Here is a 71,222-nt window from a genome sequence, read left to right as displayed (position 1 = left end):
ACTGGAGACTCAAAAATATGGAATACAGGGAAACACAGAGGCCAACAGAACAACAAGCAGAGGACGACAGAGGACTTAAATACACCTAGGCTAAGGCGAGGATGTGAAACAAGAGGGAACACAGCTGGGACTAATTGAGGCTAACGGGACGAGGGAAGCCAAACTGTGCACACTGACACAGGACAAGAGAGCGCCAAAACAAAATAGGAAAAATACTGAAAAACATAACATGTCACTGTACACAGCTACACCTTCATGCAAAAGGTTTCTGGAGTTTCCACTTTCATCCAAGAGGCGTCTTCTTTTTTAAAGCCTGTCCTGTCTGACAGCTTTTCCCATCACAATTGTGACCTGAATGTGATCTTGTGGCAAACACATTTGCTTTTTTAAGATGAGCTCTATGAAGCTCCTCTTGTTCACGTGTTGCCTTTATGTATTTCTTCATTCATTTCACTTCCATCACTACAGTACATGTGCAATATGGAAACATGGCCTCTGTCAGGGTCCTGGGTCGGTGATGCAGTGTTTGTGTTCTGAATTATTGATAGTCTTTGCTTTTGTAACATGCACTGCCTGGCTAAACAAAAAGTCTCCACCCAAAAAAATGGTCACACACTCTGATATTTCATTGGACCGCCTTTATCTTTGATTACTCGCTCATTCGCTGTGGCATTGTTTCGAGAAGCATTTTGCTGTGAGACAAAACTGCACATTCCAGGGTGGCCTTTTGTTGTGGGCAGTCTGAGGTACACCTGTGCACTACTCATGATGTCAGATCAGCATCCTGATGTGGCACACCTGTGAGGTGGGATGGATTATCTCAATATAGCAGATGTGCCCACTACCACACATTTGGACTGATTTGTGACCACTGTTTGGGAGGGATGGTTATATTGTGTATCTGGAATGAATTTTAGGTCTCTACGTCCATCCCATGGGGAATGGGAGCAGTAACAAAGGTGTTGCGTTTATATTTTTGTTCAGTGTACAAAATCCACTAAGAAGACAAAAACAGCAGGAACATTAATAATAAAAGCATAAATTTAATAAAAGATTTAAAAGTTAAAAATTTAAAAGATTTAAAAGGGTATTAACTGGTCAGGAAAGCCAAATCAAATAGATATGCTTTCAATCTGGATTTAAAGGACTGGATAGAGTCAAAATGGGTCAAGTGATCAGTTTGATATCAATCTTTTGTGATACACCGTCATATTTACATTATTTGTACAGTGCCAATGATTTGCTTTGGTAGCTGCTCAAATTTCACTGCAGAGCAACCTGCATGTGGCGAATAAAGCCTTGATTGATTGATTGATTGATTGATTGATTGATACCAAAATTAGGGGGAATTTACGACTGTGCGCTATGTGCTTCGAATATTGTGTGTGGTTTTTGTTTTATACAGTTGTCAGTCAGGCCTCTAACTATGAAACAAATTACACTCCAAAAGACCCCGGGCTTCTGAAAAGATGACCCGGGCTTAAACCTAGCATTTATTTTACATTATACATTTACATTATTACATTATTATACATTTATTTTTTATTTCAGGCTTTATCAGAGCTCAAGTTTCTCCTCCTGTGACCCCCATATCCACAGGGAGAGTGGTCACCTCTAACGGCCTCAGTGTTCATCGCCTGAGCTGTGGTAAGATGGAAAATAGTGTCCAAGAATTCACTGCAGATCAAATTCAGACTCTCAGGCTAAATTCAACAAACTTAACAAGTATTGGATGAACTGTTTATAGTTTACAGCCTTTTTATGCACAGCTGCTTATTTTCAGTTTAAATTGTATTTTCCTGATCAACAAACCAACAGTGCATTTATTCTTTAAAAAAAGCTCTGAGGATGTTGGACTGTGTATAAAAGTTCAGAAACATTTGATGTAGATTAGAAACAAAAACACTGACTTAAAGTTTCCTCCTTGATCAGAGTTAATGTAATATCCACTGTGGTGGTGTACAGAGGTACAATCCTCATTATTTATGGATCTGCAGCATCTGAGTCTGAAACTGAAGCCTGAAACCTGGATTATTGCATGTTGTGTTGAGTTGTTCCTTTTCTCTCATACTGTGTCTGTATAACAGTGGGTGGAATGATCATTGTGAGGTCAGCTGAGTACAGATGTGGAGGTGAAGTAATCTGCTCTCACGGTGACGCTGTGAACAACGTGAGGAACAGGTGAGCACTGTGGGATGGTAGAAGTGAGCCTTTGATTCAAAAGAAGAAACAAACTAAAACCTGTTGAACAGCTTTACTCAAACTAACAGGAAGTAAATGATCACCTGAAAGTAACTTGTTTCATATCTTTGAGCTGAAAACCAGCTGTTTCTGTCTCCCTGCAGCTGTGATGGAAAAACCGAGTGTGACATAAAGTCAAACATTACTTATGATCCTGGAGTCTGCAAATACCTGGAGACCACCTACGACTGCTTCACACGTAACGACTCTGTTAAACCTGTGATTAGAAATGACTGATGAACCCAATCTGTACATGAATGATTACAGTTTCTATGGGATCTGTGTCTGTTTCAGGCCGCAATGTAACATGTCAAAACTTCCAGTCAAACCTTCAGTGTGGTGAGAACACAGCTTCTATGTCTTTCTACATTTAATGCAGTTAAAAATATCACCATGGTTACAGTTTGACTCTATGAACTCTTCCTCAGATGAAGGACAGGTTATAGTCGTCTCCTGGGCTTATTATGGTCGCCGTGACACGACCACGTGCTCTGATGGACGTCCTGACTATCAGCTCCAAAATGTTAACTGCTTCTGGTCAGGAAGCATGAACTATGTAACTAACAGGTACAGATGCTGACTCTGTTTCTTCAGCTCTCCATCTTCTCTCAGATGACGCAGTGAATTTTTGCTGATTCACCTTTGACCTGCGTTCACAGCTGTAATGGGAAAAACAGCTGTACTGTTGATGCAAATATCTCAGAAGACCCGTGTCGTGGCATTTATAAGTACCTGGAGGTGTTTTACACTTGTCAGGGTAAGTAACTCAAATAATAAACTTCTAAAGATAATCTTTTAGGGTCGGTACATTCAGACTTGTTTTTGAAGTGAATGAAAATGAAAATTCTTCATCATTTTTAAAAGATGAACCTTTCTGTGCTGAAAAGAATCATCAGAAAATCATCAGTCACGAAGATTTCGTCAGTTTGTTTTAGATCCTGAGTGAACACCTCGTGATTTAATCATCAAATAAATACAAATATTATAAAATAATGATAAAATAAAAATAAAACCAATCAAAGTGACATTTAAAATTAAAATCAGCTGACATTTAAAAACAGAATTCAAAAAGTGTTTACAAAGTCATTTGAACGAACAAAAGGTACTTTTATTCGTACTTCGTACTTTCGTAATATTTCCTCTGAATGCGAGACGATTGGCAACTCTACTAACTAACCTTATGAATAAAATAAAGTTCACTATCAGTAACATCATAGCACCCACCCAGCTGTATAGAAACCCCGTCATGCTAGCTATTACACAGTACGAGTTGTTGTAACTGACTGTAAAAAGTCAGCACAGCTAAAATAAACTCCACCTAAACTTGGTTTATATCTGACCCAGATAGACTGCAGGTCATAACTTCTTACCTGAAGTTCAGTTCACCTGACACTCGGACCGGCGGCCTCCTCGGGTCTCTGCTCCTCTGCCTCCTCTGCCCGTGTTTAAAACTAAATATGTTCCCTAAATCGGTGACAGAGCTACAGACCCATGACAGCCTTACCCAGTCAGCAAGCAGCTATGACCAGCACTACTTGTGCAGTTAATAAGAGGACAGGTAATGTTTGTCGCATTGTTATGCTCATTTGTTTCAATTCGTCAGTTGCCACAAGACAACTGACCAATGTGTACGTAATAAGCTAATACTCCTGGGTGCTATAGAGTACAGTGTACGCTGTACACCATACTTCATGGTTTTGCTGCATCAGTCTGCCTCTCTGAGTTAATTTGTGTTTCTCCTACAGCTCTGGACCGCCCAGGTCTGATGCAAGCCAGATCCTTTTATTTAGTAAAAATGGGATTAATAGTTAAACATTATTGTTGAGGGGCACAGACAGGACTCCGCACGCACACAAACATTACAAACACAAGGGCACTTTGGGCACCCATCAGGAAAGGGGGGGTGCTCAAGCCCCTCCCGCCCCCCCTCTGCACGTGCCTGGTGAAAGGGGACAATCTGGGGATCCGTGGGTCCAAGGGGAAACTCACACGTTCATATAGTGGGGAAGTCACACAACTGTCACACAGGAGAGGAAAATTACTCACAGTCTGAAAAACAAGCACAAATTCACGGAGCTGAGAGAATCGCTAACGTGTCTCGCACAACCGTCCAGCGACCAGAAGCACAGCGTCCCGGCCTTAAATGGTGGGAAGATAATGGCAGCTTAATTGCGAACAGGTGTGTGGGAGGGTGGGAGCCCACAGTGAGCTCCGCCCAGGCAGAGCGGTGAGGAGAGAGTGAGAGAGAAACAATACACATGTAGCCTTGCGGGGCCGGCTGGGTAGACACGGGGACGTGACATGTTCACTCCGTCAGCTGTTGAACACCTGCTGCTGATTTAAGAAACACGCCCATGTTAACTGGTGACAGTCACAGTTTAACGTTTTCAGCTGTGTGCGCCCTGTAAAGTAACACCATCAGGATGTTCTACATTTAATGACGCACATCGATGGATTGGTGCAGGCGTATCTCAATAAGTTCTGCTCAAATAACTGGATTATGGATTCCTCATAACCAGGTGTGTTATGAGGAATGTTGTCACAGTTTATTTATAATGTGTTGTTATAAGCTGATTAAAAAACAGAGCCATCCAGTTACTATGTTACAGCGCCACTGTCAGGGTTCCTGGGCCGCTGACCCAGCGTTTTCAGTTTGGTCTTCTGTCAGTGTTTAGTTTTCATGTTGGTTTCCTGTTTTATTGTGTTAGCCTTTTGTCTGTGTGTACTTTGTTCATTTCTACTTCCCAGTTTCTCATTAGTTAGTTCAGCTGTGTTCTTACCGGTTTCTAATCATCCTCATCATCCAGTCGGTTTCCCTGAGTTCCTGGTATTGTTCTCACCTATTCTGCGTGTGGGCTTCCGTGCTGGCTCTTTAACTGGCCAGCATGTCGTGGAGTGGGTGGGAGGTGTCGTCCAACATCGTCCTTCTCTTGGACAACATCCACGTCTCAGACACCACCTTAAGGGAGTCCGGCTCCATCCCCACAACATTACTGGCCTTGCAGATCAGTTTATTTAGTCTGTTAGCATCTGTGAACCTCAACCTGTTGTCCCAGCATGCAAGAGCATAGAGGACAGGACTGGTAACAACAGCCTGATAGAAAATCCTGAGCACTGTCCAAAACACACTAAAAGACGCAGAAAATACAGATATCTCTGGCCTTACTGTAGAGTACCCAGTCTACTTTATTTAATGTGTACTCTGAGGTATTTATAGTCCTTCACCGTGTCCACGTTGACCCCCTGGTTTGAAACACAGGTCGCAGCTTTCCTGGTCCTCCTAAAGTCCACAATCAGGGCTTTTGTCACACTGAGCTGCAGATGATTCTGCTCGCACCATGTGACAGAGGAGTCGACCACAGCCTGGTACTCCATCTCATCACTCTCACTGATGCATCCAACCGCTGCAGAGTCATCAGCAACCTTCTGAAGATGGAGGTCTCTGTGCAGTGGCTGAAGTCTGTGGCGTAGAAAGTGAAGAGGGGAGAGCATGGTCCCTTGTGTTGCCTCTGTGTTCCTGATCACATTGTCAGACACAAAGTGTTGAAGACGCACATATTGTGGTCTTCCTGTCAGGTAATCAACAATCCAGGACACCGCAGAGGCATCTACCTGCATCACTATCAGTTTATCACCCAGGAGGGTCGGCCTGATGGTGTTGAATGCACTGGATAGTCAAAAAACACGACCCTCCCAGTGCTCACCGGTTGGTCCAGGTGGGCGTAGACACGACTGAGCGTGTTTGGTACAGGAAAGAGGGATGACGTCTTCCACAGCACTGGTGCACAGGCCTCGAGGACACCGGGACTCACCCTGTCTGGTCTTTCAGGCTTTTTTAGTGGAGTCGTTCATTTGTCTCTGAACCTGGTCCTAGGTAAAAGTTACAGGTGGAGCAGGAGTGTCAGGACTTTCACAGTATGCTCAGGTGCAATGAGGAGAAAGAGGGAGAGAGAGTGGTGTGGCTTTGGACTGTAGGCTGACTACAGTTAAGTCAGTCGGGGGGTGAGCGTTAGCTGCAGTGTCAAATCTGTAGAAGAACAAATTCAACCTGTTGGCCCTCAGCTCTGCTTTTGAATGGCGTGAGTCCAGTGACGCTTTTCAGGACTTTTCAAGCTCCTTAGACTACCATGACCTGGGTGACTGAGAACCTACAAAGACATATCTTCATGCCACTCCAGAGCTTTCTCATGTTGTTCTGCTGGAGTTCCCACTCCAGCTTTCTCCTGCAACTGTCCATAGCCTCTCTGATCGTGCCCTTCAATAAAAACGAAACCCTTTCCACCTCCTCTCTGTGGCCCTCTTTTTATCGTTGAGGAGAGCTGTGATGTTCTTTCACCCACGGCTTGTTATCCGAATAACAATGTATAGTCCGAGCTGAGATAATGGAGTCTGAGCAGATGGTTATGTAATCACTGATACACTCAGTGTCCTGTGGGGCTCGTAACGTATCTGCCTGTTGCCTCATAACAAGTTCTCTCTCAGCTGGTAAAACAGACGACATACTGTGTGAAAGTTGGAAGTATAGCATTCAAAGTGATGTAGTGGAAGTCATCCAAGGTGGCTATGAAGGCATAGAGTGCTGAGTCTGTAACCAGGTATCGCAGAAGGAATAATGTCAAATGAACCTCATCAGCTTAAATTCAAATAGACTCAGTAGTGGAACACGGCTAGGTATTTTCTTTGTCTTTTGAGGAATTATTAATCTGATTATCGACCTTCTACCTTTACAATTATTTTGCAGCTCCTTCCTGCCCTGCTGGTTGGACTTGGTTTGGAGGTCGCTGTTTCATCTTTGATAGCAGTCAGAAGAACTGGACTGATGCTGAGGTACATCAGAAATAACAGCAGCTGTATGTGTACATGTTATATGTGGGACATATAAAAAGCTTCCTGCTGTGAGAATCATTCAGTGAAAGAAGACTTGCTTTATATTCATATTCACACACAGTTGGAAGTGCATGAGTAAATACACAGGACTTCTGTTCTTAGCTGATTATTGCTGCGGCGTCACAGCCCTGCACTAACAGCTTCATGCTGATACATGCAGTGCAGTAATGTTCATGCAGTGATGTTCAGAATTCAGAGCAAACATTCCCTCCTCGTGTCTCTTCTATTCATCAGCTCTCTCTTTGCTGCCTTCATCAAACTCACTTTATCTTTGATTTTAAATGCATTCTCACACTTTTCATCTTCTGTGCACCTCATCTTCCTCCTCAGAGTTCCTGTCAGACACTCGGTGGAAATCTGGCCTCATTCCACAGCACAGCTGAGTACACCTTCATCAGAGAGCTCACTTGCACAGCAGCAGGGTCGTATACACGAGCTTGGGTTGGAGGCAACGACAGAGAGACTGTAAGTGTTTCACAGATAAAGAGGATGAGCTGCAGCTGTTTCTGATATTTCATATGTTTCTCTTCATATTCATCAGTTTGATTCAAAGGTCAACATGTGACAGACTGATTAATCAGGACTTTGTTCCTGGAGACAGATGTTGCTGTTGACTTGACTTTTCTTTTCATTTTTTACCTGCACAAACAAAATGAACCTTCGTTGTGTTCGAGTGGTGTAAGAGGTCTCATGTCTGCACTCTCAGCATAGATGCATCAAAGTACATCAGAACAAACTGAACTTTATTCTTCCAGGAAACTGTGTGGAAGTGGAGTGATGGTTCCCAGTTTGACTTCACAAACTGGGGTAATGGACAACCAAACAACTCTGGAGGAGGAGAAGATTGTATGGAGATAAACTTTAATGGTACAAACTGAAAGTGGGCCTGTTGATGAAATGTGTTTGGTTTTTATATTGACTGAAGTCATGTGATCTTAGGTCTTTATAAGAACTGTGTTTGTTCTTTTTACATTAGAGAAGAAGAAAACATTTACAGCACAGACCTCTGATTTTATTTCTTTGTTTTGATTCTTTACAGGAGATTTTGTCAACGACTTGGGGTGTGACTTACAGAGAGGGTTTGTTTGTGTCAGAGGTCCATAACTGCTCCTTCGTGTCCTGACACGTCTGACATGATGATGTCACAGCCTCACTGTGATGTCACTTCCAGCAGGATGTCAAGCCTCGATGACATCACTGCTGGAGGGTATTGATCAATATGATTTCCTATCACAATAAACATGAATAAATAGATATCCTGAGCAGCAATCAGTCTCACCTGTTTTCCTAATTTCATTCTCACTTTGTGTAATATACTGAAAATAATTTAGTAAAGCCACACACACAGGTTTGTGTAAGTGACACAATATAGAATATAATTTAGAAAATTCAAACAGTCTAGCTGGTTTCACTTCCTAGCTGTAAAAGCACGCTTCTGCAAAAGCATGCAGTTTCCTGTCAGCACTTTTTTGGCACAGAGTGTACTCAGAGTTAGGCCTTTCTCATATGAAGCAATATAATCAGCATATAAACATTTAAGATAATAAATTTAAACCTCAACACCTCCCAGCCCATTGTTTATTCAGTGGGCTGGTTTCACTCATTATGCAAATGTATGTTTATAAGAATGGGGAAACCTGCAGTCAGCTGAGACTGAAGAAGTCACTTGGATGCAGTGGCGGTCCTAGCCTGTTTGGTGCCCTGGGCGAACACCCCCTCTGGTGCCTCCCCACCCCGTCCCCTGTACTCTCTACCCCACCCCACACCCACACATAAAATATATTAAGGATTGTACATTAACATATTTTACTGTAAAAACTGTTATTTTAACAAATAAACAACTGACAATGGCTAATTAACCTCTGGGGTCGACGGACGCGCCGGTGCATCAAAATCACATGACCAATTTAAGACAACACAGCTACAAGATGCAGCGACTCAGAGTCTCCATTTCAACTTGGGTCGAAACTGCGGTCTTCAAACTATACGCCAGTTTTTGAATTGTGTCGATGGGCCACGTAAAACCAGAGTTATGCTAAAAAATACACACAATGTTTTTTTCTGAACAAAACAGTGGTGTTTACAGCGGGAACAACAGTAAAAATGACGTTTTCTACGGACAGCGCTAGCAAACACTCTCCGCTTGCGAGTGAAAATGTCACGACTGGGGCTGCAGCCGTGTGAAGTTCGGAGAAGGAGGACTTTGCAGCACTTACTTGAGAAGCAGGGAGGTTTATTAGAGAAGACAGAACACAAAGTGGGGATGGCAAAACAGAACTGAGGATAACCTAAACTGGGAAAACTAAACTATAGAATGGCAAACCTGAAACACGAGAGGAGAACTGCAGGGAGAGCACATAGTGGAGACACAGAGAGGTTCACGGAGCAACGCAGAAACACAGGGTGACACAGAGGATGAACACAGACGACGCGACGAGGAACAGAGGCAGACACACACTATAAATACACAGAGACACACTGGGAAATCACACACAGGTGGGAGACACAGCTGGGCCTGATCAACCTGACGAGACAGGGGAACACTAACACCAGGGACCAACAGGGGGAGCACAAACCCAGGAACCCAGCATCCAAAACCCCAAAACACAAAACAGCCCATAAATAATAATAATAATAATAACATCAATAAATACACTAAACACAAAATCACTGAGTAAGGACTCAGGACCATGACAGAAAAAAGAAAAAGAAATAACACCCCTTCCCTATTTGTGCTAGATTTTAACATGTCAGCCAATCAAAAAAATGATATGGCAACATGTGTCACTTGTTGTTTAGGCAGAAGGGGAAGTTTTTAGGAGTGACACCCGCAACGGAAAGCGGGCGAGCGAAAAAAAGAGAGAGAGCAAGTTTTCATATGTGAGACATTAGTGACGTTTAGCGTGTTTGAAGGCTGTAGTTAGTGTGTTGTGTAGTTATTGTTTTGTATTGTGTGTCAGTGAGACTGCTGAAATTCATATTTGCCCCCAAAAAGCCATAAAAGGCAGATTCCAGTGTAAACGCTGTTCCCACATGGAAAACTGGACTGATGCACCTCCTGCTGTCAGACCTGCAGGGTTTAGGCCTGTGCTGTTATCTTCTGTCTTATACTGAACACAAACTATTTTTTTGGACTGGCACAAATAATTTGTGTGCCTTCTTATTTGATGCAGCACAGCTGATTGTTCTGTAAATAGATTTAAATGGTTATATAAAAAAACGCCTGAGGACATGGCTGCATTTTTAAATGGTAAATGGCCTGTATTTATATAGCGCTTTACTAGTCCCTAAGGACCCCAAAGCGCTCTACATATCCAGTCATCCACCCATTCACACATTTTTAGGTAAATAGTACCATATAACTTTGTTGTTTGCAAAATTTGTGCATATCTTTAGAAGTGTACAATTTCTATTTGCATTTCAAGTTATGAAAATGATTTGTTAAACATGTTTGTGGGTTTTACAGTAAAAAATACAACCTTTTTCTACTCGGATTTTGAATTTTTTTGTCTGAATTTAGATCAATTGTGTATATATAATAATATAATATAATATAATATAGTATGCCAAAATGAAAAAATAACTCAAATTTCAGATATTTGAGGTTGTGCTGAAAATAATGATACCAAACAAGGCAAGAAAAACATATTTTAAAGGTGAAATATAGAGGTAAAATCAAAAGTAGTCAAAAACAGCCAATTATACCCTGGACTCCAGAGGGTGAATATTGTGCTGAACACAGTCCAAAAGATTCAGTAAGCTACATCAGTTTCTACGGTTTACTATCATAGCCAAGTGGCTAACAAACAAAGTTTAGTCTGTTACTGTTACTATTTTTAGAATTTCTTCTTGGACCAACTGTAACCCACATAATTTCCTTAGGGATTAATAAAGTATTCTGATTCTGATTGTTCCAGGATAACCTGCCATTATCCAATCACACATCTGCTTACCTGTATCTTTTGCTCGTTTCCCCTCCTCTTTTTTTCTTGTTTTTCTAAACTGAAGACCTGATGGCTTTAAACTTGTCTTGTCCACCTTCCATTGGTTTTAATTTTGCACCCATCCCCCAACCCGAGGATCACCACAACATAACCTAACCCAGGATTCAAATCAGGAATACATAATGGGCTTGGATTTAAAACATTATGAATGAAATGTGCTCTATTTGGAAGCAGCTGACCCCTCCCCTTTTGACAGGTTGTGTGTGAGACTTTAAATCATCAAAATGTAAATTTTAAATTGTTATTGATCCCTTTACCCCGAGTCCTAAAGTGTATATTTATTTTCTTACTCTTCTTATATTTATTGTTTGTTTACTTGCACTACTGTAACTGGTCGTCTCATCTCTCTATAAACTGGACTGAATGTAGCGGAGATGACAATAGTGTTTACTTTGACTTCACCACAGCAGCGAGCAGGCGCACCGAGGGCTCTCGCGCTCACTTTATAGAATTTAAAAAAAACATTGGTGCAAATCATAACTCTGTATCATAACATCTGGTGGTTTTGTGATTGTTGGTTTGTTTTTATTTTGTTTTATTTTGCAAGTTGGTTATTAGCTGCTGCTCCAGCCAGAGAATCCCCCGTCGCCCCACCCTCTCCTCCCTGTGCCGCAAGCAGCAGGCGCACCTCGCAAACGGAGGGCGCCCTTACACCCAGCAAATGGGCGGCAGAAAACCGACCGGTGCCTATGCCAACTTCAAAATGCGCTGGCTGATGTTGGGGCAGCATGAGTACGAGCAACTTCTTTTTGGAGATGCCCGTGATACCACCCTCACCGCGATGCCGCCCTGGGCAACCGCCCATGTCGCCACTATCAAAAACCGCTACTGCTTGGATGAGTGACAAAGCGACCCACTGAAAACGCTACGTCCAGATGAACAGAATCAACATTTGGGGATCAAGGACGTCATTCCTGTTGGTCTGGACAGACATCGGTTTGCACACATGTGGAACCGTTCAACAGAGGATGTGGTCGCATTAGCCCTGCATTAAGCCCTGACCCACCCTGAACACAACTCTCATTTTAGGATGCTATTTGTTGACTTAAGCTTGGCTTTCATCATGGTGAGCCCAGTTCAGCTGGCTGTAAAGCTTCGTAACCTGGGTTTGTCGACACAGTTGTGCCACTGGATCAGAGACTTTCTCTTCAACAGGCTTTAGGTGGTGAGAATGGGGAGCTGGACATCTTCCACACGGATCCTGAACATGGCCACGCCACAGGGCTGTGTGCTCAACTTGGCTCTTATGCTCTTATGTGATCAGTGAGATGCTGGGGTATAAGTTGAACAGCCACAAGGAGCAATACCCTCAATGGAGAAGGAGAAAGGTGCAACAAAGAAGGTACCTAAGAAGTATAGCAAGCTGTCCATACCTGAGGCCTTGGAAACTGCCAAGCAAAGACTCACAGCCTTGGCTAGATGCTTGAGGAGGTACACCAGAGAGATAGAATGCAGGAGAATAAACGAGCGGTTCTCCACAGAACCAGCCAAGGTGTACTCTCAGTGGCAGGTGAACAATATGAGAACAGCACCACTGAGGCTGGAGACAGAGCAATACTGGAAGAGCATATGGGAGAAGGATGCAACCCATAACGGCAATGCTCACTGGCTAGAGGATCTGAGGGCTGACCACAGCGACCTCCCTGAACAGGATCCAGTAACCATCACAGTGGCAGATATCCAAGAAAGGGTCTCCAGTATGAAGAGTTGGACAGCACCAGGGCCCGACATGGTTCACGCCTACTGGCTGAAGAAGCTGACTGCACTCCACGAGTGCCTGGCAGCACAAATGAACCAGCTGCTAGTTAACGAGAGACACCCGGAATGGCTAACCGAAGGTCGGACGGTCCTGATCCCCAAGGACCCCAAGAAGGGACCGGTCCCCTTCAACTACCGACCAATAACCTGCCTCAGTACTACATGGAAGCTCCTGTCAGGCATCATATCGGCTAAGATGAACAGGCACATGGGTCAATACATGAGCGGGACACAGAAAGGAATTGGCAAGAATACCAGAGGCGCAAAACACCAGCTACTGGTAGACAGAACAATCAGCCGAGACTGCAAGACCAGACTGACCAACCTGTGCACTGCCTGGATTGATTACAAGAAGGCCTATGACTCAATGCCCCACAGCTGGATACTGGAATGCCTAGAATTGTACAAGATCAATGGGACCCTAAGAGCCTTCATCAGGAACTCAATGGGGATGTGGCGTACAACACTAGAGGCCAACTCCAAGCCCATAGCACAAGTCACCATCAAGTGCGGGATCTACCAAGGAGATGCTCTGTCCCCACTGCTGTTCTGCATAGGCCTGAACCCCCTCAGTGAGATCATTAACAAGACTGGCTACGGATACCGACTACGGAACGGAGCAGTTGTCAGCCACCTCCTGTACATGGATGACATCAAGCTGTATGCCAAGAGTGAACGAGACATCGATTCACTGATCCACACTACCAGGCTATACAGCAATGACATTGGAATGTCGTTCGGACTGGAGAAGTGTAGTCGGATGGTAACAAAGAGAGGGAAGGTAGTCAGAACTGAGGGGATTGAACTACCAGAAGTCAACATTGCAGACATAGAGGACAGTTACAAGTACTTGGGGATCCCGCAGGCAAATGGGAACCATGAAGAGGCCGCTAGAAAAGCTGCAACCACCAAGTACCTGCAGAGGGTCAGGCAAGTCCTGAGGAGTCAGCTGAATGGTAAGAACAAGATCCGGGCCATCAACACGTACGCCCTGCCCGTGATCAGGTACCCTGCTGGGGTAATAGGCTGGCCAAAGGAGGAGATAGAAGCCACTGACATAAAGACAAGAAAGCTCCTTACCATGCATGGAGGGTTTCACCCCAAGTCCAGCACCCTGAGGCTGTACGCTAAGCGGAAGGAAGGGGGCCGGGGACTGGTGAGTGTCAGCACCACAGTCCAGGATGAGACAACGAACATCCAAGAATACATTGGGAAGATGGCCCCAACTGACCGAGTGCTCAGTGAATACCTCAGGCAGCAGAAACCCAAGAAAGAGGAGGGAGACGAGGAACCATCATGGAAGGACAGAGCCCTGCACGGTATGTACCACCGGCAGATAGAGGAGGTGGCTGATATCCAGAAATCCTACCAGTGGCTGGACAAAGCTGGACTGAAAGACAGCACAGAGGCACTAATCATGGCAGCACAAGAACAAGCTCTGAGCACAAGATCCATAGAGGCTGGGGTCTATCACACCAGGCAAGACCCCAGGTGCAGGCTGTGTAAAGATGCCCCAGAGACAATCCAGCACATAACAGCAGGGTGCAAGATGCTAGCAGGCAAGGCATACATGGAACGCCATAACCAAGTGGCCGGCATAGTGTACAGGAACATCTGTGCCGAGTATAACCTGGAAGTCCCGAGGTCAAAATGGGAGATGCCCCCAAGGGTGGTGGAGAATGACCGAGCTAAGATCCTGTGGGACTTCCAGATACAGACGGACAAAATGGTGGTGGCTAACCAACCGGACATAGTGGTGGTAGACAAACAGAAGAAGACGGCCGTAGTGATCGATGTAGCGGTTCCGAATGACAGCAATATCAGGAAGAAGGAACACGAGAAGCTGGAGAAATACCAAGGGCTCAGAGAAGAGCTCGAGAGGATGTGGAGGGTGAAGGTAACGGTGGTCCCCGTGGTAATCGGAGCACTAGGTGCGGTGACTCCCAAGCTAGGCGAGTGGCTCCAGCAGATCCCGGGAACAACATCGGAGATCTCTGTCCAGAAGAGCGCAGTCCTGGGAACAGCTAAGATACTGCAGGACCCTCAAGCTCCCAGGCCTCTGGTAGAGGACCCGAGCTTGAAGGATCAACCGCCCGCAGGGGCGTGCTGGGTGTATATATATATATATAATGTTCTTCCTCTACACCCCCCCCCCCCCCATTTTTGCACATGTCGAGGAGCGTGTCAGGCTACATTTCACTGTGTGTTATACTTGTATAACTATGCATGTGACAAATAAAGAACCTTGAACCTTTAGATGAACTGCTGGACTTCTTCACTGTGTTATCTAGGGTGAACCATCTAGGGTGAGGGGTCTTCCTGACCAAGGATGTACCTTTTGTGCTTTCATGTTATATGACCCTTTGATCAGCAGGAACACACACACACACACACACACACACACACACACACACACACACACACACACACACACCCACTGAAGTATAAATAAAGACCGGGCAGTTTCTCAGTGCGAGTCTCAGTCTGGAGGCCGCCCTTGCTAGCAAGAAGTTCTGTGTGTTTCTCTTCTCTGAGTCTTTACTGAAGAAGTGTTTAGAGTATATTTCTTAACATAACCCATAAAAATACATTTCACAATCGTATAAAACAAAATAACAGGATAACAGAAGTATCACCGGCTAAACATTTCCCTCTAGTGGACAAATTAATGGTAGCGCATTACATTTTCACTTGCTTGTGCTTTACAGACAAATTGTCATGGTCCGGAGTCTGCGACTCCGTGTTTATGTTTAGTTTATTAGTATTCTGTGGTTTTGGTTGCCTTGGGTGTTTGTACTCTTCTGTTTCATGGTTCATGTTCCTATGTTCTGTGTCCCCCAGTCTGTGTTAAGTTGGTGGGTTATGTCATTGCGTGTATGTGTTTCCTGTTTTATTGTGAAGGTCTGCGTCTTATGTGAGTGTTTTCAGTTTGCCTCCCTAGTCTCGTCAAAAAAACAAACAAAAAAAACAAAACACCTGGGTCACCTGTATGAAGAAAAAAACAGAAGAGAAAGCAAACAACAAAGAGCAACATAATAAAAAAAAACAGCACCATCACAATAAACTAGCTAGCAGTAGATATCAGTAGATACTAAATAATAAACGATATTGTGCAGCACGCAAGATTGACAGCGCACAATGTGCTTTGAGGCAGCAGCCAAGAAAGCTGTAGTCCGCGTCTGTGAATACCCGTGTGTACACCTGTGTGCACACCTGTGTGGATCAGCATGCTTGCATTCCAAAGGTTTCTCCATGTAATGATCTGCTAGGGAGTGTGGGGGTATGAAGCAGGTATGGAGGAGATCAAAACTCCAGACATCCAGAGGCCCCCAGAACACAAGAGACCAAGGAAGACCAACAGAGGGGCAGCCGCGCCACTGTCCCAGAAAGAGCTGAGGAGAGTCCCAGATGAGGGCTCACTCAGCAGCCGCGGAGCAGAAGCCAGGGGGAGTTGCAGTGACGCGCCCGTGAGCTCCGCCGGCAGCCAGCCGTGCCTGAGTGACCGAGCCCCAGGCCAAGAGTGAGCCGGTGTGTACCTGGACGCCCATCCCCGGACACAAAGAGAGTGGTCACCTCTAACGGCCTCAGTGTTCATCGCCTGAGCTGTGGTCAGATGGAAAATAGAGTCCAAGAATTCACTGTGTTGAGTTCAAACTATGTGTCAGGGTTCCTGGGTCTTTGAACCAGTCTTTTTAGTTTATTCATGTTCTCTCTTTAGTTTCCACATGTTCACATTTCCAGTTGTACTATTTTAGTCCTTTGCTGGTGCATTATGTTCTAGTTCTACTTCCAGTGTGTCATCAGTTAGATTAAGCTCAGCTGTGTACTCACACAAAAAAAGCTGGAGTTGAAATTGTATTTTCCTAATAAAAAATAAAATAAAATAAAGAAATCTGAAAAAAACGCTCCAAAAATGTGGGTCTGTGTAAAAAAACTTCAAAACAGTTAATGCATTTCAGAAGAAAACCTTATATTAAAGCTGAAATTTGCACTTTAAAAACATTTTTATTTGATGTCAAAACCACTGTGGTGGTGTACAGAGGTACAATCCTCATTATTTATGGATCTGCAGCATCTGAGTCTGAAACTGAAGCCTGAAACCTGGATTATTGCATGTTGTGTTGAGTTGTTCCTTTTCTCTCATACTGTGTCTGTATAACAGTGGGTGGAATGATCATTGTGAGGTCAGCTGAGTACAGATGTGGAGGTGAAGTAATCTGCTCTCACGGTGACGCTGTGAACAACGTGAGGAACAGGTGAGCACTGTGGGATGGTAGAAGTGAGCCTTTGATTCAAAAGAAGAAACAAACTAAAACCTGTTGAACAGCTTTACTCAAACTAACAGGAAGTAAATGATCACCTGAAAGTAACTTGTTTCATATCTTTGAGCTGAAAACCAGCTGTTTCTGTCTCCCTGCAGCTGTGATGGAAAAACCGAGTGTGACATAAAGTCAAACATTACTTATGATCCTGGAGTCTGCAAATACCTGGAGACCACCTACGACTGCTTCACACGTAACGACTCTGTTAAACCTGTGATTAGAAATGACTGATGAACCCAATCTGTACATGAATGATTATGACCTTCCTTACAAGACGAACTGCCAACTCTTTGAGCCACGACAATACAATATATGCATACGTCAAATCAAAACCACAATGACTTGTAACACAGTTTGAAAACAACATTGTCTCCGACTCCACGGCAGGTGCTTCCTGTCAATCTTCTGACCCTCGCTTCTCGTCTGGAACATCAGGCCCACATTGTGCAAGAAACTGTTCTTTTTTGCAGAGACAATTTTTGCAGTTGCAAGAAAACATGATTAACCTCTCACCTATAAATGAGTCTATCTACCGTGTGTGTGTGTGTGTGTGTGTGTGTGTGTGTGTGTGTGTGTGTGTGTGTGTGTGTGTGTGTGTGTGTGTGTGTGTGTGTCGGCATGAAATGCACTCAGTTTCACCTCTCACCTCACCCACTAACGCTCACAGTCAAACAGAGGCCACCCTCAAATGTGTTAGCAGTTTACTAAAACTATATATATATAATAGATGGAATAAATGCTGTAAATGAATGCCACTACTTCAAAGCTTAATGAAAAGACATAAATGAATGAAAGATAACAATGAATCATCTGGAATAAAAGGTTAATATGATAACCGTAAACATTTTAAGGCCATCTTAAAGCTTTCTGTTACATTGTTAAAGCAATGATTATACCGCAGATTATATAATGACAAAAGGCATTTTATTCCCTTTTACCCTTTACACTTGTCAGGGTAAGTAGCTAGTAGTAGTAGTAGTATCTTTTTGGGTCTGTACATTCAGATATTTTTGAAGTGAATAAAAATGATAATCTTTCATAATTTTTAAAAGATTACATTTTCTGTGTGAAAAGATTGATCATCATCATTTTGTTTCCAGATCCTAAAAGATTGAAATCACATTTATGAAAAAGATCTTGAAAATATATCAGCATCATTTTTTACATCAGGTTATCATGTCAGATAATAAAAATGAAAATTGTACATAAAAATTAATAAATAAAGTTATTAAAGCTTAGAGTTCAACCTCTTTTTCCTGCACGGAGCATCACTGTTGATTGTTTTCACTTATGTCTGTGTTTTATTCACTGATGTTTCCTGAACATCGACAGAATGTGGAGAATTCACAGCTGTGAGTTTATGTCCAGAACATCTTTACGTTGTGTTTACCAACTGAAGATTAGATAAGTCCAAGCTACCGCTTTATACCACAAGATGGTGCAGTAAATCAGTGTAACAGTTCTTGAACAACCATCTGAAGTTAAGAGATGAACACATGTGAATAGACCTTTTAAAATGCCGACCCCTGGTGGTTATCATTACTGTCTGCAATAAAAGTACATTTAAAGTTTACAAAGTCCTTTGAAAAAGCACTTAGAAGTAAAATTCAAACGGAAAGTCAAAAGAACAGATAAAATTATAATGTGGAGACAAAGCTAAAACAAAAAACTTAGATGCAATACAGAAATTGATAAAACAAAGACTAACAAAATAAAACAGAAGGGAAAAGGTCACAAATTGATATTCTTACATTTCAGTGGAAGTTTGGTATAGTCAAGATTGAAGGGAAGATCGAATTGGATCCTACTCTGAAATAGAATCAGAAGACTTTATTAATCCCAGAAGAAACGACGTGGTCACAGTTGGTCCAAGACAGTAAGCACAGTAGCAAACAAGTTAAATTACCAAATTAAATCATATTGTGGCTAGCTGAGGAATTATATAGATTGGGCCTCACAATTATATGGCTCTTTAGATTATCCTCTTACCCCACTGAGGCACAAGGGGAACCTCATTTCTTCACATTTTAGAAGACACCCTAACACTATGTTTCCAAAAGGATATAAAACCCTCCACATAACTTTGCTCATGATGTAACACTAAGACTAGACTAAAAGAGTTACACAACAATAACAGATACAGCTAAACACAATTTTCTTAAACTTAACATAAAGCACAGTTTACCAGAAGCCTGATGGGAGATTACATTTAGCCACTCCCAACACACCACACAACCCTCACTTAGTTGGGTTTTGAGTCTGGGGTTGGAACTGGGGCCCTGACCCACCATCACATGGCATCAAGGGCTGGAAAGGTCCAAGACAATCATGACAACCCACTGGCTCATCAGTTTAGGAAAAAGGCCTTTCTTCCTCTCTGGGCTTTAAACCTACATTTGCTGCCCAGGTGCAAGACCTCCCCCCTGCAGCAAATATTATAAACTTGTTTCTCCCATGATCCTACCTCAAGGGGGCCATGTCTGGTCAGCTCTTGTACCTCACGTGACCGTTCATGGAGATTGTGAAGGTAGTCCAATCTGGGTTCACTGCACAACTCCCACTCAAGGAGAGGCCCAGTTGCCAAGTCCACTGGAGTACGAAGCTCATGTCCAAACATTAGGGCTGCAGGAGTACGCTTAGTAGACTCTTGGACTGACATGCAGTAGGCCATTATTACAAGGGGGAGGTGCCTGTCCCACTTTTGCTGCTGGCGGGAGGTCAAGGTTACAGTTTGACTCTATGAACTCTTCCTCAGGTAAAGGACAGGTTTTAGCCAAATCCTGGCCTAATTATGGTCGCCGTGACAACACAACGTGCCCTGATGGAAATCCTAATTCTCAGCTCGAAAATGTTAACTGCTTCTGGTCAGGAAGCATGGCAAGCTGGGTGGCCAGTGTGTGGGTAAAGTGCTCCACCAGCCCATCACTCACTGCATCCTCAAAATTTCAATCTTAATTGCTGTGTAGTTCCTTGGGTATAACAAAGTGGCAGAACATCTCATTGACCAGACGCTCAGCTGTGGTAGCAACACTCTGGTCGGGTACAAACCTCATTAAGATGGAGCCAACCAGACTTGCAGCATCTCCAGTGACCCAGCCAGCTGACCCTCTGGTTTCTTAAAATTCAAGAGCGAGGTGAGAGAGGCGTGGTCAGTGGGCAGAAGTAATTTCTTCCCATAGAAATATGGTCAGAAGTGGCGGAGACCTAGCAACTCTCGACGGGTGATGCAGTAGTTACTGTCTGCTCTGCTGAGAGAATGGCTGTAGTAGGAGATGGCCTGCTCATCATTCTCACTGCCTCCCAGACCCGTGTTGTTGGAATCCATGTCCACAATAAATGGGCACTGCAGGTCTGGATAGGCCAGCACAGGGACCTAAATCAGTGCAGATTGAAGCCTTTTAAAGGGTGTGGCACAGTCCTCGGTGAGATGGAATGCACAGCCTTTCTGTGTGAGCTGGTGCAGGGAGCTTGCAATGGTAGCAGAGTCCTTGATGAGCCGCCTGTAATACAATGCCTGGCCAAGGAAGCTCCGCAGCTCTGCAACGTTGCGAGGAATGGGCCAGTTCCTCAATGTGACCACCTTTGAGGGGTCAGTGGAAACCCCTCCTGTGCTTACAACATGGTTATACTTCAGGCTCTCCAATACTGGCTTTAGAGGTGGGAACAAGCTGCCACACTTCTTCCGTGGTGTGAAGTTCCACAGCCTTAGTGCCCAAATATAGAGTAGCTCTGGGTACATCCACTGTGGCCTCCTATTTGGTCAGCATGTTTGGACCAATGATGCAGGGGTCTTGTATGTTGGCTAAACAGAACTTGTGGTCAACAGTGCAGGTAGAAACAGTTATCTGGAGAGATCTTTTTCCTACCACTCTGGCCCGTTCACCAGTGACTGCTGTGATACGGAGATCTGTGGGCTTCAAATCCTGTGGACTTGGGCCATCAATACCGGGAAGGGTACTAGTGCAAACCAGGGACAGTCTGGATCCGGCTTCTAGACGCCAACCCAACCAACCTGCAATTGTGGCTTAGTGAGGTTGGGAGGGTTTGTTGTGGGTGGCAGTTCCTACTTTATGCCACCCAACCTTACTTTGACTGTGGTGCTGGGGTTTATGCACTCGGTGCTGGACAGTAGCATGCGATGTGGCCCAGCTAACCACACTGGTAGCATTCACCTCTAGCTTGCCAGGGAGCTCTTCAAGTCCCCCATTGTAGCCATCGAGGGGGCATACTGGAGATTTGGTGGGTCATTTCTTTGTTGTTGCTCCCCTCACAGTCTGCCTGGTGCACTCAATGACTTGTGCTGAAGGTATATTCCTCTGAGCCAAGCACATGTTCAGCTCGTACTGCTTCAATTAGGGCTGTTGTTAAATTTTTTGGTACATATAGGTGAATGTGTTCCTGCAGTCTTTTTGGTTGGAGCCCTCAAACAAAGGCCTGGACAGCAAGGCCTTTGTGCTGCAGTCTCAAAGGTGGGATACCCCTGGAATTTTTTATAGTCGGAGGTCAGCAGTACGAGACTTCCATTGCCTGTCAAAAATTCTGTCCCTACTGGGGAGGTAGAGTGGCAAATGGTTCCTGCCGCCAATGACTCCTTGATACATTTCTCCATCGCCTCCCTCCCTCTACTCATACAAAGCTTGTATGAGTGGAGAGCATGGCGCCAGGAAGGAGACCAATGGTACAGTCATAGGGGGAATGTGGTGGTAAAGATAGGGCTATATTGTTGCTAGGTATTTCTTGGCCTGGAGAAAAAGGTCAGTAGAGCAGGGGGTGACACTTCCGGGGACCTGAAGGAAAAGTAAACTTGAGACAGTGGGCATGGCAGAATAAACTCCAGTTCACTGCCTTATTGTTGCTACTGTCCCAGTATCTGGGGACGTAGGTGTGGAGAAAGTTTTAGTTTCCCAGTGGTCGGTTGTCAATCAATCAATCAATCAATCAATCAATCAATCAATCAATCAATCAATCAATCAAACCTTTATTTGTCACATGCAATGTTACATATACATGTTACCTGCAGTGAAAATTTGACCCCCTTCTGACCATACTTACATTGCACAAACCTCACATTGGGAAGACAGGTCGGAAACAGGTAGGAAGGTAAGAAAACACTGAAAGTAATACACAAGGGGAGAGGATCCCACACTGTGCTCCTACAGGAGAGCAGTTTGAGAACAGAAAAAAACACCTCAGCACAGAAAAGCACATGGATCTTCATGTCTTACACCATAGAAAACAACATGTGACTTGCAACAGGGGTGGTATCGGGTATGGAGTTAGCTGAGGTACACAACAGCCCCATACGATCCTGCAGCCATCTTTCCGGCGCTGAACACAGCCATCTCCTGGCTGGCCCCGGGCAGCCGCATGAAGATAATGGTTGTTTGGGTTTGGTTTAGTGCGAACAAAGCTCATCCAATTTTCCAGCTGATCTAATGTCCATCACTGGTCCCCAGATCTATCGATTCCCTGTTGCAGAGTCGTGAGCTTCTCCAAGATCTTATCCATGTTATGTTCAATAAGCAAAGTCTGAGTACTCATGGCCTTGCCCATTGCAGTGTCGGCCAGCCCTTGTGGGATTTTGAGCAGCTTCTTTATTCTTCGATAAGCCAGGTTTGAGCCAATTCTGATCAGGCAAAACCTGATGGAACCTATCATGGTTCCGAATAGTTGGATGTCTTTCAAATGTCCTCTGTTGAGAACGTTGCCAGGCACACGACACTCCACTTTGCCAGCTGTTGCATGTCCAGCAGCAAACGTCTCTGCAGGATGATTGGGCTTCCTCGAGCCCAGGCTTCTCATCGATAAGAAGGTGTCAATTTCATTAAGAGACCAGTTGATCAAATCCATAATTCCTTAGTTTTTACAGAAAAAGACTGAGAGAGTATCAGACGAGACTAGACAAAGACAAAGAGCCAAACAGGAAAGATAAGAGAGGGAAAAAGATGCAACCACCTCTGTTAAGAGCCAAAAGAGCGAAAATTAGAGGGGATTAACCGTACAGGTTCAGTGTTGTGGATGATCATTGCAAAAACCTTGTTGTTCAGAGTGGTGGTGGGTATGGGAAGCTAAAGAGGTGTCAGAGAAATGTCCACAAAAGCACGTAGGAGATGTGAGGTTTGTTGGTGATAGAATCTTACAGAGAGCAAAAATCAGGGCTTAGGAAAAGATGAACCACCCACCAGTATTTCCGAGATTCCCAGCAGGCGGGATCTTAAGGCTGCTACGAAATTGCCCAGCACAGCCGCAATAGAGATATTCCCAAGCGTGGAAACACCTCTCCCTCTCCTCTGGGGCGAGCCTTGAACACCTGATCTACAGGGACCCCAGGACCACTGCCGCCTCTTGTACATGCTCCACCCACGTGTCACTGTAGATGATAACATCATCCAGGTAGGCAGCAGTATATGCAGCGTGCGGCTGCAGCACCCAGTCCATGACACGCTGAAAAGTGACCGGGGCTCTGAACACGCCGAACAGAAGTGTGTTAAATTGGTGCACATCTGCAAAACGTTGTTGCAATGCAGCAACATCCGCTTTCTGGGCCTGTGTGAGATGGTTATCAAAATGGAGGGAGGTGGGAATTGTGGAATTTGGCACCTCCGGACCCAACTCATCTCTTTCTTTCACCATGCTCACCAGAGAAGTGGTTTCAGCCTTTCTCCATGCTTTGTTTGTGTGGTTCCTCCCTTGTCCTAGTCAACATCTCCCACTTGCCGTGTGACCACAAAGAGTCCTTGCCCCCTTGGCGAGTAACTCCGAGTATCACCGGCCACTCGGCCTTGGCACAGAAGCTCATTAACCTATTTTAGTTGCTGGTACTGGAATATTTTGGATGGTTTCTACACTTGGAGCTGAGGAGTTTGTCTGCAGAAAGGTCACTTTTTCTGAACCTACTTACAGTGGTATGAAAAAGTGACCCCAACACTTTCATTTAGAAACTGCATTTTCTGTTTACTTGTATCTTTGTCTGATATTTAAATTTCTTTGATGATCTGAAACATTTAAGTATGACAAACATACAAGAAATCAGCAAAGGGACAAACACTTTATCACACCATTAGACTTGGATTGTAACCATTCTCAGTCACATGTTTAACTTTTGCATGTTGCTGTAGCTGGTATGTTCAATGGTATGTTGTGTTTTTCATGGACTAGTTCAACATTTCTTCACACAGTCACAGTTGATGCAAACCGCTTTCTCAATAATACTAAAGATTTTTGAAGCAATAATGATGCTTTCCCCAGTAACCAACTCAATTACACATTTTAACTCATTCTCCAAAATACTGTCTCCTTTTCGTGCTCTCTCTCACATGGACATTTTCCATGCAAATCCAAACAAATGTGTTCCTTGCTGGCCTCCTGCCGCACCCTGTCGATTACCATACATTCGACCTAGTTTTTTAAAAAAAAATTGTTTTGTTTTTGTGATTCTTGCTGGGGTTGTGGCGCAGGAGATCTAGTAATTGGAGCATTTGGTTGTCCAATCCCTGGCCGCTCCAGCCTGCATGCCAAAGTAACCTTGGACAAGATACTGAACCCTGAATTGTTTCAAGTGCATTCATTGTTCGTTCTAGTTTTATTTTCTTGATTGTCTTATGATTCTGTATTCTGTGGTGTTTGCATTTAGCTTCCTGTTTTTCTTAGTGTCCATAGGTCTTGTTATCTCCTTACTGATACAATTTCCTTGTTTTTTATTACATTCCTTTACTTCTGAGTTTCTGAGATCCTTTTGTTTGTATTCTGTTCACTCAGTCTTCTTTATTTTAAACTCAGTCGAATATGCATGCAGTGTATTTGTCATCTGTTACTTCCTGTTTTAATTTGGTGGTCTGGAGTCTCTTGTGCTTGTATTTAGATCTACTTCCTAGAGGCTTGACCTTTGAATTTGACCTTTCAATAAAAAAATGTGTAAAATCTGAGTGCCTGATAATGAGATTGGGGCCCTTCCACTCCCTGGCTGGATCAGCTCTGTCTCATCAGCAGCAGTATACAGTGAGGTCAATAAGTATTTGATCACCCTGTGATTTTGCGCGTTCTCTTACTTAGAAATCATGGAGGGGTCTACAGTTTTCAGCATAGGTTAGATTTCCACTGTGAGAGACAGAATCTAAAAAGAAAAATCCAGAAATCACATTGTATGATTTTTGAACAATTTATTTGTGAATTACTGTGTCAAATAAGTATTTGATCACTTGAGTCAAAAAATAATAATATTTAGTACAGAAGCCTTTGTTAACAATTACCGAGGTCAAACGGTTCCTGTAGTTCTTCACCAGGTTTGCACACACTGCAGGAGGGATTTTGGCCCACTCATCCATAAAGATCTTCTCTAGATCTGTCAGATTTCGGGGCTGTCGCTGAGCAACATGGAGTTTCAGCTCCCTCCAAAGATTTTCTATTTGATTTAGGTCTGGAGACTGGCTAGGCTACTCCTGAACCTTGATATGCTTCTTACGGAGCCACTCCTTGGTTTTGCTGGCTGTGTGCTTTGGGTCATTGTCATGTTGGAAGACCCAGCCACGACCCATCTTTAATGCTCTGACTGAGGGAAGGAGGTTTTTACCCAATATGTCACAATACATGGCCCCATTCATCCTCTCCTTAATACAGTGCAGTCGTCCTGTCCCCTGTGCAGAAAAACACCCCCAGAGCTTGATGCTTCCAGCCCCATGCTTCACTGTAGGTATGGTATTATTGGGATGATACTCATCATGCTTCTTCCTCCAAACATGGCGAATGGAGTTAAGACCAAAATGTTCTACTTTTGTCTCATCTAACCACAGGACCTTCTCCCATGACTCCTCTGGACCATCCAGATGGTCCCTGGCAAACTTCACATGGGCCTGGACATGGGCTGACTTAAGCAGGGGAACCTTCCATGCGATGCAAGATTTTAAACCATGACGTCTTAGTGTATTACTGATAGTAGCCTTGGAAACGATGGTCCCAGCTCTCTTCATGGCATTGACCAGCTCCTCCCGTGTAGTTCTGGGCTGATTCTTCACCATTCTTGGCATCATTGAAACCCCACGCCTGGCCCCAGTCCGAGGGACATTGACAGTCATCATTAGCCTCTTCCATTTCCTGAAAATTGCTCCAACAGTTGTTCTTTTTTCACCAAGCTGGGTGGCAATCGCCCCATAGCCCTTTCCACTCACTGTATATGGACCATCCAGTCTCTGCCAGATGATCTATCTCTCAAAGCAGAAACCAGGCCTAGTTTGTGTTCCTTAGATTTATAGTTTATGAGTGCTAGTAAGAGCATTTCTCCTTGTGTTTCCGAGTGTGCTTCCATCCTCTAGTCTCAAGAAGTGGTTTCCTATCCACTGGGATACTCACCTCAACAATTCACCTGCCTGCTCATCCTTTGATGGCTCCCTCCTCTATGGATTCACAGAGCTGTGGACCTTCTCGCCCCCTGCTTCCCCACTTAAAGGTCACAACCTCACCTCATCTGAAACCTGAGCCATTTCCAGCCACTCCCTTGCTCCTCTCATCGCCTCATAAGCCCTCTGAGTGAATATTTTAAGAACTTCAAGGTACATCACAGTAAATGTCTTTCTGAAAGTGCTATGAATAATTTTAAGGATATAATTCCTCCACTGTTATCTTCCTCAATGTCTTGTGCCAACACCAAGTTTACTGCTCCATCGAGTGTTTTGCGTTTGGGTCCAACATCCTGCGTGCTGCACAGCCGTACCTCGACAGTCTAAACTGGGAGGCAACTACAGAGAGTACCGCAAAGGAACACAAAAACAGGGAACCTGAGAGGACACATGGAACAATAACGTATTATAAAAATGCAAAGAGGAGGGCTGTGTATCAAACTCTAACAGCAGTGCACAGTCACATACCTGCATTCATGACAAAGACCAACAAAGTAGAATGGTTAATTTTGGTGAACAACCAGTGTGAGCCCTGTGTGAAAAGACGGCATAGTTCGCTAGTCTCTTTCCTGGTAACGAAGTCTCACATGGAACGAACATCTAACCCAACATAAGGATGACAGAAGTAACCCACAGCAAATGATATTTAACCAAAAATAACCAAGTCAATTTCTATTAATGTTATGGACTAGCAACATGATTTCTTTCCACAACATTTACATTCGTTACCTCTGTGGGAATCCTTCATCACTCTGAAGATTACTCACAATTCTGCGCCCTTCATAGTCAATGCAGGGTGACATTTGCAATAGTAGGTGATGCCATTGTCCCATTTAGCAGGATTTAACTTCAAACCTTTTTAACTACACTGCTTCGCCAACTGGATGTAACTAATCAATTAGGTATGAGCCTCCTATTGGACAAATACTGAATGGTGATTATCTTTCAGTTGGCAACAAGTTGCCCAAATGATGCAATGAGTTGCTTCTCATTTCTTAAACAACCTTGTTGAAAGACACATCTCGTGGTCGTGGAAAAGATGATAGTGTGTGTAAAAAGGGTCAAACCATTGTCATGCATCAAGCAGAGAAAACAGCTAGTGGACAGTGGGGACAGAGCATCTTAGAGGTAGGAATGTGGCCAGAAAAAAATGTAATTTGCGAGGGAGCATAAAGATTGGATTCTGGAGCACTGGAAGAAGGTCATGTGGTCTGAGTCCAGATTTACTCTCTTCCAGAATGATGGCACATCAGGGTAAGAAGAGAGGCAGGTGAAGTGATGCACCCACCATGCTTGGTGCCTACTGTACAAGCCTGTGGGGGCAGTGCTCTAGGACTGCTGCAGTTGGTCAGGTCGAGGTTCAGCAATAGTATGTGCTCCAAGAATGAGGTCAGCTGACTACCTGACTATACTGAATGACCAGGTTATCCCATCAATGGATTTTTTCTTCCCTGATGGCATGAGCATATTCCAAGACGATAATGCTAGGATTCATCGAGCTCAAATTGTGAAAGAGTTGTTCTTCCAGCATGAGACATCATTGTCACACATGGATTAGCCACCACTGAGTCCAAACCTAAACCCCATTGAGAATCTTTGGCTGTGCTGGAGAAGGCTTTGTGCAGCAGACTCAGGTTGTTGGTAAAAAGTTAATGCAACACTGGATGGAGATAAATCTTGTGACACTGCAGAAGCTTCTCGAAACAATGCCACAGCGAATGAGCGAGTAATCAAAGATAAAGGCGGTCCAATGAAATATCAGAGTGTGTGACCTTTTTTTTGGGTGGAGACTTTTTGTTTAGCCAGGCAGTGCATGTTACAAAAGCAAAGACTATCAATAATTCAGAACACAAACACTGCATCATCGACCCAGGACCCTGACAGAGGCCATGTTTCCATATTGCACATGTACTGTAGTGATGGAAGTGAAATGAATGAAGAAATACATAAAGGCAACACGTGAACAAGAGGAGCTTCATAGAGCTCATCTTAAAAAAGCAAATGTGTTTGCCACAAGATCACATTCAGGTCACAATTGTGATGGGAAAAGCTGTCAGACAGGACAGGCTTTAAAAAAGAAGACGCCTCTTGGATGAAAGTGGAAACTCCAGAAACCTTTTGCATGAAGGTGTAGCTGTGTACAGTGACATGTTATGTTTTTCAGTATTTTTCCTATTTTGTTTTGGCGCTCTCTTGTCCTGTGTCAGTGTGCACAGTTTGGCTTCCCTCGTCCCGTTAGCCTCAATTAGTCCCAGCTGTGTTCCCTCTTGTTTCACATCCTCGCCTTAGCCTAGGTGTATTTAAGTCCTCTGTCGTCCTCTGCTTGTTGTTCTGTTGGCCTCTGTGTTTCCCTGTATTCCATATTTTTGAGTCTCCAGTTCTCTCCTGAGTTTTTGTGTCTTTGAGTGTTTTTGCCACAGCAATAAAGCTGCCTCTTTCAGTTCATCCTTTTGTATCTGCGCCCTGTAATTTGGATCCTCACTCTACCTGCTGCACAGCCGGACCTGAAAAGTTCTTCACGCAGTCAGAGTTGAAGTAACACTTCTGTCTAAATACTGTGAGTGTTTTTGAAACTCTGTTTTCCTCGTGAACTGGCTTCAGAACACATTTTCACCCACTTTCTCAAATCTTTCTCCTTTGCGTGCTTTGACCAGAGAGACGTGCGGAGATAATCCATGCAAATGTGAAAATTTTCTATACAAATGTGTTCCTGCTGCACTCATGCTGCACCCTGTTTTTCTTTTTTAATAATCGTTTTATCACTACAAACATCAAGCAGCTAAAACATCCACCTGCTGTACCACCCCATTTAAACCACTGTAAACACTGGTGTGTTGAACACCCACAGCTGTTGCTGCATGTGTGTCTGTGTCGTCCACTTGGTCTCCGTCCTCTTTGTTCCCTCTTTAGGACGCTGTTAATGAACAGGGGAGTGTCACTTTCTCTCTGAGCTGATCAGGCTCTTTGAACTGTTCTGTGCTCTTCATTTAAATCCAGACGTGATCACATTTTCAAACTGTAGCTCCTAAACTTTGGAACAGCTCTTCACGACATCTGAATCATTACAAAAAAAAGTTGCAATAATTTGTATCGTGTTTTAAGAAAAAAATAATTCTTACCAGTTGCTAAACTGATTTAACCAATCAACAAATATGAGATGTGAGCCTCTCCCAGCTGTCACTGGGTCAGCTGATCCAGGCTTACATAACTTTTAATGTAAAGTAGTTTTATTTCCTTATTCATTTACATCTGAGATAGAAGATAATCTGCATTTTGGGTTTTTTGCACTTTGCATATACATTACAAGTTTTATTCAAACAGAGTGAATCCAGCAGCTCTGTGTTTGATCCTCCATCAGCTCTTCACTGTAATCCAGATCTCCTAACATGATGCTCTGCTCCGGACTCAGCAGCACACTGTGTGAGTACAACACACTGATCATCCTTTATTTATACATGAAATCAGCTGCACATGTTCAGTCTAATCCTTTTCTAGCTTTCCACTGTGCTGTACTGTGACATGCTTTTCTTTCTGCTTTATTGGATCAGTTCATCTAACATCCTAAATACATGTTTGCATCACCTCAGCAGGACAGTTAGGCTTCACAGAGTCCTGAGAGCAATTCATGGCTGATCATTTACTTTGAAGAGTTGAAGTCAAACTGTCAACACAAATAAGTTTATTGACAAAGATGAAGAGAATAAATGTGTCATTGAAATCTGCTGTTTAGAAAGAGTTTCCAAAGAATCCAGGTGTGAATGAAAGCAGCAGCTTTCTCCTGTTTGCTTTTCATTTCTGTTTCATGTTTTGAGGTGAATTCAACTTGATATCAAACACACAGTCTGACACTGAGCTTTCTTTCTGTCTCTTTCAGTGCTGGCAGCAACCTGTTCACTCATCACTTCAGGTAAATGCTGTTTTACTGCTTCTTATATTCTGGTCACAGAGAGCCTTTCTGTGAACTTTCTCATTATTAGAGCTCACCTCTTCTTCTTCTGTCTGTAACTACTAAATATTGTATTTGTGTGATCTAAAATCTAAACTCTATCCTTCACACACACCTTTTTAAAATCTTATTTCTGTTCCCAGTGAAAATGAAATGAACCCTGTCTGGTGGCTGCTGGGCGGGGGGGGGGTTCTGGATGTTGTGGGGCTCCTTGTTGACATGTGAGGAAATCAGGGATAGAGGCTTTGGATTGCAACCTGGTGGGGGGGCTCACACTCACAGTATTTAGACAGAAGTGTTACTTCAACTCTGACTGCGTGAAGAACTTTTCAGGTCCGGCTGTGCAGCAGGTAGAGTGAGGATCCAAATTACAGGGCGCAGATACAAAAGGATGAACTGAAAGAGGCAGCTTTATTGCTGTGGCAAAAACACTCAAAGACACAAAAACTCAGGAGAGAACTGGAGACTCAAAAATATGGAATACAGGGAAACACAGAGGCCAACAGAACAACAAGCAGAGGACGACAGAGGACTTAAATACACCTAGGCTAAGGCGAGGATGTGAAACAAGAGGGAACACAGCTGGGACTAATTGAGGCTAACGGGACGAGGGAAGCCAAACTGTGCACACTGACACAGGACAAGAGAGCGCCAAAACAAAATAGGAAAAATACTGAAAAACATAACATGTCACTGTACACAGCTACACCTTCATGCAAAAGGTTTCTGGAGTTTCCACTTTCATCCAAGAGGCGTCTTCTTTTTTAAAGCCTGTCCTGTCTGACAGCTTTTCCCATCACAATTGTGACCTGAATGTGATCTTGTGGCAAACACATTTGCTTTTTTAAGATGAGCTCTATGAAGCTCCTCTTGTTCACGTGTTGCCTTTATGTATTTCTTCATTCATTTCACTTCCATCACTACAGTACATGTGCAATATGGAAACATGGCCTCTGTCAGGGTCCTGGGTCGGTGATGCAGTGTTTGTGTTCTGAATTATTGATAGTCTTTGCTTTTGTAACATGCACTGCCTGGCTAAACAAAAAGTCTCCACCCAAAAAAATGGTCACACACTCTGATATTTCATTGGACCGCCTTTATCTTTGATTACTCGCTCATTCGCTGTGGCATTGTTTCGAGAAGCATTTTGCTGTGAGACAAAACTGCACATTCCAGGGTGGCCTTTTGTTGTGGGCAGTCTGAGGTACACCTGTGCACTACTCATGATGTCAGATCAGCATCCTGATGTGGCACACCTGTGAGGTGGGATGGATTATCTCAATATAGCAGATGTGCCCACTACCACACATTTGGACTGATTTGTGACCACTGTTTGGGAGGGATGGTTATATTGTGTATCTGGAATGAATTTTAGGTCTCTACGTCCATCCCATGGGGAATGGGAGCAGTAACAAAGGTGTTGCGTTTATATTTTTGTTCAGTGTACAAAATCCACTAAGAAGACAAAAACAGCAGGAACATTAATAATAAAAGCATAAATTTAATAAAAGATTTAAAAGTTAAAAATTTAAAAGATTTAAAAGGGTATTAACTGGTCAGGAAAGCCAAATCAAATAGATATGCTTTCAATCTGGATTTAAAGGACTGGATAGAGTCAAAATGGGTCAAGTGATCAGTTTGATATCAATCTTTTGTGATACACCGTCATATTTACATTATTTGTACAGTGCCAATGATTTGCTTTGGTAGCTGCTCAAATTTCACTGCAGGGCAACCTGCATGTGGCGAATAAAGCCTTGATTGATTGATTGATTGATTGATTGATACCAAAATTAGGGGGAATTTACGACTGTGCGCTATGTGCTTCGAATATTGTGTGTGGTTTTTGTTTTATACAGTTGTCAGTCAGGCCTCTAACTATGAAACAAATTACACTCCAAAAGACCCCGGGCTTCTGAAAAGATGACCCGGGCTTAAACCTAGCATTTATTTTACATTATACATTTACATTATTACATTATTATACATTTATTTTTATTTCAGGCTTTATCAGAGCTCAAGTTTCTCCTCCTGTGACCCCCATATCCACAGGGAGAGTGGTCACCTCTAACGGCCTCAGTGTTCATCGCCTGAGCTGTGGTAAGATGGAAAATAGTGTCCAAGAATTCACTGCAGATCAAATTCAGACTCTCAGGCTAAATTCAACAAACTTAACAAGTATTGGATGAACTGTTTATAGTTTACAGCCTTTTTATGCACAGCTGCTTATTTTCAGTTTAAATTGTATTTTCCTGATCAACAAACCAACAGTGCATTTATTCTTTAAAAAAGCTCTGAGGATGTTGGACTGTGTATAAAAGTTCAGAAACATTTGATGTAGATTAGAAACAAAAACACTGACTTAAAGTTTCCTCCTTGATCAGAGTTAATGTAATATCCACTGTGGTGGTGTACAGAGGTACAATCCTCATTATTTATGGATCTGCAGCATCTGAGTCTGAAACTGAAGCCTGAAACCTGGATTATTGCATGTTGTGTTGAGTTGTTCCTTTTCTCTCATACTGTGTCTGTATAACAGTGGGTGGAATGATCATTGTGAGGTCAGCTGAGTACAGATGTGGAGGTGAAGTAATCTGCTCTCACGGTGACGCTGTGAACAACGTGAGGAACAGGTGAGCACTGTGGGATGGTAGAAGTGAGCCTTTGATTCAAAAGAAGAAACAAACTAAAACCTGTTGAACAGCTTTACTCAAACTAACAGGAAGTAAATGATCACCTGAAAGTAACTTGTTTCATATCTTTGAGCTGAAAACCAGCTGTTTCTGTCTCCCTGCAGCTGTGATGGAAAAACCGAGTGTGACATAAAGTCAAACATTACTTATGATCCTGGAGTCTGCAAATACCTGGAGACCACCTACGACTGCTTGCCACGTAACGACTCTGTTAAACCTGTGATTAGAAATGACTGATGAACCCAATCTGTACATGAATGATTACAGTTTCTATGGGATCTGTGTCTGTTTCAGGCCGCAATGTAACATGTCAAAACTTCCAGTCAAACCTTCAGTGTGGTGAGAACACAGCTTCTATGTCTTTCTACATTTAATGCAGTTAAAAATATCACCATGGTTACAGTTTGACTCTATGAACTCTTCCTCAGATGAAGGACAGGTTATAGTCGTCTCCTGGGCTTATTATGGTCGCCGTGACACGACCACGTGCTCTGATGGACGTCCTGACTATCAGCTCCAAAATGTTAACTGCTTCTGGTCAGGAAGCATGAACTATGTAACTAACAGGTACAGATGCTGACTCTGTTTCTTCAGCTCTCCATCTTCTCTCAGATGACGCAGTGAATTTTTGCTGATTCACCTTTGACCTGCGTTCACAGCTGTAATGGGAAAAACAGCTGTACTGTTGATGCAAATATCTCAGAAGACCCGTGTCGTGGCATTTATAAGTACCTGGAGGTGTTTTACACTTGTCAGGGTAAGTAACTCAAATAATAAACTTCTAAAGATAATCTTTTAGGGTCGGTACATTCAGACTTGTTTTTGAAGTGAATGAAAATGAAAATTCTTCATCATTTTTAAAAGATGAACCTTTCTGTGCTGAAAAGAATCATCAGAAAATCATCAGTCACGAAGATTTCGTCAGTTTGTTTTAGATCCTGAGTGAACACCTCGTGATTTAATCATCAAATAAATACAAATATTATAAAATAATGATAAAATAAAAATAAAACCAATCAAAGTGACATTTAAAATTAAAATCAGCTGACATTTAAAAACAGAATTCAAAAAGTGTTTACAAAGTCATTTGAACGAACAAAAGGTACTTTTATTCGTACTTCGTACTTTCGTAATATTTCCTCTGAATGCGAGACGATTGGAAACTCTACTAACTAACCTTATGAATAAAATAAAGTTCACTATCAGTAACATCATAGCACCCACCCAGCTGTATAGAAACTCCGTCATGCTAGCTATTACACAGTACGAGTTGTTGTAACTGACTGTAAAAAGTCAGCACAGCTAAAATAAACTCCACCTAAACTTGGTTTATATCTGACCCAGATAGACTGCAGGTCATAACTTCTTACCTGAAGTTCAGTTCACCTGACACTCGGACCGGCGGCCTCCTCGGGTCTCTGCTCCTCTGCCTCCTCTGCCCGTGTTTAAAACTAAATATGTTCCCTAAATCGGTGACAGAGCTACAGACCCATGACAGCCTTACCCAGTCAGCAAGCAGCTATGACCAGCACTACTTGTGCAGTTAATAAGAGGACAGGTAATGTTTGTCGCATTGTTATGCTCATTTGTTTCAATTCGTCAGTTGCCACAAGACAACTGACCAATGTGTACGTAATAAGCTAATACTCCTGGGTGCTATAGAGTACAGTGTACGCTGTACACCATACTTCATGGTTTTGCTGCATCAGTCTGCCTCTCTGAGTTAATTTGTGTTTCTCCTACAGCTCTGGACCGCCCAGGTCTGATGCAAGCCAGATCCTTTTATTTAGTAAAAATGGGATTAATAGTTAAACATTATTGTTGAGGGGCACAGACAGGACTCCGCACGCACACAAACATTACAAACACAAGGGCACTTTGGGCACCCATCAGGAAAGGGGGGGTGCTCAAGCCCCTCCCGCCCCCCCTCTGCACGTGCCTGGTGAAAGGGGACAATCTGGGGATCCGTGGGTCCAAGGGGAAACTCACACGTTCATATAGTGGGGAAGTCACACAACTGTCACACAGGAGAGGAAAATTACTCACAGTCTGAAAAACAAGCACAAATTCACGGAGCTGAGAGAATCGCTAACGTGTCTCGCACAACCGTCCAGCGACCAGAAGCACAGCGTCCCGGCCTTAAATGGTGGGAAGATAATGGCAGCTTAATTGCGAACAGGTGTGTGGGAGGGTGGGAGCCCACAGTGAGCTCCGCCCAGGCAGAGCGGTGAGGAGAGAGTGAGAGAGAAACAATACACATGTAGCCTTGCGGGGCCGGCTGGGTAGACACGGGGACGTGACATGTTCACTCCGTCAGCTGTTGAACACCTGCTGCTGATTTAAGAAACACGCCCATGTTAACTGGTGACAGTCACAGTTTAACGTTTTCAGCTGTGTGCGCCCTGTAAAGTAACACCATCAGGATGTTCTACATTTAATGACGCACATCGATGGATTGGTGCAGGCGTATCTCAATAAGTTCTGCTCAAATAACTGGATTATGGATTCCTCATAACCAGGTGTGTTATGAGGAATGTTGTCACAGTTTATTTATAATGTGTTGTTATAAGCTGATTAAAAAACAGAGCCATCCAGTTACTATGTTACAGCGCCACTGTCAGGGTTCCTGGGCCGCTGACCCAGCGTTTTCAGTTTGGTCTTCTGTCAGTGTTTAGTTTTCATGTTGGTTTCCTGTTTTATTGTGTTAGCCTTTTGTCTGTGTGTACTTTGTTCATTTCTACTTCCCAGTTTCTCATTAGTTAGTTCAGCTGTGTTCTTACCGGTTTCTAATCATCCTCATCATCCAGTCGGTTTCCCTGAGTTCCTGGTATTGTTCTCACCTATTCTGCGTGTGGGCTTCCGTGCTGGCTCTTTAACTGGCCAGCATGTCGTGGAGTGGGTGGGAGGTGTCGTCCAACATCGTCCTTCTCTTGGACAACATCCACGTCTCAGACACCACCTTAAGGGAGTCCGGCTCCATCCCCACAACATTACTGGCCTTGCAGATCAGTTTATTTAGTCTGTTAGCATCTGTGAACCTCAACCTGTTGTCCCAGCATGCAAGAGCATAGAGGACAGGACTGGTAACAACAGCCTGATAGAAAATCCTGAGCACTGTCCAAAACACACTAAAAGACGCAGAAAATACAGATATCTCTGGCCTTACTGTAGAGTACCCAGTCTACTTTATTTAATGTGTACTCTGAGGTATTTATAGTCCTTCACCGTGTCCACGTTGACCCCCTGGTTTGAAACACAGGTCGCAGCTTTCCTGGTCCTCCTAAAGTCCACAATCAGGGCTTTTGTCACACTGAGCTGCAGATGATTCTGCTCGCACCATGTGACAGAGGAGTCGACCACAGCCTGGTACTCCATCTCATCACTCTCACTGATGCATCCAACCGCTGCAGAGTCATCAGCAACCTTCTGAAGATGGAGGTCTCTGTGCAGTGGCTGAAGTCTGTGGCGTAGAAAGTGAAGAGGGGAGAGCATGGTCCCTTGTGTTGCCTCTGTGTTCCTGATCACATTGTCAGACACAAAGTGTTGAAGACGCACATATTGTGGTCTTCCTGTCAGGTAATCAACAATCCAGGACACCGCAGAGGCATCTACCTGCATCACTATCAGTTTATCACCCAGGAGGGTCGGCCTGATGGTGTTGAATGCACTGGATAGTCAAAAAACACGACCCTCCCAGTGCTCACCGGTTGGTCCAGGTGGGCGTAGACACGACTGAGCGTGTTTGGTACAGGAAAGAGGGATGACGTCTTCCACAGCACTGGTGCACAGGCCTCGAGGACACCGGGACTCACCCTGTCTGGTCTTTCAGGCTTTTTTAGTGGAGTCGTTCATTTGTCTCTGAACCTGGTCCTAGGTAAAAGTTACAGGTGGAGCAGGAGTGTCAGGACTTTCACAGTATGCTCAGGTGCAATGAGGAGAAAGAGGGAGAGAGAGTGGTGTGGCTTTGGACTGTAGGCTGACTACAGTTAAGTCAGTCGGGGGGTGAGCGTTAGCTGCAGTGTCAAATCTGTAGAAGAACAAATTCAACCTGTTGGCCCTCAGCTCTGCTTTTGAATGGCGTGAGTCCAGTGACGCTTTTCAGGACTTTTCAAGCTCCTTAGACTACCGTGACCTGGGTGACTGAGAACCTACAAAGACATATCTTCATGCCACTCCAGAGCTTTCTCATGTTGTTCTGCTGGAGTTCCCACTCCAGCTTTCTCCTGCAACTGTCCATAGCCTCTCTGATCGTGCCCTTCAATAAAAACGAAACCCTTTCCACCTCCTCTCTGTGGCCCTCTTTTTATCGTTGAGGAGAGCTGTGATGTTCTTTCACCCACGGCTTGTTATCCGAATAACAATGTATAGTCCGAGCTGAGATAATGGAGTCTGAGCAGATGGTTATGTAATCACTGATACACTCAGTGTCCTGTGGGGCTCGTAACGTATCTGCCTGTTGCCTCATAACAAGTTCTCTCTCAGCTGGTAAAACAGACGACATACTGTGTGAAAGTTGGAAGTATAGCATTCAAAGTGATGTAGTGGAAGTCATCCAAGGTGGCTATGAAGGCATAGAGTGCTGAGTCTGTAACCAGGTATCGCAGAAGGAATAATGTCAAATGAACCTCATCAGCTTAAATTCAAATAGACTCAGTAGTGGAACACGGCTAGGTATTTTCTTTGTCTTTTGAGGAATTATTAATCTGATTATTGACATTTTAACTTTACAATCATGCTGCAGCTCCTTCCTGCCCTGCTGGTTGGACTTGGTTTGGAGGTCGCTGTTTCATCTTTAAAAGCAGCTTGAAGACCTGGACTGATGCTGAGGTACATCAGGAAATAACAGCAGCTGTCGCTGCATCACTGATGATATAAAGACTTTCTGTCTTTGACTGATTTTAAATGCATTCTCACACTTTTCATCTTCTGTGCACCTCATCTTCCTCCTCAGAGTTCCTGTCAGACACTCGGTGGAAATCTGGCCTCATTCCACAGCACAGCTGAGTACACCTTCATCAGAGAGCTCATTTACACAGCAGCAGGGTCGTATACACCAGCTTGGGTTGGAGGCAACGACAGAGAGACTGTAAGTGTTTCACAGATAAAGAGGATGAGCTGCAGCTGTTTCTGATATTTCATATGTTTCTCTTCATATTCATCAGTTTGATTCAAAGGTCAACATGTGACAGACTGATTAATCAGGACTTTGTTCCTGGAGACAGATGTTGCTGTTGACTTGACTTTTCTTTTCATTTTTTACCTGCACAAACAAAATGAACCTTCGTTGTGTTCGAGTGGTGTAAGAGGTCTCATGTCTGCACTCTCAGCATAGATGCATCAAAGTACATCAGAACAAACTGAACTTTATTCTTCCAGGAAACTGTGTGGAAGTGGAGTGATGGTTCCCAGTTTGACTTCACAAACTGGGGTAATGGACAACCTGACAACTATGGAGGAGAAGAAGATTGTATGGAGATAAACTTTAATGGTACAAACTGAAAGTGGGCCTGTTGATGAAATGTGTTTGGTTTTTATATTGACTGAAGTCATGTGATCTTAGGTCTTTATAAGAACTGTGTTTGTTCTTTTTACATTAGAGAAGAAGAAAACATTTACAGCACAGACCTCTGATTTTATTTCTTTGTTTTGATTCTTTACAGGACGAGATTTTGTCAACGATGTGGGATGTAACTCACAGAGAGGGTTTGTTTGTGTCAGAGGTCCATAACTGCTCCTTCGTGTTCTGACACGTCTGACATGATGATGTCACAGCCTCACTGCTGATGTCACTTCCAGCAGGATGTCAAGCCTCGATGACATCACTGCTGGAGGGTATTGATCAATATGATTTCCTATCACAATAAACATGAATAAATAGATATCCTGAGCAGCAATCAGTCTCACCTGTTTTCCTAATTTCATTCTCACTTTGTGTAATATACTGAAAATAATTTAGTAAAGCCACACACACAGGTTTGTGTAAGTGACACAATATAGAATATAATTTAGAAAATTCAAACAGTCTAGCTGGTTTCACTTCCTAGCTGTAAAAGCACGCTTCTGCAAAAGCATGCAGTTTCCTGTCAGCACTTTTTTGGCACAGAGTGTACTCAGAGTTAGGCCTTTCTCATATGAAGCAATATAATCAGCATATAAACATTTAAGATAATAAATTTAAACCTCAACACCTCCCAGCCCATTGTTTATTCAGTGGGCTGGTTTCACTCATTATGCAAATGTATGTTTATAAGAATGGGGAAACCTGCAGTCAGCTGAGACTGAAGAAGTCACTTGGATGCAGTGGCGGTCCTAGCCTGTTTGGTGCCCTGGGCGAACACCCCCTCTGGTGCCTCCCCACCCCGTCCCCTGTACTCTCTACCCCACCCCACACCCACACATAAAATATATTAAGGATTGTACATTAACATATTTTACTGTAAAAACTGTTATTTTAACAAATAAACAACTGACAATGGCTAATTAACCTCTGGGGTCGACGGACGCGCCGGTGCATCAAAATCACATGACCAATTTAAGACAACACAGCTACAAGATGCAGCGACTCAGAGTCTCCATTTCAACTTGGGTCGAAACTGCGGTCTTCAAACTATACGCCAGTTTTTGAATTGTGTCGATGGGCCACGTAAAACCAGAGTTATGCTAAAAAATACACACAATGTTTTTTTCTGAACAAAACAGTGGTGTTTACAGCGGGAACAACAGTAAAAATGACGTTTTCTACGGACAGCGCTAGCAAACACTCTCCGCTTGCGAGTGAAAATGTCACGACTGGGGCTGCAGCCGTGTGAAGTTCGGAGAAGGAGGACTTTGCAGCACTTACTTGAGAAGCAGGGAGGTTTATTAGAGAAGACAGAACACAAAGTGGGGATGGCAAAACAGAACTGAGGATAACCTAAACTGGGAAAACTAAACTATAGAATGGCAAACCTGAAACACGAGAGGAGAACTGCAGGGAGAGCACATAGTGGAGACACAGAGAGGTTCACGGAGCAACGCAGAAACACAGGGTGACACAGAGGATGAACACAGACGACGCGACGAGGAACAGAGGCAGACACACACTATAAATACACAGAGACACACTGGGAAATCACACACAGGTGGGAGACACAGCTGGGCCTGATTAACCTGACGAGACAGGGGAACACTAACACCAGGGACCAACAGGGGGAGCACAAACCCAGGAACCCAGCATCCAAAACCCCAAAACACAAAACAGCCCATAAATAATAATAATAATAATAACATCAATAAATACACTAAACACAAAATCACTGAGTAAGGACTCAGGACCATGACAGAAAAAAGAAAAAGAAATAACACCCCTTCCCTATTTGTGCTAGATTTTAACATGTCAGCCAATCAAAAAAATGATATGGCAACATGTGTCACTTGTTGTTTAGGCAGAAGGGGAAGTTTTTAGGAGTGACACCCGCAACGGAAAGCGGGCGAGCGAAAAAAAGAGAGAGAGCAAGTTTTCATATGTGAGACATTAGTGACGTTTAGCGTGTTTGAAGGCTGTAGTTAGTGTGTTGTGTAGTTATTGTTTTGTATTGTGTGTCAGTGAGACTGCTGAAATTCATATTTGCCCCCAAAAAGCCATAAAAGGCAGATTCCAGTGTAAACGCTGTTCCCACATGGAAAACTGGACTGATGCACCTCCTGCTGTCAGACCTGCAGGGTTTAGGCCTGTGCTGTTATCTTCTGTCTTATACTGAACACAAACTATTTTTTTGGACTGGCACAAATAATTTGTGTGCCTTCTTATTTGATGCAGCACAGCTGATTGTTCTGTAAATAGATTTAAATGGTTATATAAAAAAACGCCTGAGGACATGGCTGCATTTTTAAATGGTAAATGGCCTGTATTTATATAGCGCTTTACTAGTCCCTAAGGACCCCAAAGCGCTCTACATATCCAGTCATCCACCCATTCACACATTTTTAGGTAAATAGTACCATATAACTTTGTTGTTTGCAAAATTTGTGCATATCTTTAGAAGTGTACAATTTCTATTTGCATTTCAAGTTATGAAAATGATTTGTTAAACATGTTTGTGGGTTTTACAGTAAAAAATACAACCTTTTTCTACTCGGATTTTGAATTTTTTTGTCTGAATTTAGATCAATTGTGTATATATAATAATATAATATAATATAATATAGTATGCCAAAATGAAAAAATAACTCAAATTTCAGATATTTGAGGTTGTGCTGAAAATAATGATACCAAACAAGGCAAGAAAAACATATTTTAAAGGTGAAATATAGAGGTAAAATCAAAAGTAGTCAAAAACAGCCAATTATACCCTGGACTCCAGAGGGTGAATATTGTGCTGAACACAGTCCAAAAGATTCAGTAAGCTACATCAGTTTCTACGGTTTACTATCATAGCCAAGTGGCTAACAAACAAAGTTTAGTCTGTTACTGTTACTATTTTTAGAATTTCTTCTTGGACCAACTGTAACCCACATAATTTCCTTAGGGATTAATAAAGTATTCTGATTCTGATTGTTCCAGGATAACCTGCCATTATCCAATCACACATCTGCTTACCTGTATCTTTTGCTCGTTTCCCCTCCTCTTTTTTTCTTGTTTTTCTAAACTGAAGACCTGATGGCTTTAAACTTGTCTTGTCCACCTTCCATTGGTTTTAATTTTGCACCCATCCCCCAACCCGAGGATCACCACAACATAACCTAACCCAGGATTCAAATCAGGAATACATAATGGGCTTGGATTTAAAACATTATGAATGAAATGTGCTCTATTTGGAAGCAGCTGACCCCTCCCCTTTTGACAGGTTGTGTGTGAGACTTTAAATCATCAAAATGTAAATTTTAAATTGTTATTGATCCCTTTACCCCGAGTCCTAAAGTGTATATTTATTTTCTTACTCTTCTTATATTTATTGTTTGTTTACTTGCACTACTGTAACTGGTCGTCTCATCTCTCTATAAACTGGACTGAATGTAGCGGAGATGACAATAGTGTTTACTTTGACTTCACCACAGCAGCGAGCAGGCGCACCGAGGGCTCTCGCGCTCACTTTATAGAATTTAAAAAAAACATTGGTGCAAATCATAACTCTGTATCATAACATCTGGTGGTTTTGTGATTGTTGGTTTGTTTTTATTTTGTTTTATTTTGCAAGTTGGTTATTAGCTGCTGCTCCAGCCAGAGAATCCCCCGTCGCCCCACCCTCTCCTCCCTGTGCCGCAAGCAGCAGGCGCACCTCGCAAACGGAGGGCGCCCTTACACCCAGCAAATGGGCGGCAGAAAACCGACCGGTGCCTATGCCAACTTCAAAATGCGCTGGCTGATGTTGGGGCAGCATGAGTACGAGCAACTTCTTTTTGGAGATGCCCGTGATACCACCCTCACCGCGATGCCGCCCTGGGCAACCGCCCATGTCGCCACTATCAAAAACCGCTACTGCTTGGATGAGTGACAAAGCGACCCACTGAAAACGCTACGTCCAGATGAACAGAATCAACATTTGGGGATCAAGGACGTCATTCCTGTTGGTCTGGACAGACATCGGTTTGCACACATGTGGAACCGTTCAACAGAGGATGTGGTCGCATTAGCCCTGCATTAAGCCCTGACCCACCCTGAACACAACTCTCATTTTAGGATGCTATTTGTTGACTTAAGCTTGGCTTTCATCATGGTGAGCCCAGTTCAGCTGGCTGTAAAGCTTCGTAACCTGGGTTTGTCGACACAGTTGTGCCACTGGATCAGAGACTTTCTCTTCAACAGGCTTTAGGTGGTGAGAATGGGGAGCTGGACATCTTCCACACGGATCCTGAACATGGCCACGCCACAGGGCTGTGTGCTCAACTTGGCTCTTATGCTCTTATGTGATCAGTGAGATGCTGGGGTATAAGTTGAACAGCCACAAGGAGCAATACCCTCAATGGAGAAGGAGAAAGGTGCAACAAAGAAGGTACCTAAGAAGTATAGCAAGCTGTCCATACCTGAGGCCTTGGAAACTGCCAAGCAAAGACTCACAGCCTTGGCTAGATGCTTGAGGAGGTACACCAGAGAGATAGAATGCAGGAGAATAAACGAGCGGTTCTCCACAGAACCAGCCAAGGTGTACTCTCAGTGGCAGGTGAACAATATGAGAACAGCACCACTGAGGCTGGAGACAGAGCAATACTGGAAGAGCATATGGGAGAAGGATGCAACCCATAACGGCAATGCTCACTGGCTAGAGGATCTGAGGGCTGACCACAGCGACCTCCCTGAACAGGGTCCAGTAACCATCACAGTGGCAGATATCCAAGAAAGGGTCTCCAGTATGAAGAGTTGGACAGCACCAGGGCCCGACATGGTTCCCGCCTACTGGCTGAAGAAGCTGACTGCACTCCACGAGCGTCTGGCAGCACAAATGAACCAGCTGCTAGTTAACGAGAGACACCCGGAATGGCTAACCGAAGGTCGGACGGTCCTGATCCCCAAGGACCCCAAGAAGGGACCGGTCCCCTTCAACTACCGACCAATAACCTGCCTCAGTACTACATGGAAGCTCCTGTCAGGCATCATATCGGCTAAGATGAACAGGCACATGGGTCAATACATGAGCGGGACACAGAAAGGAATTGGCAAGAATACCAGAGGCGCAAAACACCAGCTACTGGTAGACAGAACAATCAGCCGAGACTGCAAGACCAGACTGACCAACCTGTGCACTGCCTGGATTGATTACAAGAAGGCCTATGACTCAATGCCCCACAGCTGGATACTGGAATGCCTAGAATTGTACAACATCAAGGGGACCCTAAGAGCCTTCATCAGGAACTCAATGGGGATGTGGCGTACAACACTAGAGGCCAACTCCAAGCCCATAGCACAAGTCACCATCAAGTGCGGGATCTACCAAGGAGATGCTCTGTCCCCACTGCTGTTCTGCATAGGCCTGAACCCCCTCAGTGAGATCATTAACAAGACTGGCTACGGATACCGACTACGGAACGGAGCAGTTGTCAGCCACCTCCTGTACATGGATGACATCAAGCTGTATGCCAAGAGTGAACGAGACATCGATTCACTGATCCACACTACCAGGCTATACAGCAATGACATTGGAATGTCGTTCGGACTGGAGAAGTGTAGTCGGATGGTAACAAAGAGAGGGAAGGTAGTCAGAACTGAGGGGATTGAACTACCAGAAGTCAACATTGCAGACATAGAGGACAGTTACAAGTACTTGGGGATCCCGCAGGCGAAAGGGAACCATGAAGAGGCCGCTAGAAAAGCTGCAACCACCAAGTACCTGCAGAGGGTCAGGCAAGTCCTGAGGAGTCAGCTGAATGGTAAGAACAAGATCCGGGCCATCAACACGTACGCCCTGCCCGTGATCAGGTACCCTGCTGGGGTAATAGGCTGGCCAAAGGAGGAGATAGAAGCCACTGACATAAAGACAAGAAAGCTCCTTACCATGCATGGAGGGTTTCACCCCAAGTCCAGCACCCTGAGGCTGTACGCTAAGCGGAAGGAAGGGGGCCGGGGACTGGTGAGTGTCAGCACCACAGTCCAGGATGAGACAAGGAACATCCAAGAATACATTGGGAAGATGGCCCCAACTGACCGAGTGCTCAGTGAATACCTCAGGCAGCAGAAACCCAAGAAAGAGGAGGGAGACGAGGAACCATCATGGAAGGACAGGCCCCTGCACGGTATGTACCACCGGCAGATAGAGGAGGTGGCTGATATCCAGAAATCCTACCAGTGGCTGGACAAAGCTGGACTGAAAGACAGCACAGAGGCACTAATCATGGCAGCACAAGAACAAGCTCTGAGCACAAGATCCATAGAGGCTGGGGTCTATCACACCAGGCAAGACCCCAGGTGCAGGCTGTGTAAAGATGCCCCAGAGACAATCCAGCACATAACAGCAGGGTGCAAGATGCTAGCAGGCAAGGCATACATGGAACGCCATAACCAAGTGGCCGGCATAGTGTACAGGAACATCTGTGCCGAGTATAACCTGGAAGTCCCGAGGTCAAAATGGGAGATGCCCCCAAGGGTGGTGGAGAATGACCGAGCTAAGATCCTGTGGGACTTCCAGATACAGACGGACAAAATGGTGGTGGCTAACCAACCGGACATAGTGGTGGTAGACAAACAGAAGAAGACGGCCGTAGTGATCGATGTAGCGGTTCCGAATGACAGCAATATCAGGAAGAAGGAACACGAGAAGCTGGAGAAATACCAAGGGCTCAGAGAAGAGCTCGAGAGGATGTGGAGGGTGAAGGTAACGGTGGTCCCCGTGGTAATCGGAGCACTAGGTGCGGTGATTCCCAAGCTAGGCGAGTGGCTCCAGCAGATCCCGGGAACAACATCGGAGATCTCTGTCCAGAAGAGCGCAGTCCTGGGAACAGCTAAGATACTGCAGGACGCTCAAGCTCCCAGGCCTCTGGTAGAGGACCCGAGCTTGAAGGATCAACCGCCCGCAGGGGCGTGCTGGGTGTTTATATATATATATATAATGTTCTTCCTCTACACCCCCCCCCCCCCCCCCCCCATTTTTGCACATGTCGAGGAGCGTGTCAGGCTACATTTCACTGTGTGTTATACTTGTATAACTATGCATGTGACAAATAAAGAACCTTGAACCTTGAACCTTTAGATGAACTGCTGGACTTCTTCACTGTGTTATCTAGGGTGAACCATCTAGGGTGAGGGGTCTTCCTGACCAAGGATGTACCTTTTGTGCTTTCATGTTATATGACCCTTTGATCAGCAGGAACACACACACACACACACACACACACACACACACACACACACACACACACACACACACACACACACACACACACACACGCACCCACTGAAGTATAAATAAAGACCGGGCAGTTTCTCAGTGCGAGTCTCAGTCTGGAGGCCGCCCTTGCTAGCAAGAAGTTCTGTGTGTTTCTCTTCTCTGAGTCTTTACTGAAGAAGTGTTTAGAGTATATTTCTTAACATAACCCATAAAAATACATTTCACAATCGTATAAAACAAAATAACAGGATAACAGAAGTATCACCGGCTAAACATTTCCCTCTAGTGGACAAATTAATGGTAGCGCATTACATTTTCACTTGCTTGTGCTTTACAGACAAATTGTCATGGTCCGGAGTCTGCGACTCCGTGTTTATGTTTAGTTTATTAGTATTCTGTGGTTTTGGTTGCCTTGGGTGTTTGTACTCTTCTGTTTCATGGTTCATGTTCCTATGTTCTGTGTCCCCCAGTCTGTGTTAAGTTGGTGGGTTATGTCATTGCGTGTATGTGTTTCCTGTTTTATTGTGAAGGTCTGCGTCTTATGTGAGTGTTTTCAGTTTGCCTCCCTAGTCTCGTCAAAAAAACAAACAAAAAAAACAAAACACCTGGGTCACCTGTATGAAGAAAAAAAACAGAAGAGAAAGCAAACAACAAAGAGCAACATAATAAAAAAAAAAACGGCACCATCACAATAAACTAGCTAGCAGTAGATATCAGTAGATACTAAATAATAAACGATATTGTGCAGCACGCAAGATTGACAGCGCACAATGTGCTTTGAGGCAGCAGCCAAGAAAGCTGTAGTCCGCGTCTGTGAATACCCGTGTGTACACCTGTGTGCACACCTGTGTGGATCAGCATGCTTGCATTCCAAAGGTTTCTCCATGTAACGATCTGCTAGAGGGTGTGGGGGAGCCACAGCCCCGTCCTCCAGGGTATGAAGCAGGTATGGAGGAGATCAAAACTCCAGACATCCAGAGGCCCCCAGAACACAAGAGACCATGGAAGACCAACAGAGGGGCAGCCGCGCCACTGTCCCAGAAAGAGCTGAGGAGAGTCCCAGATGAGGGCTCACTCAGCAGCCGCGGAGCAGAAGCCAGGGGGAGTTGCAGTGACGCGCCCGTGAGCTCCGCCGGCAGCCAGCCGTGCCTGAGTGACCGAGCCCCAGGCCGAGAGTGAGCCGGTGTGTACCTGGACGCCCATCCCCGGACACAAAGAGAGTGGTCACCTCTAACGGCCTCAGTGTTCATCGCCTGAGCTGTGGTCAGATGGAAAATAGAGTCCAAGAATTCACTGTGTTGAGTTCAAACTATGTGTCAGGGTTCCTGGGTCTTTGAACCAGTCTTTTTAGTTTATTCATGTTCTCTCTTTAGTTTCCACATGTTCACATTTCCAGTTGTATTATTTTAGTCCTTTGCTGGTGCATTATGTTCTAGTTCTACTTCCAGTGTGTCATCAGTTAGATTAAGCTCAGCTGTGTACTCACACAAAAAAAGCTGGAGTTGAAATTGTATTTTCCTAATAAAAAATAAAATAAAATAAAGAAATCTGAAAAAAACGCTCCAAAAATGTGGGTCTGTGTAAAAAAACTTCAAAACAGTTAATGCATTTCAGAAGAAAACCTTATATTAAAGCTGAAATTTGCACTTTAAAAACATTTTTATTTGATGTCAAAACCACTGTGGTGGTGTACAGAGGTACAATCCTCATTATTTATGGATCTGCAGCATCTGAGTCTGAAACTGAAGCCTGAAACCTGGATTATTGCATGTTGTGTTGAGTTGTTCCTTTTCTCTCATACTGTGTCTGTATAACAGTGGGTGGAATGATCATTGTGAGGTCAGCTGAGTACAGATGTGGAGGTGAAGTAATCTGCTCTCACGGTGACGCTGTGAACAACGTGAGGAACAGGTGAGCACTGTGGGATGGTAGAAGTGAGCCTTTGATTCAAAAGAAGAAACAAACTAAAACCTGTTGAACAGCTTTACTCAAACTAACAGGAAGTAAATGATCACCTGAAAGTAACTTGTTTCATATCTTTGAGCTGAAAACCAGCTGTTTCTGTCTCCCTGCAGCTGTGATGGAAAAACAGAGTGTGACATAAAGTCAAACATTACTTATGATCCTGGAGTCTGCAAATACCTGGAGACCACCTACGACTGCTTCCCACGTAACGACTCTGTTAAACCTGTGATTAGAAATGACTGATGAACCCAATCTGTACATGAATGATTATGACCTTCCTTACAAGACAAACTGCCAACTCTTTGAGCCACGACAATACAATATATGCATACGTCAAATCAAAACCACAATGACTTTTAACACAGTTTGAAAACAACATTGTCTCCGACTCCACGGCAGGTGCTTCCTGTCAATCTTCTGACCCTCGCTTCTCGTCTGGAACATCAGGCCCACATTGTGCAAGAAACTGTTCTTTTTTGCAGAGACAATTTTTGCAGTTGCAAGAAAACATGATTAACCTCTCACCTATAAATGAGTCTATCTACCGTGTGTGTGTGTGTGTGTGTGTGTGTGTGTGTGTGTGTGTGTGTGTGTGTGTGTGTGTGTGTGTGTGTATATATATATATAATATTCTGTAACTCTGTAACTTCTGTCGGTGCTGTGCTTTTTTGGAAATCGAATTTCCCAGAGGAACCCACCCGAGGGATTAATAAAGTTCTATCTATCTATCTATCTATCTATCTATCTATCTATCTATCTATCTATCTATCTATCTATCTATCTATCTATCTATAAAGTAGGTTTGCTTCCTTGTTTGGTCTGTGGAGACATTCCCATTTTTCCATTGGCTACAGTTTTGCATACACAGTTTTATTCTGGACAGCAGCTCTGTGTTTGATCCTCCATCAGCTCAGCTCTTCACTGTAATCCAGATCTCCTAACATGATGCTCTGCTCCGGACTCAGCAGCACACTGTGTGAGTACAACACACTGATCATCCTTTATTTATACATGAAATCAGCTGCACATGTTCATTCTAATCCTTTTCTAGCTTTCCACTGTGCTGTACTGTGACATGCTTTTCTTTCTGCTTTATTGGATCAGTTCATCTAACATCCTAAATACATGTTTGCATCACCTCAGCAGGACAGTTAGGCTTCACAGAGTCCTGAGAGCAATTCATGGCTGATCATTTACTAAGAACATGTTTACCACAACGTACATAATTATCTTGTAAATGTTAATCTACGACCAAGAATTACAGTAGCATTTTCCATTACAGCTTGTTAATAAAGTGACAAAGTAACAAGGTAGGAACAAAAATGTTATAATGTGGTAACTTTTGAGTTGTAATTATTCAAATAACAAAGTAAGAGCCCCTCCCAGATGGCCAAGCTTCTGACCCTATCTCTAAGGGAGAGGCCCTCCACCCTACGGGAAAGCGAATTTCCGCTGCTTGTATGCGTGATCTTGTTCTTTTGGTCACCATTCAAACTAGAAACGTAGATCAACCAAGGAAATTTAAAGCTTTGCTAAGCAGGGACAGAGGTACCAAATGCAAGGTCACTGAGGAAGAAACACTCAGTGCATCATGGTATGATGCACCAGCAGCCTACATGTATTTCAGGATAACTAAGGGAGGATTCAAGGCCACCATATCCAGCCTTAGCTATATCATCAGTAGTTCTTCTTGTTCTTCTTCAATTCAATTTAATTCAATTTATACAGTGCAAAATCACAACAACAGTCACCTCAGTGCCCTTTATAGTGTAATGTAGACCACCACACAATAATACAACAAGGGAACCTCCAACAATCACATGACCGCAGCATATGAGCAAGCATTTTGGCGACACTGGAAAGGAAGAAGTCACCTATTAACAGGAAGAAACCTACAGCAGAACCAGGCTCAGGTAGGGGCGGTGGCTAAGTGCTTTGTGAAGGATGGTGGTGAGGGCATTCTACCACCTACTTTGAGGAGGAAGAGCAGGTCTTCTGGTAATTGGAACTTCAAGTTGCTCTCTGATGCATCAGTCTGTGAACATTTGTGAATGTTAGATAGAAAGCACTGACATAGGAAAAGCATAGAAAAATGTGCTTGTATGAATGGGTGAATGAGGTAAGTTGTATTAAAGTGCTTTGAGTGGTCAGTTAGAGTAGAATAGTACTACATAAGAACCAGTCCAGTCCACAGAGGATGGTAAATGGCTAATGATTTGCCTTGTAAGCAAATTGGCAGTGTTCAACAGAGGGTGGTAGGTATTCGTCACTGTGCTGACTGCCGATGCGAGGGCTATAGGTCTGTAAATGTTGATTGTGTCCGTAGGTGCTGTATACAATTATACTCAATTGTATATAGCATTTGTATTCTATTTTATTCGATTGTATATAGCATTTTATTCTGTTCTATTGTGTACAGTTGTGTACAGTATCTATTGATGTCTTATTCCAGTGTTTTTCTTTTTTTCTATTTTTCCATGTAATTTTGCACTGTCCACTGCTGTAACAAAACAAATTTCCCACATCTTATCTTATCTTTAGTCTTTGGTAACTATGGCTACCGTCAGCTCACAGGGTAGATCAAAGGGCCTCCACTGTCTTTAATTCTGCAGTTATGGCACTAGCCCTAGTGCACAGAGTCCATTGCCGTTTTCCTTGCTCAAGTCTTTGTTGAAGTCCTGGGTCCTTGTCCTTGGATCTGGTGTTGGTGGGGAAATGGATGGAAGCGAGGGTTAGCGTTGTTGTTTCCAAAGCTTGAAGCGATAGCCAGCTTTGAATCCCTGCTTTTGTTTCCCCTGAGTTACTTGTTGTTCCTGACAATAACAAATGGAGCACACGGTGGTCTGATAATCTCAGGTGATATATTATGGGTCTATTTCAAAGTAAAGTCCGGGTTTAGACTGAGGCCAGTGTTGATCAGTTCTTGATGACAGAAGGTTATCAGTGCATTGCAGGAAGACACAACGAGGCATAAAAATCACAAAAAGATGCACATTGGTAAGGAACATTGTGCGCTGTATATGTCGATTCAGTTGTTGTGTTTTTCTCTGTCTTATTCTGAGATCTTTACTTTATGATATAAAGTGTTATTTGGTACTCAAAGGAGCTTGCAAAGAAAAGCGTCTGGACTTCTTTAAGTTGCTTGAAGACGTTTCACCTCTCATCCGAGAAGCTTCTTCAGTTCTAAGGTCAAATGGTGGAGAGTCCCAGATATAAACCTAGTGGGAGTTTCCCCCCACAGAGGGACAAAAGGACCCCTGATGATCCTCTAATCGCCTGAGCCAAGGTGTGAAACTGGGTGTGGGTCACAATCAGCCAGAGTTTCGGGTGTGTTCATTGTGAAACCTGGCCCCACCTTATCATGTGAATTCCTGAGGTCAGATGGCCCAGGATGTGAGTGGGCGTTAAGGCGTCTGGGGAGGGATCTCAAAACTGGATTATAGATGGCAGAGAGTTGGTGTCGTAAACCCCGCCTCTATTCAAAGATGGTCGCTCACAGTGGACATAGATGCTTCTTTCACTCCTCTTTCAAACCATCTGTCCTCTCTGTCCAACATGTGAACATTGGCATCCTCAAAGAGTGACCTTTGACCTTTAGATGCAGATGGACTGCTGAGTCTTGTCCTGTGGAGGTGGCTCTTCTGTGTTGTGCCATGCGCTTGTGAAGTGGCTGTTTGGTCTCTCCAATGTAGAGGTCTGAGCATTCCTCGCTGCACTGTACAGCATACACCACATTGTTAAGTTTGTGTTTTGGAGTTTTGTCTTTCGGGTGAACCAGTTTCTGTCTGAGCGTGTTGCTGGGTCTGAAATACACTGGGATGTCATGCTTGGAGAAAACTCTCCTGAGTTTCTCTGATACACCGGCTACATAGGGGATGACAATGTTGTTGCGTCTGTCCTTCTTATCCTCCCTCGCTGGTGTCTGGTCTTCTTTTCTGTGCCTCTTTGCTGACTTTAAGAACGCCCAATTAGGATAGCCGCAGGTTTTGAGTGCTTCCTTTACATGTGTGTGTTCCTTCTTATTTGGTACTATTTAAATGAAGCTGAAATTAAGTTGAATAAATCCTCTGTATTCAACACACAGTCCAATACTGATGTTTCTGTCTGTGTCTTTCAGTGCTGGGAGCAGCGTATTTACTCATGACTTCAGGTAAAAGTTGTAGTGTTTGCTCATAATTCACAGATACTTAATGTTATGGTCCTGGGTCGTTTCGACCCAACGTTTTTAGTTCTCATGTTTTGTCTTGATGCATTGTCAATCATCCAGGTAAGTAAATCTCCAAAAGTTGATTCTGTTCATCTGGACGTAGCGTTTTGTGGGAGAAACGTTTCGTCATCTTCCAGGTGACGTCTTCAGTCTCAGCTGACTGCATGTTTCAATCTTATAAACAGGACATTTGCATAATGACTGAAACCAGCCCACTGAAGGAACAATGGGCTGGGAGGTCAGTTCCTTCATCATTAATATGCAAATTCTCATGACCATTGATCAACAACCACTGACCAAAACCCACTGATCAAAGACCACTGATCTTGATCAATGGTCATGAGTCCCATTCACAGAGAGTTAGGGAATGGCTGCAATCACAGCATTGTAAGATGGTGACAGATGTACCCTTAGGGGTAAGAAACTAAGAAACTAAGAAAGAAACTAAACATGCACAGGAGGCAAACACACAGCATAAAGAGGATACGACACTGACACAGAGAAACACAGGGCTTAAATACACTGGGAAGTATTCTGGGAATGGGCAACAGGAGGGAGACACAGCTGGGAGAAATTAGACTAACGAGACAGGGTAGAAGCAAAACAGAAACACTGACATCAGACAGGAACATGAACCTTCAAAGTAAAACAGGAAACAAGACACACGTTACTAGGACAGACTCAACAGAGTGAGACAGACTAGACACTGAACTAAACCTGCAATAATAACAAAATACAACCAGAACATTAATCATAATACAGAAACATACCAGAATTGAAACACAGAGTCATCATAAAAATCAACAAAGCACCAGAGAAACATGAAAGACAATCCAGCTTTCAAAAATAAACCAAAACATAAGAAACTCAAAATGCTGGGTCAAAATGACCCAGAACTGTTACTTTTATCGAGGAACGGGACTGTGGCACAACTCCTACATACTACTTGGGCTGTTTACTCTATAAATCAGCTGATCGCCTTGATGCTGGCTCATCGCTCAGACCCACAGATGTACCAGCTGAAATCTGGAGGAAAACACATCGGAGATGCAGAGGTGGAGGACAGAAAAGGAGAAGGAAAGAAGCTGTGAGAGAGCGGTGGCTCGAATTGAGGAGAAGGTACTAACCGTGTCTGCCATCTATCATAATGGGCGCTACTCGTTCTTTATCAAATAAAAATTAGGAGCTGACAGTGCATGTAAGCAGTTAGAGGGAATACCGGGAGTGCATCATGGATGCACCAGGATATTCATGACTACAACGTATCTGTGGAAGGCTTCTGACTGTTCAGGCGGACACGGATAGCACTGGGGGCAGTATGCGGAAAAGAGGTGGGCTTGCTGTTTATGTTAACAACCGGTGGTGTTACCCTGCCCACTTAATAATCAAAGAAAAGATTTGCTGCCCGGAAATTAAACTGTGTGCTGTTGGACTCAGGCCGTATTGTTTGCCCAGGGAATTTACCCATGTGATCCTGGTGGCTGTCTATGTTTCTCCCTCTGCTAACCCCACCGCTGCATGTGACACTATCCACTCTGCCATAGTCCGGCTACAGACTCAGCACCCAAGTGCCTCCATGGTGATCTCTGGTGACTTCAACCATGTGTCATGTTTCGGCTGTGTGCAGGCTGGATGAGAACCCAATCGCAAACTCACGGAGGCAGGAATGAACTCAAACTTCACAGCTTTATTGCTGGAGAGGAAAACCATACAAACTAAACTGGGAAACTATAACGTAATAGACGGAGAAACACACGGCCATGAATGAGGGAGACGCAGACATAAATACACAGAGGGTTAACAAGGGAAAGGGAGAGCACACGGGGAACACAGGTGACACTGATAATCATAACAAGACAAGGCAGGAGTAAACGCAACACTGACGGGAGACTGTCAAAGTAAAACAGGAAGTACACAGAGGTTCAGACAGGAGGAGAGAGAGTCAAGTTATTTTTCCTTCCAATAGTGTTAACATGCTACACAGGTCACGAACAAGATTTTTTTAAATTTCCATTGTAAGTGGGCTAAAGCAGTTAATTAAAAGTAGTCGCTCAGTGGGAGACTGAGATTATTCTGTACAACTCCTCCATTTAATACCACGTAAACACTGCAATAGTTTTGCAGACACTCTTTCTTACTCTGTAATGTGGCAGTTAATTTGTTGACATTTATTAATAATCATATCTGTCAACCCTGAGTATTTATTACTTGGTGACTTGTATATATTGTGCTGTTCCTCATATCCTAACATATATTGATAGTCTAGTTTGTTTTTGTTAATGCTGCTGTACTGGAAAATATGTATAAAATTATATTTATGCATTCAGTTTTTATTACAGGGTTTACCAGAGCCCAGCTCTCTTTACCTTCCAATGTGATGGCCATATCCACAGGGAGAGTGATCACCTTTAACGTCCCCAGTGTCCTACAGCTGAGCTGTGGTAAGAAGGGTGTAGTTTGTACGTTAAAGCTGGATGTAAAGTCAGGTCCATAAGAATATGCCCAGTGACTTGTTTTTGCTCCCGTACATCACCACAGTGGATCTTAAATTGGACAGTCAGGATGTGACTGAAGTGCAGACTCTCAGCTTCAAATCATGAAGTTTAATAAAAGAATTATATTCAAACTTTCGCGTGATGTTTGGGTCAAATCTGACCAACACTGATAAATATTGTGCTTTGCATTTGATTGCCTCAAGGCCTTATGACATCCTCCACACTGTGCACTTGAACTTATAAAAGTGATGATTATTTGTTTCAATGAAATTTTAATGTTTTGTTACATCTGTGATGTTCCCGCTCAAAGGTGACCATCTTCCACGCGGGTGGCCTTGAATGAGGAGGGAGAGTCACAACACATCTTGCTATCTAAGAGACAATTTTGTTATTCCCCTCAGTTGATCATCCAGCTGGCGCCAGGGGGGCTGCATGAGATGAAGATGGTAGTTGTTTTGGTCAATGCGAACAAACTGCTTCCAATTTTACAGCTGGTCTAATGGCCATCATTGGTCACCAGGTCTCTTCTCGTTGTTCTTCTTCAAGATGTTATCCATATTGCGTTAAAAAAAACACAGTCTGAGTACTCACAGCCCTGCCCATCGTCCATCATGTCGGCCAGCTTTGTGGGATTTTGAACAGCTGTAGCTGCTTCTTGTTCTTTGATAAGCCGAGCCGGCTCCAATCAGCCACAACTCTGTTACCGTGGTTCCAAATTGGTAGATGTCGTTCAGTGTCCTCCATCAAGAGTGTCACCAGACACACGACGCAACCGACCATCGAGTATCCGACAGCAAACGTCTCTGCAGGACAATCAGGCTCTCCCAAGCCCAGGAGGGTGGGATCAAATCCATAATTCCTCTTTATGTTTCAGAGAACAAGTCTTTGAGACTCTCTTAAGGTTAGAGAATATCCAAGACTATACAAAGGACATGAGAAGCCAAGCAGGAAAGATAAGGGAGAGGGAGAAAGTGTGACCGCCTCCATCAAGAGCCAAGAGCAGAAGCATTTTGGATCTGACTGACACTTCTGAGTCTGTAAAGTGAAGCCAAAGTGTCTTAAACCTGCGTTATTGATATTAACATTTCATTTTTCCTTTTGTCTCATTGTGTGTGTAACAGGCAGTGGAGTGATGATTGTGCAGTCAGTTTTGTACAGATGTGCAGATAAAGAAATCTGCTCTCGGCTTCACGATCTGGACTTCATCAAGAAAAGGTGAACACTGTCGGATAGTTTAACTGCTTTGATTACAATAAAAAGCACCAGCAGCTCAAATGAAAGCAGCAGATATTAGAAACCATGAACTGATCACTTCAACAAACCTAGAAATTTGTTTTTTGTGTCCCTGCAGCTGTGACTTGAAGGAAGTGTGTGAAATAAATACAAACATGGTCTGTACCTGTGATCCCAGCGTCTGCACCTACCTGGACATCACCTTCACCTGCGTCCCTGCAAGTCTGTTACATCTGTGATTATCAGCTAACAATCAGTCACATCTGTACATGAATCATTACAGTTTCTAATGTGATGCGTTTCTTTGTCAGTCCACAGTGTAACATGTCAAGAATCTCAGGCGAACCTTCAGTGTGGTCAGATTTATTTTTCTCATTTATTGTAACTTTAGTGGATTCATTTGATAGAACTACAAACATGGTTACAGTTCATGAACTCTTCCTCAGGTGAAGGACAGGTTATAGTCGTCTCCTGGGCGAATTATGGTCGCCGTGACAACACCACATGCTCTCATGGACGTCCTGTCTCTCAGATCCAAAATGTTCACTGTTCGAGTCCCAGTAGTGCAGAATATGTAACTAACAGGTAGAGATGCTGACTCTCTTTCCATCTTCTCTCAGATGACACGACGTACTTCAGTCCTCTGCTGACTCACCTTTGACCTGCATTCACAGGTGTAACAGGCAGAACAACTGTACTGTTGGAGCATCAAACACAGGGTTTGGAGACCCCTGTGGCGGCACCTACAAGTACCTGGAGGTGGTTTATGACTGTCAGGGTAAGAACTTTAAACTTCATGACTCTGTGAATTCAATTATACGTACAGATAATTATTAATCATTATTAAAGAATTCATATTTCTGTTATAAAGAAGTCACTGAAATTATCAGACATGAAAACGTTTTCAGTTCTTTTGCAGATCCTGAGTGAACGGATTGAAATCACAGCTTTCAGAAAGTTCTTGAGAATAAATCAGAATCAATTCCGTATTAATCAGATTTAATTGCTCATAAATTACACTTGAACTGCTGCTTGTGTCACACTAAATAATCACTGCTGCTGTAGTCAGTCAGTTAAAGAACCAGCAGCTAGAATGAGAGGACTGGATACTTCTCTTTGACGTGGACTCAGATGCTGATTCATTAGGAGCAAAGATAAAGCACGTCTATAAAACATTTTCCGTTCTCAACTTCATGTGTTTGTGTATTGTATGTACGGTCGGCAAGGTCAGTCTCTCAATTGCCCCTCGGGGATCAATAAAGTTTTCTGAATCTGAATGTTGGATTCTTACACATTGTTTTTATGTTGAACAACATGTTAACATATAATTTCATGTACCTTTGCTCTACTAACTTTACAATCATGCTGCAGCTCCTTCCTGCCCTGCTGGTTGGACTTGGTTTGGAGGTCGCTGTTTCCTCTTTAAAAGCAGCATGAAGACCTGGACTGATGCTGAGGTACATCAGGAAATAACAGCAGCTGTCGCTGCATCACTGATGATATAAAGACTTTCTGTCTTTGACTGATTTTAAATGCATTCTCACACTTTTCATCTTCTGTGCACCTCATCTTCCTCCTCAGAGTTCCTGTCAGACACTCGGTGGAAATCTGGCCTCATTCCACAGCACAGCTGAGTACACCTTCATCAGAGAGCTCACTCGCACAGCAGCAGGGTCGTATACACCAGCTTGGGTTGGAGGCAACGACAGAGAGACTGTAAGTGTTTCACAGATAAAGAGGATGAGCTGCAGCTGTTTCTGATATTTCATATGTTTCTCTTCATATTCATCAGTTTGATTCAAAGGTCAACATGTGACAGACTGATTAATCAGGACTTTGTTCCTGGAGACAGATGTTGCTGTTGACTTGACTTTTCTTTTCATTTTTTACCTGCACAAACAAAATGAACCTTCGTTGTGTTCGAGTGGTGTAAGAGGTCTCATGTCTGCACTCTCAGCATAGATGCATCAAAGTACATCAGAACAAACTGAACTTTATTCTTCCAGGAAACTGTGTGGATGTGGAGTGATGGTTCCCAGTTTGACTTCACAAACTGGGGTAATGGACAACCAAACAACTCTGGAGGAGGAGAAGATTGTATGGAGATAAACTTTAATGGTACAAACTGAAAGTGGGCCTGTTGATGAAATGTGTTTGGTTTTTATATTGACTGAAGTCATGTGATCTTAGGTCTTTATAAGAACTGTGTTTGTTCTTTTTACATTAGAGAAGAAGAAAACATTTACTGCACAGACCTCTGATTTTATTTCTTTGTTTTGATTCTTTACAGGACGAGATTTTGTCAACGACTCAGGATGTAACTCACAGAGAGGGTTTGTTTGTGTCAGAGGTCCATAACTGCTCCTTCGTGTCCTGACACGTCTGACATGATGATGTCACAGCCTCACTGCTGATGTCACTTCCAGCAGGATGTCAAGCCTCGATGACATCACTGCTGGATTCTGTTGATAATGATTTCATATCACAATAAACAGGAAAATAAATTCAATAAAATTTAAAGGAACTGAAATGTTGACCTGAAAGTGAGTCATTCATGCTTCAAATCATCATCTGATCATTTTAATAAACCTCAAAATGCTTTCTGTCTCCCTGCAGCTGTGATGGAAAAACATGTGTGACATAAATACACCATCAGTACTTCTGATGCTGGGATCTCATCACCTGATGCTGATAACGCAGTTATGTTTACATCTGAAGAAAAGAATAAGCTTAATCATATTTGTGTAAAGTTATATATTTATCTTTTTTTGCAACTTTACCAGCTTTACTTATAAAGCACTTTAACACAAAACCAGAGATCACAAAGTGCTGCACATATACAACAACAGATTAAATGAATGGACTGTCATACCTGTAACACTCTGCCTGTTGCCTTCACATTAAATGATTTTTTGAATAATAATTTTAAAAATATTTCTTCACGTCATTATGCAAATAGAGGTGACATGGGCCGCGAGATTGAGACACGTCATTAGAGCCTCTTCATGTGTGTTTGGTTTGGGTTTCCACCAGCTTGGAATTACCAAAAATAGAGAGAGCATAGCCGAACATATGAAACAGGAAAAGACCGCCATGTAATCCATTTATTTCAACAAAGTAGCTGTAATCTGAATACCACCTTTATAAACAGTAACTGCACTTAGTGGACCTTTGTTCCTCACTATCTGTTCTGACACTTTGCTGCGGATCTGAAAATGGTGACTGTCACCTGACGGTTTCACTACCAATCGGGGGCGATCGTGGCTCAAGAGTTGGGAGTTCGCCTTGTAATTGGAAGGTTGCCGGTTCGAGCCCCGGCTCGGACAGTCTCGGTCGTTGTGTCAGAGGGCCCGGTGGCGCCAGTGTCCGGCAGCCTCGCCTCTGTCAGTGTGCCCCAGGGTGGCTGTGGCTACAATGTAGCATCACCAGTGTGTGGATGTGTGATGGCTTTGGGGCTTTGGGTCCTTAAGGACGAGTAAAATACAAACACAGGCCATTTACCATTACTGGGCACCCTATTCTAGTCTCAACAACAGCACTTCAGTAAGTTTCCACTACAAGATGGTTCCCTCTTATCTACAGGCAAACATGGGCGAGAGTCTATTCAGCGCTGTGTCCATGGAACACTACGCCACATGATTATATGGCAGGTTTGAGTAATATGAGATTAATATAAGGCACAGTAATAAAGCACTTCAGGTAAGCTCATTCTAACAACATGGAAACAGGAGCAGTGCGAAGAGAAGTGATCGCATATACAGTATAGTTGGGCTGCTGCCAGCTTCTTCACTCACTGTGTTTATACGCCTCTCTGCACTTAATTATTAGTTGTGATTATTAATCTCTGGCTCCACACGTGTCCTTGTCCTGTGTTCCTCCCCTCGGCATCAACAGGTCGTTATGTCTGCCCCTCCCTGAGCCTGGAGAGTTCTTCCTATTTAAAGGGAGTTCTTCCTTCCCACTGTCACCAAGTGCTTGTTCTTAGGGGGTCGTCTGATTGTTGGGGTTTCTCTGTATTATTGTAGGTTCTTTACTTCACAGTGTAAAGCACCTCGAGGTGCCTGCTTTTGTGTCATGGAGCGCTATAAATAAAACTGAACAGTTACATGGTTGGGGTCAAGACATTTGTCCCAGAAAGGCCACTCTTTCAGAAATCCATTTACATCTCAGATGTTGAAAAAACTGTTTATCAAATCTTTTTTCAGAAGACATATTAGAGTCCTTCATGGTGAGCTTGAACAACACTCAAACACAGGTGTGATGGCTTTTTCAGTTTCAGGTTTCCTGGATGATGATTTGGGTGTTTATGAAGGTCCTGTTCTGTCTGTGCTCCAAACCTTTTGCATGATGCTGTCGCTGCTGCACAATGACATGTTGTGTTTATCAGGAACTAATTCAGCAGTCAGTAGAAAGACTTCTTTCTAAATACTCTGAATGTTTTTGAAGCTCATTTTTAGTTTCTGGTGTTTTCCCATGAATCCACTTCCTCTGTGGTCTCTGAACAGAGAGACGTGTGGAGATGTTTCATGCAAAGCAGAATATTTTCCAGTCAGATGTGTTCTCAGCTGTGCTCCTGCCTGTCTGTTACATTCATATCATGGACCTGTGTGTTTTATAGTAACATCCAGTGAATCATTAAATAGCCGTCATAAATACCTGCTGTACCACCCCATTTAAACCACTGTAAACACTGGTGTGTTGAACACCCACAGCTGTTGCTGCATGTGTGTCTGTGTCGTCCACTTGGTCTCCGTCCTCTTTGTTCCCTCTTTAGGACGCTGTTGACGAACAGGGGAGTGTCACTTTCTCTCTGAGCTGATCAGGCTCTTTGAACTGTTCTGTGCTCTTCATTTAAATCCAGACGTGATCACATTTTCAAACTGTAGCTCCTAAACTTTGGAACAACATGTTTGCAATCATTTACATCATGTTAACACAATCATTTGTATTAAATGTTAAAATAAATGTAATCTACCATTAATCGTGTTTAAAATGATGATCCGAGCCCCTCCCAGCTGTCACTGGGTCAGCTGATCCAGGCTTATATAACTTTTAATGTAAAGTAGTTTTATTTCCTGCTGCAGCTGAGAAGGAACAGGTCCTGCTTTTCCATTGGCTGTGCTTTGCATGTACATCACAGGTGTTACTGAAACAGAGTGAATCCAGCAGCTCTGTGTTTGATCCTCCATCAGCTCTTCACTGTAATCCAGATCTCCTAACATGATGCTCTGCTCCGGACTCAGCAGCACACTGTGTGAGTACAACACACTGATCATCCTTTATTTATACATGAAATCAGCTGCACATGTTCAGTCTAATCCTTTTCTAGCTTTCCACTGTGCTGTACTGTGACATGCTTTTCTTTCTGCTTTATTGGATCAGTTCATCTAACATCCTAAATACATGTTTGCATCACCTCAGCAGGACAGTTAGGCTTCACAGAGTCCTGAGAGCAATTCATGGCTGATCATTTACTTTGAAGAGTTGAAGTCAAACTGTCAACACAAATAAGTTTATTGACAAAAGTTGGAAAGATGAAGAGAATAAATGTGTCATTGAAATCTGCTGTTTAGAAAGAGTTTCCAAAGAATCCAGGTGTGAATGAAAGCAGCAGCTTTCTCCTGTTTGCTTTTCATTTCTGTTTCATGTTTTGAGGTGAATTCAACTTGATATCAAACACACAGTCTGACACTGAGCTTTCTTTCTGTCTCTTTCAGTGCTGGCAGCAACCTGTTCACTCATCACTTCAGGTAAATGCTGTTTTACTGCTTCTTATATTTCTCAGCCTTGCTGTTAACTTTATACTTCCATCATGCTAATCATTGAACCTGAGCTCTTCTTCTGCTTGTGCAACTACTGAACAACCTTCACATATCACTAGTTTTTATTTCTCTCCACCAGAGAGGTTTTTATAAAGCAAAAACAACTTTTCCAGGCTGGTGATCTTTTATATCAGAGGAGCCATGTCCTCTCCAGCTTGCGAGTTATCTAGATGCACATTTGAGCGACAGCAAGGAGTCAAGTCCTTCCTCTGATTTGAGGTTTTCTTTTGAGAGATGCTACAGTGTCTACAGTCGTACACAGTGAAGACGTAATATTATTAACAAGATGATCGACCTCTGTTGGAGCAGCGTTCAGATAGCTGCTCTGCTCTGTGTTGGTACAGGGCATTGAAGATGATAACAGTGGGTGGATTATATTCTTAAACTTAGTTACAGCGCTTTCAGAAAGACATCTACTGTGATAAAGTCTACTCTCCACTGCTGTGTAAATGTAAATGTTATCAGGAAATGATCAGACAGCAGAGGGTTTTCAGGAAACTCTGTTACGTGTTCAGTTTCTCTGCCATATGTTAACACAAGATCTAGAGTGTGATTAAAGTGGGTTCTTTTACAGTTTGACAGAAGCCCACTGAGTCTAATATTGTCACGGCACTGAGTCTGGTGACCCCGTGTTTGTGTTTTTGGTTGAAGTTAAACTCTTTGAATTATGGTTTCCTGTTTGTATATTATTTGTAGTTCCTGGTTTCTAGGTGTCTCTTCTGTTTCTGTGCCTCCTCCATGTTCTTGATGAACGTTTAATTCTGTTCTCCGTGTGTTGTATGTGTAGTCTTATTTTTCTCTCTTCCCTGTGTCCCACATCTTGGTACTTTTGTTTCTGTGTTTCTTGTTGTCTCTGTTCCAGAGTCTGTCGTGTTTCCACGTCTCTGTCTAGTCTGCGTCTTTGTGGATGCCTCGTACTTCCTGTTTTACTTTGACAGTCTGTGTCCTATGTCAGTGTGTTCTGCTTTGCTTCCTTTATCTCTTTATTTCAGATTAGTCCCAGCTGTGCTTCCCTCCTTCTTTCCATTCCCTCGTTACTCCCTGGTGTATTTAAGCCCTGTGTTTTCCTCTGTCTGTTGTTGTCTTACACCCTCTGTGTTTCCAGCCATTTTCTAGTCACAGTTCCTGGTTTGTTTTCTCTTTTCTAGTTAAGTTTTGTATTTGAAGTGAGTTATTTGCCACTAGAGTAAAGCTGCCTCTTTTAGTTAACCCTTTTGCTTATGAGTCCTGCTTTTTGGTCCAACATGCTGCCTGCCACACAGCAAATCCATGACCTATAATGTAGTGATGGGCAGATGAAGCTTCATGAAGCACTGAAGCTTTTCATCCAATTGGTTCACCCCAGCGCAAAGCTTCTTGAAGCTTCATTTGCTCTAGCAGGACACCTACTGGACGTAAAAATATTAGTTGGCATGAATTTGAAGAGTGTGGCCTTTTGCACACAGCCTGTAAATGTCAACAACAAAAGGAGTGTGTAAAACATGTATATTGTAGTGATGGCAGTATACTGTGTATATTTATAGTGGCAGTATGGGAAATGATTATTTGGAAATGCTTAAAATGGAAATGATCATTTACTGTGAGGTGAGGTGTGGTTGGGGTGTGGACAGTGGTTGTGCTTTTGTAACGTTGAGGTATGGACAGCTACACACTGAGGCTTTGAGCCTCAGTCCTGCCTGTTCACATTTTATTCTGTAAAAACTAAATTTTCACTGCTTTTATGGCCTTTTTAGTGGGGAGAACATAGCTGGGATTTAATGATTTAACAAATCTTTTGAATCCTTTGTCCTCCACAAATTCTAAATGGCTGGGAGTCCTCAATCACCATGGTAACCAGGTCTTCATCTATTGGAGATTGTCTTTGTCTTTCCTCAGGAGAACAAAGCACAAATATAAATATCACACATGTAACTTATAACAGTTGTATAATATTGTTATATCATTTAGTAACATTACTGCATGCTATATTATCATTGCATTTGATGGCTCACCTGGTCTTGCTCCACAATCGGTGTTCCCCTTATTCTCATGCAAAGCTCTGTAGTGCCTAAGCATGGATGAGGTGTTGTTGTTATATCCCAGCTCCCTGGCACATAGCAAACACTTCACCTTGTACAAAAGTAAAGACAGCTTAACATAGGTTTTATTGCACCATCAGTGTTATGAAAATACATCTTCTGTAGAAATTTACATACCTTGTTGGGAGGAATAAGATCAAAATGTTCCCACACAGGGGAGGACATCCTCCTCTTCTTAGCTGGCTCCATTCTCTCCTGACTTTCTCTCCTCACTCTCATAAACCTCCAAACTCTCTCCAAACTCTCACTAACAACTCTCCATCAAACACCCACATTTTGAATGAAGTCTGAGGGGTTTATATCGCTGTCATAGCTCGCGGCAAAGTTCAAACCACTTCATGAACCAGTCACGTGGTACAGCCGGGCAGCGAGGCTTCGGACGTCATCATTTTCAGCTCCTCCCATAAATGAAGCAAGCCTCGATACGCGCATCGCGGAAACGCCCCCACCATTACTCGACACACGCTCCGAAGCCTCGATACGTCACATCACTACTATAATGGACCAAATGCATTGTGAGCACTAAATCAGAACCAGTTAAATGAAAACTGGAAAATGTAACATAACAAATAAAAACCCCACATGTTCTCAATAAATCAACAGGTTAACACATAAGAATGTTTTTATTTCAAAGTTTAAGTTTAAAATAAAAAAATATTTATATTCACGTGTATCATGTTGATAACAGCAATGTTATTTGTAAATAAAAATATATATATTACATCTTTTAATCATGTAAATTCCCTGCTCCTGTCATAGACGTGCACATGATGTCCAAAAAAATTACCAAGTCCAAAGTTCAAATGTTAAACGTCATATTGACGTCCAGGTTGGGTCATGGTTGGACGTCCAAATTGTAGATTAAGTTCAGATGATGGACCGGCAGACCAAATATTGAGAAGATCTTAACATCTATCCAACGTTCAATGTTTAGTGAATGTGCTTTAGCAAAAAGGAAAGTTTGAAGCCTGATCTTGAAAGTAGAGATAGTGTCTGTCTCCTGAATCCAAACTGGAAGCTGGTTCCACAGAAGAGGGGCCTGAAAACTGAAGGCTCTGCCTCCCATTCTACTTTTAAATACTCTAGGAACAACAAGTAGGCCTGCAGAGCGAGAGCGAAGAGCTCTAATAGGGTGATATGGTACTACAAGGTCATTAAGATCAGATGGGGCCTGATTATTTAAGACCTTGTATGTGAGGAGCAGGATTTTGAATTCTGGATTTAACAGGAAGCCAAAACAGGAGAAATCTGCTCTCTCTTTCTAGTCCCTGTCAGGACTCTTGCTGCAGCATTTTGGATCAGCTGAAGGCTTTTCAGGGAGTTTTTAGGACTTCCTGATAATAATGAATTACAGTCGTCCAGCCTGGAAGTAATAAATGCATGAACTAGTTTTTCAGCGTCACTCTGAGACAGGATATTTCTAACTTTAGAGATGTTGCACAAATGGAAGAAAGCAGTCTTACATATTTGTTTAATATGTGTTATGAGCGGCTGTGTGCAGACAGGAATAGGACCCAAGGTGCAGACTCCGGAGACAGATGTGAACTCAAAACAGCTTTAATGTTAAACTCAAATATAACATAACGGGGGGGGGGGGGGGGGGGGGGGGGGGATCAAAATAAACTTACACCAGAGGACTGACAGAACACACAGCTAGAAAAACAGTAGATCACAACACAGACAGAGAAACACAGGGCTTAAATACACAGAGGGAGCAATCAGGGAATGGGTAACAGGAGGGAAACACAGCTGGGGCAAATCAGGCCTAACGAGACCAGGGGAAGCGAAACCAGATACATTAACCTCAGACAAGGACCTTCAAAATAAAACAGGAAACATGACACAGTCTGAACTAAAGACACAGACTCGCAGGCACTGCAACAGAGGGAACAGAGACGTGGGACCAGGGCAGACACACTGGACACGGGGATATAGCAGCTAAGGATACACAGAGACGCCAACTAGACAAGGGGATACAGCTGACAGGGGAGACAGAGCAACTAGAGAAGACAGACATAAACCATAAGACAGAACTCAAAGAAACCAAAGACTAGAAATTCTAAATAATATAATAAACTCAAAAACCCCGGGTCAACGACCCAGGCATCCTAACAATATGTGCGTTGAAGGACGTGTCCTGGTCAAAAATGACTCCAAGGTTCCTCACAGCGTAACTGGAGGCCAAGGTAATGCCATCCAGAGTAAGAATCTGCTTAGAGACCATATTTGAATAAACTTACAGCTCAATGCAGTTTCTGTGTTTCTGTAATCTTTTACTGACTTTAATCACTTAAAAAAATGCACACAGCGTGTTCCTGCCTGTTAGCAGTTAAACAGCTACGTTAGCTAACCAAATAGCCTTTTCACTACATCATCAAACCTTTTGAGAAAAAAAGACGGCCGGCCTTCTCTGTGTTACTTTTACATTTCCCTCCATTGCTTTACCCTCATATTACGTTTTTTAATATTTTGATTTCAGGCTTTATCAGAGCACAACTTCCCGTTCCTCCTGCTGTGACGGCCATATCCAGAGGAAGAGTGATCACCTTTAGCAGCCTCAGTGTTCAACGCCTGAGCTGTGGTAAGATGGAAAATAGTCTCCAAAAACCAGCAGCCTAAGCAGAGAAGCCCAGACCTCCTCCTCCCCAGCCAGCTCCTTTAGCTTGTCTGGGGGACACCAAAGCGTTACCAGGCCAGCTGAGAGTTAATAAAATTACATTTACTAAATAATAAAGTGTTTAAAACATTAATACCTAAAAAGAGATAAACGTGTGCAAGTTGCTACAGATTAGTCAATAAACAGCAGCAGCCTGGACAAAGCTGTTTCTCTAATGCTGTTAGAGAAACAGTCTAAGGCAGCTTCCTTAAGTAAAACAAACACGGAGACAGTCTTGAATCAACAATCGTCTCGAGATATTTATAGGGTTGCACATATTCCACCTTAATGTTTGTGGCATCAGACATGTTGGGAGCTTTTCTGAAGTCCACAGTTGGTTCCTTGGTTTTTGATATGTTGAGGTTACAGATTGTTCAATAACAGCTCCATGGTTGGTTTTCTTGCCCCTCAAAAAACTCACGTTTGCTCAAAGCTGCCTCACAGACTTTTTCTGCTTGTGTGTCAGGTGGGTAGTTAGCACGGAGGCTTGTGTGACATGCACTGAAGTGTGTCTCCACTGTGTCACTTTCTCGTCGCCACAGTCGTCCCACAAGTGAGACACACACACATTTCTTTAGCTGTTGTAGAAAAGAGCTCTGCCTCCCACTCACTGTGAAAACAGAACATTTTTCTGCCATGTTTTTCTGTCGGGGTAAAAACTGCATCTAGATCCTCCTTCGGGCTGCGCCTGCTTTCTTATCTCAGCGGAGAAAAATGGCAGTTTATCTTCATGATGCTGAACTTTGACCTCAGACAGGTCTGAGTGCATACACAGAAAATCAGTTTTACCATTCAAATCTCTAGTAATCCAGATGTTACTGGTTAAAAAAGTACAGCCACACATTTAAATTCAGTTTTTATTTCCATGGTAACCTGCAGTATTTTCAGAGCATGCCCTGTGGGCGACTCTCACGGTCCCTTCAGGCGACCAGGTGGGCACGTGTTGCTGCCTCTGTTATACACAGTCGCTCCTTTTGCTCAGCAGGAATCAGATAGTTGACTGACAGCAGTTTCATGGCCAGGTGAGGCCTGTTTGTCACGGCCGAGCTGACTGGAGGGTTCAGATGCAGAACTCCACGTAACACCACGAAAACATGAACAAGGATTTATTCTCAAAAGCAAAAACGTCAAGATATGATTTACAAGATACTATGAACTAAAGTTGTCTTCTAAGCATATAAACCTAACATGGAACAAGGGCTTGACTGCTACTATGAATCAGCGTAATTGAAATCTTCATGGAAACAAAAACACTCTGTTCGAGAGCACAGAGGGGAGACGCTGGAAATGCACCGGGAGTCTCAGTGCGCTGTAACGGGAGGAGAGTGGATTTAGTGCCTAGGCCTGGGGGAAAGTGTCCAGGAAAACATCACCGAATTTTGCCGGGCGGAGGGCGGACACAAAGGGAGTACTAGGTCCGGGTGAGGGGCAGATTCACTCCTATTTAGTGCATGGGGATCTGCCCGGCCCGGGAGCCGTCGCCAGTCCCCTTCCAGGCCTTCCCAAAACCGCAGCACAATTAATGTCCAAGCATTCAACTTTCAATACTAAACGCTGTCAAACCTAAAATGAGGACGTGGGCCCAGATAGTGAGCTATGGGCAAAACACAGTGAGTCTCAGTCTGCACAATCACCTGTTAATTGTCTGAAACAACACTGACTAGGTGAAGCAGAACTTGTGGCGAAGAGTGAAGTGAGCGCTGGTCCATAAATGTTGACAGCTCAGTCGCCCACAGCTGAGGAGACGCCACTGTACAGTAACTCCACCCCAAGGTGGAGACAGCAGCTCAGAGGCAAAACAGCTGTACTCACCCGGACCATGACACTGTTCCCTCAGTTCATTCAAACTTTAGCACACAAAACATCTTAGTTTGTACTTGGATGTTCACTGGAACTCTTAACATGACAAAATAAATCAACCAATCAGAGAAGGTTTGATGTAAAATCCACGGTGGTGGTGTACAGAGGTCGGACTAACATTTATGGATGTGACTGCAGCTGCTGGGTCTAAAACACAAAGTGCATCAAACCTGCTTTACTACATGTCGTTTCTCCTTTTCTCTGATACTGTGTGTGTATAACAGAGAGGGGAGTGATCACTGTGCAGTCAGCTGTGTACAGATGTGCAGATACACAAACCTGCTCTCAGACTGGCACTCAGCACATCAAGAACAGGTAGTTTAAGATCTTCAATAACAAATGACTGTTTGAATAAAAACAGCAGCAGCTCTGAAACACTTTAATAAAGCTGAAAACGAGCTGCTTTCTGTGTCCCTGCAGCTGTGATGGAAGAAAAGTGTGTGACATAAATATGAACATCATCAGTGCTTCTGATCCCGGCGTCTGCACCTACCTGGACACCACCTTCACCTGCGTCCCTGCAAGTCTGTTACATGTGTGATTATCAGCTAACAATCAGTCACATCTGTACATGAATCATTACAGTTTCTAATGTGATGCGTTTCTTTGTCAGTCCACAATGTAACATGTGAAGGATCTCAGGCGAACCTTCAGTGTGGTCAGATTTATTTTTCTCATTTATTGTAACTTTAGTGGATTCATTTGATAGAACTACAAACATGGTTACAGTTCATGAACTCTTCCTCAGGTGAAGGACAGGTTATAGTCGTCTCCTGGGCGAATTATGGTCGCCGTGACAACACCACGTGCCCTGATGGAAATCCTGATCACGTCAAAAATGTTCTCTGTTCGAGTCCCAGTAGTGCAGAATATGTAACTAACAGGTAGAGATGCTGACTCTCTTTCCATCTTCTCTCAGATGACACGGCGTACTTCAGTCCTCTGCTGACTCACCTTTGACCTGCATTCACAGGTGTAACTGGCAGAACAACTGTACTGTTGGAGCATCAAACACAGGGTTTGGAGACCCCTGTGGTGGCACCTACAAGTACCTGGAGGTGTTTTACACTTGTCAGGGTAAGAACCTGAAACCTTTAGACTGCATTCATTCCTGTGCGCATAAAAAGGTCATTGCTGAAAAAGACTCAATAATCTGACATGAATATCTTGTCAGCTTATTTTTACAGATCCTGAGTGAACAAATTGAAATGATGTTTATGAAAGTCTTAAAAAACAGAATCCTGTGATTTTTATAGAATTTAATTATGGAAAAATGTAATTTAATGAAGAAATCAGTGATGCTGATCACAATATATAGATACTCCAAAACAAAATGTAAAAATCTATTAGTCTGTTTTCTCCTAAATGTTGCAGTGTTAGACCTGCTTTAAAAAATACTGCAACAGCTGATGTTTTTCCTTTGATGTGTGAAAAGTCCTCTGAGTTTTAAAAGTGCTGCAATTCAGTTTTATTTATACAGCACCAAATCCAAATAACAGATTGCCTCAAGTTGCTTTGTATAAAAAAAGTAGAGACCTTAGAATAATAGAAACAAAACAGAAAATCTCAACAATCATATGACTCCCTGTGATGATGTCACATGGAAAACCTCTATACACAAAGTGAAGAGGGTCCAGGCTCTCACACATGACAGGCCTGACTCTGTATGGACTTTTGGAAGACTGGGCACCATGGATTGGCTAATTCATGTGAACTGAGCTTCATCCCACATTTTATTATTCATGTGGCTTAAACTTTGTTCAGTTGTTGTTACTAACGTCTTTAGTAAGTAAGTAAAAGTTTATTTATAAAACACCTTTCAAGACAGAGATCAAAAAGTGCTTCACCAAAAAAAAATAACAGAGCATAAAAAACAGAGTTATCCAAACACATGCCTAAAAACTGAGTTTTTATTGGTTCTTGAAAGACACGACTGAGATCTCAGGCTCAGAGGGAGAGAGTTTCAGAGTCTGGGAACCACTGTGGTCAAAACTCGGTCTCCTTTAGTTTTCAACCTCCTGTCATGTACAATAAGTAGCTCTTGATCACATGACCTCAGGGACCTGCTGATGGCTGTAAAGGCTCACTGATCGTCCACTAAGAGCTCTGAAAGTCAAACCACAATCTCGAAGAATGTTTTGTTTAGACTGGTGAGCAATGAATTAGAGTGACGTAAGGTTTATATTTGTGAGGCGAATAGTCTTTCATTGTTACATTTTTGACACACACACACACACACACACACACAGTTACGTCCCCTGGCTAGTCTAGGGGGTTGAAGGGACGAACATAAATGTGGATAGAAAAGGAGGAGCCAAGATGGTAATTCTAAAAGGTTTATTTAATACTGGTGATGGGGTTCAGACCGAGGTGTAACGTCAGGGAGAGCCAAGGCCAACATTACAAACAAAACATCCCTGACGTAGAAATAAAAGAAACTTACCTAACTCCAAAGAAACAAAATATACAACCTATAACCATAACCTACCTAACAACACATAAACAGGAGAAAACAGGGTGTCAAAACAAAAGGCAGCTCTCCCCTACAAGCAGTCTGAACATGAAACAACAATGCTCACACAAAATACAAAGGCATGCAAGCCTGCACAAGTATGGCAACCAAAATGGCTGAAGAGCCAGAAGCATGGCCAGAGTCTCTTTTTCAATTGTCGAGTACCGCCTTTGATGAGTATCGAACTTCTTGCCAAAGAAGCAGACAGGATGACTCACTCCTTGTCCATCATCCTGAAGAAGAACAGCTCCAGCCCCCACCTCACTGGCATCCACTTCAAGCTTGAAAGGTTTCGAAAAGTCTGGAGCAACAAGAACAGGTGAACTCGACAGAAGACCTTTTGCACATTCAAAA

The 71,222-nt window shown here is 43.3% G+C and overlaps 4 protein-coding genes and 1 long non-coding RNA gene across 5 annotated transcripts in view; all 5 read left to right on the top strand.

Annotated features, from left to right (window-relative positions):
• The window catches only part of LOC146645924 (L-rhamnose-binding lectin SML-like), a 9,285-nt gene extending 1,053 nt beyond the window's left edge, over positions 1-8,232 (top strand). Inside the window, exons 3-12 of the mRNA XM_085393481.1 lie at positions 1,552-1,647; positions 2,088-2,181; positions 2,346-2,440; positions 2,536-2,580; positions 2,670-2,808; positions 2,901-2,998; positions 6,983-7,068; positions 7,459-7,593; positions 7,884-7,995; positions 8,168-8,232. Coding sequence (XP_085249607.1) covers positions 1,552-1,647; positions 2,088-2,181; positions 2,346-2,440; positions 2,536-2,580; positions 2,670-2,808; positions 2,901-2,998; positions 6,983-7,068; positions 7,459-7,593; positions 7,884-7,995; positions 8,168-8,232 — 965 coding nt within the window. The remainder of the gene's footprint in view (positions 1-1,551; positions 1,648-2,087; positions 2,182-2,345; positions 2,441-2,535; positions 2,581-2,669; positions 2,809-2,900; positions 2,999-6,982; positions 7,069-7,458; positions 7,594-7,883; positions 7,996-8,167) is intronic.
• An 8,224-nt stretch (positions 8,233-16,456) lies between these two features.
• On the top strand, positions 16,457-17,817 carry LOC146645923 (uncharacterized). The gene is made up of 3 exons (XR_014909019.1): positions 16,457-16,498; positions 17,053-17,146; positions 17,311-17,817. It is a non-coding gene; the product is annotated as an uncharacterized LOC146645923 (long non-coding RNA).
• Positions 17,818-29,953: 12,136 nt separating this feature from the next.
• On the top strand, positions 29,954-39,058 carry LOC146645922 (L-rhamnose-binding lectin SML-like). The gene is made up of 12 exons (XM_085393479.1): positions 29,954-30,024; positions 30,479-30,511; positions 32,555-32,650; positions 33,090-33,183; positions 33,348-33,442; positions 33,538-33,582; positions 33,672-33,810; positions 33,903-34,000; positions 37,985-38,070; positions 38,195-38,329; positions 38,620-38,731; positions 38,904-39,058. Exons 1-12 carry the CDS (start codon positions 29,991-29,993, stop codon positions 38,969-38,971), a joined length of 1,035 nt encoding a protein of 344 aa, XP_085249605.1. The 5' UTR covers positions 29,954-29,990; the 3' UTR covers positions 38,972-39,058.
• An 8,807-nt stretch (positions 39,059-47,865) lies between these two features.
• On the top strand, positions 47,866-58,298 carry LOC146645921 (rhamnose-binding lectin-like). Its single transcript, XM_085393491.1, has 10 exons — positions 47,866-47,951; positions 48,116-48,210; positions 55,672-55,678; positions 56,259-56,296; positions 56,387-56,525; positions 56,615-56,718; positions 57,312-57,397; positions 57,522-57,656; positions 57,947-58,058; positions 58,231-58,298. Exons 1-10 carry the CDS (start codon positions 47,866-47,868, stop codon positions 58,296-58,298), a joined length of 870 nt encoding a protein of 289 aa, XP_085249617.1.
• Positions 58,299-67,361: 9,063 nt separating this feature from the next.
• LOC146645920 (L-rhamnose-binding lectin SML-like) overlaps positions 67,362-71,222 on the top strand; it is an 11,750-nt gene continuing 7,889 nt past the window's right edge. Inside the window, exons 1-6 of the mRNA XM_085392617.1 lie at positions 67,362-67,428; positions 68,581-68,674; positions 68,756-68,880; positions 68,970-69,014; positions 69,105-69,240; positions 69,330-69,433. Coding sequence (XP_085248743.1) covers positions 67,362-67,428; positions 68,581-68,674; positions 68,756-68,880; positions 68,970-69,014; positions 69,105-69,240; positions 69,330-69,433 — 571 coding nt within the window. The remainder of the gene's footprint in view (positions 67,429-68,580; positions 68,675-68,755; positions 68,881-68,969; positions 69,015-69,104; positions 69,241-69,329; positions 69,434-71,222) is intronic.

The sequence above is a fragment of the Rhamphochromis longiceps genome, linkage group LG20 (assembly GCF_057381845.1).
Source record: "Rhamphochromis longiceps isolate RC_006_pf linkage group LG20, R_longiceps_female_GT1.1, whole genome shotgun sequence".
Classification (NCBI taxonomy): domain Eukaryota; kingdom Metazoa; phylum Chordata; class Actinopteri; order Cichliformes; family Cichlidae; genus Rhamphochromis; species Rhamphochromis longiceps.
The sequence above is the reverse complement of the archived record's forward strand: the minus strand, read 5'-3'. Positions and strand labels throughout refer to the sequence as shown.

Bases quoted from the DNA above. Each gene is read 5' to 3' on its own strand.
- LOC146645921 (XM_085393491.1), top strand. From the start codon at position 47,866: ATGATCATTGTGAGGTCAGCTGAGTACAGATGTGGAGGTGAAGTAATC. The intron at 47,952-48,115 runs GTGAGCACTGTG...GTCTCCCTGCAG, and splicing joins GTGAACAACGTGAGGAACAG to CTGTGATGGAAAAACAGAGT. The intron at 56,297-56,386 runs GTCAGATTTATT...ACTCTTCCTCAG, and splicing joins TCAGGCGAACCTTCAGTGTG to GTGAAGGACAGGTTATAGTC.
- LOC146645922 (XM_085393479.1), top strand. From the start codon at position 29,991: ATGATGCTCTGCTCCGGACTCAGCAGCACACTGT. The intron at 33,184-33,347 runs GTGAGCACTGTG...GTCTCCCTGCAG, and splicing joins GTGAACAACGTGAGGAACAG to CTGTGATGGAAAAACCGAGT. The intron at 34,001-37,984 runs GTAAGTAACTCA...ATCATGCTGCAG, and splicing joins GGTGTTTTACACTTGTCAGG to CTCCTTCCTGCCCTGCTGGT.